This window comes from Oncorhynchus tshawytscha, linkage group LG12 (assembly GCF_018296145.1).
Source record: "Oncorhynchus tshawytscha isolate Ot180627B linkage group LG12, Otsh_v2.0, whole genome shotgun sequence".
In the NCBI taxonomy this organism is placed as follows: Eukaryota; Metazoa; Chordata; class Actinopteri; order Salmoniformes; family Salmonidae; genus Oncorhynchus; species Oncorhynchus tshawytscha.
The window spans coordinates 28,641,814-28,706,642 of NC_056440.1; the positions used below are offsets into that span (position 1 = coordinate 28,641,814).

General features: G+C 43.3%; 3 protein-coding genes across 7 annotated transcripts in view; 1 reads left to right on the forward strand and 2 right to left on the reverse strand.

Moving 5' to 3' along the window:
- LOC112262887 (transmembrane emp24 domain-containing protein 2) overlaps positions 1 to 2,035 on the reverse strand; it is a 3,525-nt gene extending 1,490 nt beyond the window's left edge. Inside the window, exons 1-3 of one of the 2 annotated variants that reach the window (XM_024438715.2) lie at positions 1,641 to 2,035; positions 996 to 1,188; positions 634 to 654 (exon numbers count right to left, since the gene is read on the reverse strand). In XM_024438715.2, coding sequence (XP_024294483.1) covers positions 634 to 654; positions 996 to 1,188; positions 1,641 to 1,820 — 394 coding nt within the window. In that variant the 5' untranslated portion in view covers positions 1,821 to 2,035. The remainder of the gene's footprint in view (positions 1 to 633; positions 655 to 995; positions 1,189 to 1,640) is intronic. The other variant, XM_024438716.2, reaches the window with a different exon arrangement.
- Positions 2,036 to 8,488: 6,453 nt separating this feature from the next.
- Positions 8,489 to 23,444, reverse strand: LOC112262888 (VPS33A core subunit of CORVET and HOPS complexes). Of its 2 annotated transcripts, XM_024438717.2 has the most exons (13): positions 23,298 to 23,444; positions 23,001 to 23,066; positions 22,709 to 22,836; positions 16,123 to 16,309; positions 15,879 to 15,995; positions 12,637 to 12,811; positions 12,267 to 12,463; positions 11,310 to 11,436; positions 10,996 to 11,063; positions 10,689 to 10,826; positions 10,434 to 10,571; positions 9,992 to 10,160; positions 8,489 to 9,143 (listed from the first exon to the last, which is right to left on the reverse strand). In XM_024438717.2, the coding sequence occupies exons 1-13, from the start codon at positions 23,397 to 23,399 to the stop codon at positions 8,956 to 8,958; spliced, it is 1,800 nt and encodes a 599-aa protein (XP_024294485.1). In that variant the 5' UTR covers positions 23,400 to 23,444; the 3' UTR covers positions 8,489 to 8,955. The 2 variants fall into 2 exon arrangements, with proteins under 2 accessions (XP_024294485.1, XP_024294486.1); XM_024438718.2 differs by lacking the exons at positions 23,001 to 23,066; positions 23,298 to 23,444 and having other exon boundaries at positions 22,690 to 22,791.
- A 523-nt stretch (positions 23,445 to 23,967) lies between these two features.
- On the forward strand, positions 23,968 to 50,745 carry LOC112262889 (rabphilin-3A-like). Of its 3 annotated transcripts, none has more exons than XM_042331567.1 (19): positions 23,968 to 24,268; positions 36,107 to 36,336; positions 38,340 to 38,433; positions 38,649 to 38,660; positions 39,461 to 39,589; positions 39,810 to 39,939; positions 40,127 to 40,210; positions 40,738 to 40,912; positions 42,248 to 42,433; positions 42,553 to 42,735; positions 45,347 to 45,426; positions 45,588 to 45,662; positions 45,931 to 46,040; positions 46,217 to 46,343; positions 46,438 to 46,494; positions 46,671 to 46,825; positions 47,068 to 47,149; positions 47,336 to 47,432; positions 47,539 to 50,745. In XM_042331567.1, the coding sequence occupies exons 3-19, from the start codon at positions 38,360 to 38,362 to the stop codon at positions 47,667 to 47,669; spliced, it is 1,887 nt and encodes a 628-aa protein (XP_042187501.1). In that variant the 5' UTR covers positions 23,968 to 24,268; positions 36,107 to 36,336; positions 38,340 to 38,359; the 3' UTR covers positions 47,670 to 50,745. The 3 variants fall into 3 exon arrangements, with proteins under 3 accessions (XP_042187501.1, XP_042187500.1, XP_042187502.1); XM_042331566.1 differs by having other exon boundaries at positions 36,107 to 36,326; XM_042331568.1 differs by lacking the exon at positions 36,107 to 36,336.
- Positions 50,746 to 64,829: the final 14,084 nt, after the last annotated feature.

The window sequence follows — 64,829 nt, forward strand, 5'->3', positions numbered from 1 at the left end:
GACGTACGCAATAAAAGGTTGCGCGGGAAATGTTTGTCCAGTAAACTGGTCTCCATATCTCTACCAAAGCTTGGGTGTACCCATTGTGCAAAAACTAAATATATTTACATGAACCTTAAATATGTTGTCAGATACATTGAAGTCATTCAAGCTGTTTTTAGTGGGTCTAACATTAAATAACATCTGCTGTAACACAGCAAACTTGGATTAACATAAAACTAAAGGCACCATTTGAGCTGGTAGTGCTGTGCAAACTGCTGCATTGACTGGACACAAGTGTACTGATTTGATACAAGCTGTATAATTGAAACTGACAAACCAACACTTTTGAAAAACTGAGGGCAAAAGTAATTGACCCAATTTGTTTCCTGAATGCCCATATGGCAGAAGCTGAGGGGGGTATAAATTCCTAAATCCATCTCAAGTCATTGCCAGGCAGCAAATGAGTGTCCATAAAGCAAAAGAAAACAGCACAACCCAGGCAATTATTAAGACAAACTATGAAAATGGTACTATTTAAATTCACTCTTAATTTTATAATTCAGTACTTGGGGTAAGCAACACCACAGAGAAGAGTCTCCAAGGGCAATGAAGAATGACCATCTCTGACCTCATGCAATAGTGTTAACCTACCGTCCCAGGTGTCTCCACCACCTGATGGAGGGTGGAGAGCAGAATGAGAAAAGGATGAATATGAAGGAAGAAGGAATATGAAGGAAAGTCTTCCAGAGAACCTACTAATATATGGTGAGATTATATTTGCAATCAGTCAGTGTGACCAGAGCTCTACAGTGCAACCATTTTACTTGAATGTGTGCCTAAATATTTTGCTGTGCAATCTGGAATTTTAATTTAGGAGCACCAGTGTGCCTAAAAAAAAATAAACATTCTTGCTTTATTACCTGAAATATTTTTATTAGGTGCACACTTGCTCCTTGTAAAAAAGTTCAGCATTGAACCCTGATGCCCATTGCTGCCTCTTCACCCCAGTTTACCTTCTGTCTCCATGCCGTCTCCCTTGGGGGCCTCTCCAATGTCAATGGTGAACATGACGATCTTGGGTGTCATGGTGGACATCTTATTGCTGAAGCAAAACTTGTATGTGCCATCCATATGGGCAGCCACCGAGTACTTCCCACTGGATTCTCGGTCTCCTTTGTAAATCTGCTTCCCATCTGGACCAGTGATCTGCAAATGAAAAATACCTACATAGTCATTGACAATCTATTAAACATTAGGCATAAGGTAGCTAGTTACCCATGTTGACTAAACAGCATTAGATATAATAAATGCTCCACAACACCACCATCAGTACAAACTCAGATATGATCAATAGCCCTAACATGAAATCATCCCTTGGCTCCTGATAGTTTTTCTTAGATGATAATCTCGCACTGTCAGTCAACCAAGAGAGTTGAGCTATCGAACGTAGCTAGGTATAAAGCTTGCTCGCTAGCCATATGGCACAATGAGAGGGACGTTTGGATGCATAGCTATCTAGAACGACGTTAGCTAGCTACTTAACTACATTGTTAATGTTTAGCTAGTTAGGCCCATGATTTGCCAAAGCTAGCTAACGTGGGGGGCTTTCCCCACAATAAGATTAAGAAAGAGGACACCTTTCACAACTCAGACTTTACCTCCACATCGATGTCTAGGAAACCTCCTTCGGCCACCTCAAACATGAGGCCCATCTTGGTACCAGAGTTGACTCGTTCAAAGAAACACTCTTCTGCATGAGCGTCGATGCTTACGAAGTAACCTGACGCTGTGGCGGATAACATAGATAAAATGACCATACACTCCGAGAGAGTAAACATGATTACTGTTGTTTTTCGCTACTGTCTAGCTATGTGAAAAATAGATTAGCGAACAAAACGCTCAGCCGCCGACTTGCGGAGGAGGAGCCAGCAGTAGAAGGGGGACGCAACATCCTCGCAAATGCTGCCACGTAAAGACGGGAAAACGAGCCGCGTCGAGGTTCAAAAAGCCAATCGATTGTGCCCACTCAAATTGACCTCAGGCCCCTGGTCCAAGACCTAGGTGTATTCATTAGGGTGATTCGGTTGCAAAACGTTTCTTAAACGGAGGCAAACAGAACGAAATGGGGAGGGACCTACCTGAATTTGGCCAATAGAAACTCGTTTTAGTAATACAACTGTTTTGGACTGATGAGTCAGTGGCGACCCGTCATTCAGTGCAGGTGGGGCTCTTATTATATATTTTTTGACTTGCCTGGACTTGCCTGTTTTGCATGTTATTTTGGCTTTAATACGTGTACATATCAGTTTGCAAACAATGTAAACAAAAGTAAGTATATATCATTGAGTTAATAAAACCGTATACAAACATGGTCTCATTTTTGTTTTCTTGAGTAAGGCAGCTCCAAAATGCAGGTGTTTCAGGCTAGCTCAGTGCTTTCTCTGGTGGTGGGGCAAGCCAGCAGAAAATACAGAGTGTTGCGCCGTGATTGGCTCAGTGTTCTGTCACTCATGGGGACACTACGTCACCGCCAAGTCTAAGGGTAGAGCTTGACAATTCAAGCCCCTTGAGTGCTGCTATAGATAAAATGCCCATCTGCCTCACACTAATAATTTGGTCCATTCACCTGCCCTGAATGACGGGTCTCCACTGCCAGGGAGATATGTATACTGTAGCTAATACTAAGTGTATGTTGTGTAGTAAGCTCTTTAGCCCATGTGCCTCAACCTAATAATTTGGTATATTTTCACCTCTTAATTTTGCCTACTGTCCTGACTTGGTGGTGCACATGTAGCCTATAACTTTTTTGAGAAATGTAATCATCGAATAATGTAAGAGCTTTCATTGTCTGCTTATATGCCCCCTTTATTAATCATATGGTTCTGACTTGGTGTACAGGGAGAAACACTGTAAGAACGGCCCATGTTCTGAATTCTGTCATAGTCTGGGTAGCAATTTGATTAGCTGTTCAGGAGTCTTATGGCCTGGGGGTAGAAGCTATTTAGGAGCCTCTTGGACATAGACTTTGGAGCTCCGCTACCACTTGCCGTGCGGTAGCAGAGAGAACAATGACTAGGGTGGCTGGAGTCTTTGACAATTCTTAGGCCCTTCCTCTGACACTGCCTAGTAAAGAGGTCCCGGATGGCAGGAAGCTTGGCCCTGGTGATGTACTGGACCGTACGCATTACCCTCTGTAGTGCCTTGCGGTAGGAGGCCGAGCAGTTGCCATACCAGGCAGTGATGCAACCCGTCAGGATGCTCTCGATGGTGCAGCTGTAAAACCTTTTGAGGATCTGAAGACCCATGCCAAATCTTTTCAGTCTCCTGAGGGGGAAAAGGTTTTGTCATGCCCTCTTCACGACTGTCTTGGTGTGTTTGGACCATGATAGTCATTGGTGATGTGGACACCAAGGGACTTGAAGCTCTCGACCAGCTTCACTACAGCCCGTCGATGAGAATGGGGGCCTGTTAGGCCCACCTATTCCTGTAGTCCACAATAATCTCCTTTGTCTTGATCACATTGAGGGAGAGGTTGTTGTCCTGGCACCACACTGACAGTTCTCTGACCTCCTCCCTATAGGCTGTCTCATCGTTGTCGGTGATCAGGCCTACCACTGTTGTGTCGTCAGCAAACTTAATGATGGTGTTGGAGACATGTTTGACCACACAGTCGTGGGTGAACAGAGAGTATAGAAGGGGACTAAGTACACACCCCTGAGGGGCCCCAGGGTTGAGGATCAGCATGGCAGATGTGTTGTTGCCTACCCTTACAACCTGGGGGCGGCCCGTCAGGAAGTCCAGGATCCGGTTGCAGAGGGAGGTGTTTAGACCCAGGGTCCTTAGCTCAATGATGAGCTTTGTGGGCACTATGGTGATCAACACTGAGCTGTAGTCAATGAACAGCATTCTCACATAGGTGATCATTTTGTCCAGGTGGGAAAGGGCAGTGTGGAGTGCGATTGAGATTGCGCCATCTGTGGATCTGTTGGGGCGGTAAACGAATTGGAGTGGGTCTGGGGTATCCAGGAGGATGCTGTTGTGAGCTATGACCAGCCTTTCAAAGCACTTCATGACTTCCGACATGAGTGCTACGGGGTGGTAATCATTTAGGCAGGTTACCTTCGCTTCCTTTAAATGAGGCTGAATGAGCTGTTTCGCTGCCAGACAAGGCTCTGCTGATAGCTAGGTGTAGCAGTGGTATAGTGCAATTAATGTATTGTTTAGTGTTGTGTAGTGGCTTTGCTGGCATGCATCAGACATTTTTTTGTTTGTTGCCCCACTAAGATTTACATGCTAAAATCGCCACTGTTGTCACGTGTGCTCCCTCTCCGGCCTCTAGGTCACCAGGCTGCTCGTTATGGCGCACACCTGTCACCATCGTTACGCACATCTGCGCATCATCAGACTCACCTGGACACCTGGATCACTTCCCTGATTACCTTCCCTATATTTGTCATTCCCTTTGGTTCCTTCCCCAGGGGTCATTGTTTCTGTTTCAGTTTCATGTCTGTGTGCTGTTAGAACATTCATCCAACTACAAGCACCCTGATGTGGGTCTGTGGCTGTGCTGCATGAAGCCCACCATGGCACTCTTTTGGTATTGTTCTTAATCCCATTCCCCTTTCCCTAAACTTTAAAATTGTATGTTTATAGACCCAATTCCAGCAAAGGTGGTGTAGTTCATGGGTGGGCAATTTACGTCCCAAGCCCATTCAATCCAGCCCGGGGGAGATTTAAGTAAAAATAAACAGACACTCCAGGCCACTCTTGAACTTCTAAAACTAGATTCAAGTATGCATGTAGAAACTTATAATGGACCTATATGTTTTCAAATAACCTAATTGCCCTTTTTCTGGGCCATAAATGGCTTTATACAGTATATAGGTTACTGTGGTGCAGACTTATTTCCCGGTCACTACATAGGCCTAATTTGGAGTACTTTGAGTCAGAATTCAGGGACATTTGTGGCCCTGCATCTGATTCACTTGGAGAGCACTTTGCAAATGACTTCCATCCATAGATATGATTCCAACACTGTGCATCTATTTAGAATGTTTAATGTTGAGTACTTTGAATTTGCACATAAATCCATCCTCTTAGAAACATGGCCAAGAAATAAGCTTAAAACATGATCATGACCAAAGCTAAAAAGGACCAGTGCAATGATTAACCGTGATGGGGACTTTCTTCATTCTACAGGGGAAACTAAAATAACAGAAAAATAATAGATAAACAAATGTTCTACACAATATCACACAACATACGTTCTGCTACAATCTGGGAACATGCCGTTATAGCTTTATTATTTGGTAACATATTTGTCCCAGGTCATGTTGGACACATCCACTGTACAGTGTGGCTATTTCAACAACAAAAGTACACACATTATTTTATAATAGCCATTCTATAGCCTAATAAAGCAACTCATAAAGTTCCCCTTTTTATTTTGCAACCATGAAATATGTTGTCCAGCCTGCTAAGAGCAAAGCACCTAACAGAACTGTGTAACTGAAGAGAACAAATTTCAGAAGTTCTTTGAAGGTCCGAAGAAATCGGATAGACAAGGGCTCCATCTCGTAACGGTATTCCATCTCCCAATGAGTGATGTAGTTTGCAGGATCTGTCTGCTCTGCAATCACAGGCCCTGAAAAGATGAAGGATTTTAATTTGTCCCCCCCCAATTGAGTATATATACAGTAGAGCCTACAGTGCATTCGGAAAGTATTCCGGCCCCTTGACTTAATCCACATATTGATACGTTACAGCCTTATTATAAAATGGATTCAATTGTTTCCCCCTCCTCATCAATCTACACACAATACCCCATACTGACAAAGCAAAAACAGGTTTTTGGATTTTGTTTAGCAAATGTATACAAAAAAAATGGAAATATCACATTTACATAAGTATTCAGACCCTTTACTCAGTACTTTGTTGAAGCACCTTTGGCAGCAATTACAGCCTTGAGTCTTCTTGGTTATGACGCTACAAGCTTGGCATACCTATATTTGGGGAGTTTCTCCTATTCTTCTCTCTAGATCCTCTCAAGCTCTGTCAGGTTGGATGGGGAGTGTCGCTGCACAGCTATTTTCAGGTCTCTCCAGAGATGTTCGGTCCGGGCTCTGGCTGGGCCACTCAAGGACATTCAGAGACTTGTCCCGAAGCCACTTCTGAAATGTCTTGGCTGTGTGCTTCGGGTCGTTGTTCTGTTGAAAGGTGAACCTTCGCCCCAGTCTGAGGTCCTGAGCACTCTGGAGCAGGTTTTCATCAAAGATCTCTCTGTACTTTGCTCCGTTCATCTTTCCCTCGATCCTGACTAGTCTCCCAGTCCCTGTTGCTGAAAAACATACCCACAGCATGATGCTGCCACCACCATGTTTCACCGTAGGGATGGTGCCAGGTTTCCTCCATACTTGCGCTTGGCATTCAGGCCAAAGAGTTCCATTTTGGTTTCATCAGACCAGAGAATGAGAGAATGAGACCATCAGACCATCCTTTAGATTGATGAGGATTTTTATTTTATTTAATCCATTTTAGAATAAGGCTGTAACATAACAAAATGTGGAAAAAGCCAAGGGGTCTGAATACTTTCCGAATGCACTGTATATCAGCAACATATATTTACAGCTGAAGAGTGCATTAGTTAAAGGCATTGCGACCTATAATTGTAGTTTATGAATAATTAATGTCAATTGCTCCAAATGCTTTTGGCATTGATCTCGCGCTAAGCAAATGGTCAAGCATTTACTTCTGACACAGTTACAAGCATATCTAGGCTAGTCTGTAAATCGTATTTGGTAATTAAACTATTGAAATATACCTATTGATATTTGAAGACATAAGAATTAGAAATGGCTAATATAGCTGTCACTTTCTTATCAAAAGCCCTCATAATTATTTGTAGAGATAAGAAATATTTGTATATTTAGCTTCAACACCCGAGAACTAGAACCAATAACGAGATTAGGAAGAAGCTGTTGTTTGTAAACATTGAAGTGCTGCTGGTCCACACACTCAGACAGGTAAGCAACTTTATCGACAGAAATTATGTTCAAATGTATTTATTTTAAAGTATGTAAAGGAAGTAAATTCCCTTACATATATCTATCATATACATGTTGACATGTACCTTGTGTACCTTCAAGCTAAATAATGTAATAGCCTATAACAAAATAGTATCAATAAAATATATTTCTCCAGACGTAATATTTCACATTAGTTGCACAAAAACAGCCATGCCCCACTTTCGCAACTCCAAAGATATCTTTCGCTTTGATAACCTGCAGTAAAAATGATTAACATTGTTTAACTATAGCCTACTGTTACTGTTGATGTTATATGATTTCATGCTATTTTTCCGAGTATCTGAAAGCTCTTAAAATGTAAGCGCATGGTGGATACGTAACCTACTCACTGGGCATAGGGCCTATAACGTTACAACGTTTCAATATTTATAAACTGCTTAAATTGGTTACTTACCTTGTCGGTTTATATGAAGGATTTTCAATCTCTTTTAAAATTATTTTGTTGAATATACTCTCTGTACACGGGTTTCAATGTGCTGCCAGAAATACAAGGTGATGTCCGTTGCCACAAGTCCTAATGGGAAAGGAGGGGCCAGCAACAATTACATTGATTACAAGAGTCCTGAGACCCATGGGGTTTTCCTAATGGAAAATTAAGCCACGTCCTACACCCGCTTCGCCGAAGCGAGACCTTGCCAAATAGACAATAATAGGCTATGCATGTTCTATTGTTTTAGCTCTGAAAATCCTCTGGTGCTTGCAAGAACCGCTCATTTCATTTCCCACTCTTTATAAAAAATGGTATTATTACATGTGTAATTGTTAGCATTTAATATACCAAAAGGAATGCAATGTCACATTAATATATCTTCATGAGATGTGATATAGTGAGTTCCTCACTGTTGGTTCACTAAAATCTCCGACTGCTGTCAATACACGTCCCCCACTGAGTACAAGACCCAGCTGTCCACAGCGCAGGACACGGACAAGCCATCGATCAAACCAAACTCCAACGCACGTATCCTCTACCGGAACATGGAGCAAATAGCCTCCTAATTCAATCAGCGTCCAGCGCTGTCAAATCAGGGGCCCTTATGGGGTAAGATCTCCAGACAGCAGAGGGCCATTATCGGCTGATAGGTAGGCCTGTTACTGGGCTAATTGCTTCTCGAGATAGCAGGACTGCTGACGGCTGACAGGGCTCTCAACCTTGCCACTCCTCCCTGCCTGCATCCTTTGGTACCATCTTTATTTTCTTCTACAGGATAAACAACTCATTAAGTAACAATGAGCCTACATGTTGAAGGTGGAATAGGGAGTGTAATGGAGGTGCAGTACAACTTTACATCAGACTTTTTAGTTTTGTTTTCTAAACCAGAAAAACATTTAGCCACATTGTAGAGTAGAAGGACAAATGTTAAAATGGCCAGTTTTTTTAGAGACCTGACATTGACTCTGGTTATAAAAGCAGTAATCAGCAGTCAATTACACATTTTATTTACAGGACTACTTTTCCCACAAATAATGGCAAGCAGAGAGAAAACCCCTATACTGTACAACACAAAATATAGGTTGAAATCACAAAAATAATACAAGCATCTACCTTTCAGCCTTTGTGTTAATACAGTATATATATATATTTTTTACAATGATCTTAAAACCTTCCATCATGCCACAAGTAAGATGATATCTTCTCAGCTCCATACAATGACCAAAGCAGGTGGCAATGGAGATGTGCATTTAGCAAGCTGTTAGAGTTGCAGGCAAAGGACAGGGAGAATCGAGGAGCTGACTCCTGGTCACCTCACACTGACAGTTGCTGAGATCAATCAGACACACCTGCAGGGCGCTGGAATATGGACATTAAAAAGAAGCGGCAAGGTCTTTTGTTCTGACTGTTTGATGTGTCTAGCTGTGCATCTGTTCCCCGAGGGGGCGGGCAGCGGGCTCAGGGGGCCTCCGGGCGGTCCATCAGAGACTTGATCCAGCTGGTACCATTGATGAGCTTGGTAGTGGCAATGATGTACTCTGTGCCACCATCCTCCATCTGAGACAGGAAGCGCAGGGCAGCAACTTCTGCGTAAGTCACCCCTCCCAGAAAGAACACCAGGGTGGTCCTGTTCTCCCCCTGCTGGCCTGTGGGACAGAGTGGGGAGAGAAAACAGTCAAACAGGGTGAAGTTCACAGGGTGCACCACTCTCCAAGGGGGACTCAAGGGGAGTTGGGATATGCACTTAAAAAAAAAAAAATTCACACACAAATAAGCACCTACCAAATTATTAATATTATTACTTAGCAGATTGTTTGTTTTGAAGTGAGGTTACTTTAACCTCAAACTGATATTAAACATGTAAACACACAAAGAAAGTAAGAGAGAGCACCTCGAGTCAACCCCCATCCACCCATGTCCCCACCCACACACTATTCCCTCAAACAAACTCCGCCCTCTTCCTGCTACAACAGGCTCGTCTATTGTCAGTCTTCCATTATCACCTTTCTAGAACAAAGATATGGCAGACATGTAAAAACAAGTCAACTGTCTAATACCCAAACTCACAGTTCTAATTAACACATTGCATGGTGTAAATAAAAGGCATCTCATCAAATTAATTATCCTCTTGTCAATGAGATGTCCAAACTGACCCTGTAGTCAGCAACGCACAGTTATAACGCTTAAGATGAGGATATTCAACTCCCTGGTCTCTGAAAGGTCAACGGTGCCTTTGCCTCTCCTCTTTCCTACACAAATACATGTACACAAACAATCACCCAAACAGACCCACACTTAACGGTAATGTACAGTTTTGTTCACTGTCTACAATAAATCAACTGCTGCTCGAAGACATTTGGCACGGCAGGGACAAAGCCAGCTCTTATCTACAGCCAGCAGATTACCACACAGGTCATCATTCACCCAGCCTTTCAATCGCTCAGCTTGTTGTGCAAGAGAGCAACCTGCTGCCTTGGTCTCCTGCTGTCCTTACGTTTCTTATGGAGACCAGCAGGCAGCTGTTGTCTCTCCTCAAAGTGTGGACCAGGGAGCATCTTCAGAACTTCCTCGATGCTGCGCCAGCCGGGCCTGGCCAACACCTGGGTCAGACGGATGCTGAGAGGAGCATAACCACTGTACACATAGGAGATGTCATTGGGGTTCTGGAGGAAGATGACACATACACAAGCTGGGTATCAGTACAGACAATACTACATACAAATCCCACTCTCACAGTTGGAGAAAAAAAGTATGCACGTGAGTTTTGGTAAGGTTGTTACATTTGGTTAATGCTTTGAGCGTTTTTTCTCAACTTGCTTAACAAAAACAACCCAACTCCATTATTGTGCAAATACAAAGCAATGACCAAATTGTCACTGCAATAATAACAGTGTTATTACACCCTCCCCCTCCCAGACTACATGAGATTCATTCACCTGTTCGTTGGCATCCTCCATCCAAAGTTTGAGTGTCTTCCTGATGGTGGGGTAGTTATTCCTGGTGCTTGTCTGGGGCTTCAGAAGACCTGTCTTCTCCAGGTTGTTGAGGGTAAGCATGTGTTCATATCCATAGGTCTAGAGAAAACAGCACAGGTCAATCATGTTGCCACAGTAGCTCTCATCACATCTTCAAATGACCATCACTAGTATTAAAACACTGACTTATTGTAATGTAATCAGAAAAAAATGTACCTGCAGGATCTCTCTCTTGTAGTAGTCCAATATCTTCTGCTTGAGGCCATTGTTGCAGACTGACTGCATACAGACCAGCCGCAAGATTTTGATCAGAGGATCCTTCTGGGCAATACAGTCCTCAATATATGTGTTAACCTGGACAATGGGAACAAGGGGCGGTTGGTCAGCAAGCCTAGACATGAGCACACACATACACACAGGGACCAAGCAAAACATTCTGTTTATAGTGAGGGCAGGTTCAAATATTATCAGAGCCAACCTCATCCACACTACAATCTACAAATCATTGAAAAGCAATGTGTACCTTGTCTGTGTCAACTCCAGTCATAAACTCCTGCTCCACTGTCAGGTTATCAAAGAAGGCCTCTGAGGCTGAATCAGAGTGAGAGAGAAAATCCATTTACCTCTGTCAACAAGTATCAACAGTAGTCTTTCTCTAAACGATATGCCACACATTTGACCAAGTCAACTACATTAAATGTCACCAAGATCAGATTGTATCAGTTTTTTAGGGTGGAGGGCAGGAAGAAAGACAGATTAAGACAGAAGGAAGGGATGAGGAATGGAGAGTTGTTAGTTGGACATGAAAGGAGAAGGAGTAAAGGCTGTTCTTCTCACTGGTGATGTCCTTAATGAGTTCAGCTATGGAGGTGTGATTGGCCAGCGAGCTCCGTGCTGCCTGCATGTGGGGCAGCTGGGACACAAACTGCTTTATCTCGCCAACTGTTTTGGCATTATGCCGCTCCTGCGAGACAAAAATCAACAAACTAACATTAACACTGGAAAAAAGAGACTGTGTAGTGTTATGTACAGATGTGAAATGTGAGAGCCGGTTGAGGGATTACTAAAATCCCCTAGGAAATTACAAAAAATCTACTTCTGAATTACACATTAAACAGACACTAAACTCAATGTAAACATGTGGAAATGATTTCAGATTAAACATACAGTATGGAATGCTTCCATGTAGGCATAACAGTAGTAAGAAATGGTTTGTTGCCTAGAGAACAGTGGATGCTCTCACTGATATGCTCATTCATCAAACTAGAGAAAATGAACTTTGATTGGGAACAGGTCTGGGCAATACAGAAATGTAAAAATACATAAACTGAAACACCCACAGGTGTGGGACTTCAGTCTAATTATCACATGCAAAGTATCCAGTGACGGTTATGATGCCAAAAGTGTAGGCCTGTAGGGGATGCATAACAAATCATCAGTGGGAGATTACGCATGAACTAAACAAAGTTGCTTTGATCTGCCACTCCTTTATCGTAAAAAGTGTGTTTAATGTCTTGATCGATAATACTAATTGTCAGTTGGCTTTACTTTTTGCCATTGGAAAACCACCTCCTGAAAAGTCTACCTGGCATATAGAAGGTAATCAATAAGAACACAAATTGATATGATTAGAGAAAACAGTAGCTAATGTAATTGAGCGGTCTGACATTAGGATTGATCTGAGATTGTAATCCCCAGTTTGTGAAGTGACATTTATAACATTAACAAAGTGATTTGGATCAAATTAGACAGGAGTGGTAACAAGGAGTGTCTGTGTGCTTGGATGAAGCCAACCTCAAAGGCAGCAGAGATGATCTTGGCCTTCTTGCTCAGTGCAGCCCCTATGGCGTTGAAGTTTTTGTCCCGTATCTCAGCATACAGCTCCTCCGCTGAGTTGAGTTGCATCTTCTTGGGCTCCGTGGGCAGGTCTTTACCCACCTCACCCTGCTTCTTTTGGGCAGCAAACTTCTCAGGAGGCAACTTCGCATAACCTGTTTGCAGACACATGCGCACAGAATAGATAAACAAGCACACAAAGGTCCAAAACCCCATACACAAATCAACAGAGATCCCTCAAGATGTCTTTACGTCAATCAATGTGATTAAATATGTCTGTATTTAGCTTGCATTGTGTTTTCGTGCATTAACAGAGGCCCATCCTCACCGTTGGTGATTCCATAAACTTCGTCAATGAGGCCCTCATAGGTGAGCTGTGTGGCCAGAGGGGTAAGCAGGTCTATGTTGCGGTCCAGCAGCAGCAGTGAGTCAAACACAGGCAGGATCTGAGTCTGACTGCCAGCAAACTCCCTCTTCATCCTAAGCATCATATTAGCTACATGCTGCAGATGGAGAAGAAATCAGGGTTTAATTTCTAACACAATTAAAGCATTAATTTACACTCTTCATAATTAGATTACTTTTATGAGTAATGGAGTAAAGTAGCATGTTGCTTTTTCAAATTGGGTAATATTATTACAGTTACTTTGTCAAACAACACGTGCGCTACTTTCAGAATCATATCTCTACCGGGCACGTGCTTTCATGATCCGATCTCGACTTGTTTCCTCATTTAGTTCTCGAGCAAGTCGAGAAAGGCTGCTTGGAGAAATGTCATCACAGCTGCTGGCCATAGAAACATATAGAGGGCACATCTCTGATATTTGCCATCAATTGCTTCTGTGATAGCAAAGCCCATAGTGGGCTTTCCCATATAGTGACAAGTGTATACCCTCTATACATCTCTATGGGTCCATGTACGTGCGGTCTATAACCAGAACCTGTGGCTTAAGAGAAAGATTTTGAATGAAAAGATAGGAAATCTGTACAGATTTGCGAAAAGTGCAAATCAGTCCCAGAACAGCAGCGAATGACCTTGTGAAGATGCTGGAGAAAATAGGTACAAAAGTATCTATATCCACAGTAAAACAAGTCCTATATTGACATACCCCGAAAGGCCGCTCAGCAAGGAAGAAGCCACTCCTCCAAAACCGCCATAAAAAAGCCAGACTACGGTTTGCAACTGCAGATGGGGACAAAGATCGTAATTTTGGGAGAAATGTCCTCTGGTATGATGAAACAAAAATAGAACTGTTTGGCCATAATGATCATCGTTATGTTTGAAGGAAAATGGGGGATGTTTGCAAGTCTAAGAACACCATCCCAACCGTGAAGCACGGGGGTGGCAGCATCATGTTGTGGGGGTACTTTGCTGCAGGAGGGACTGGTGCACTTCACAAAATAGATGGCATCATGAGGATGGAAAATTATGTGGATATATTGAAGAAACATCTCAAGACATCAGTCAGGAAGTTAATGCTTGGTCACAAACGGGTCTTCCAAATGGACAAGGACCCCAAGCATACTTCCAAAGTTGTGGCAAAATGGCTTAAGGACAACAAAGTCAAGGTATTGGAGTGGCCATCACAAAGTCCTGACCTCAACCCTATAGAACATTTGTGGGCAGAACTGAAAAAGCGTGTGCGAGCAAGGAGGCCTACAAACCTGACTCCATTACACCAGCTCTGTCAGGAGGAATGGGCCAAAATTCACCCAACTTATTGTTGAAGCTTGTGGAAGGCTACCCGAAACGTTTGACCCAAGTTAAACAATTTAAAGGCAATGCTACCAAATACTAATTGAGTGTATGTAAACTTCTGACCCACTGGGAATGTGATGAAATAAATAAAAGCTGAAATAAATAAATCATTCTCCCTACTATTATTCTGACATTTCACATTCTTAAAATAAAGTGGTGTTCCTAACTGACTTAAGACAGGGAACTTTTACTAGGATTAAATGTCAGGAATTGTGAAAAACTGAGTTTAAATGTATTTGGCTACGGTGTATATAAACTTCCAACTGTACATTCTAGCAGCATATTAAACTGGGATAACATTGTAGGTTACATCGGCAAGTACACAAACATTTGCCAGGGCATATTATTTATTTATAAATCTGATTAGCTTCCCAAATCGCCATGTGAAATAATCAACTTCAAAATCACTTTACTATCTTGGTTTAGCTTGGCATTAAATAAGCAGCCTATTTGGCATTGAAAACCAAATATCAGTAACTGTTCAAACAGTAAACCAAGCACATTGTAGCCTTATTAGAATCCCTCAAAAATGTTTTTGTTTAGAAGTCATTATTCTAGGCTATTTTGAAACGCAAAAACAGATAGCTTGTTTTTCTCCATGACTAAAAGTCATGACATTCTATTTTTAGCTGATATGAGAGTTAATACATTGAAGCAGCATATCAAATTAGGATAATGTTGTAGGTACCGGCAAGTATAAGAATATTTGCCTGGGTATATTTAATTATACATCTGATTATTTCACATGGCGATGTGGGAAGCTAATCAACTTCAAAATCCCTTCAACTTCAAGATTGCTGTCTTAGTTTAGCTTGGCATTAAATAAGTGGTCTATTTTGCATTGATAACCAAATATAATCTCAGTGACTCTTCAAACAATAAACCAATCAACATTGTAGTCTTATTAGAATCCCCCACAAATGTATTTTGTTAAGAAGTAATACCTACCTGATTGACTACCTAAAAAAAGCCCCAAGCCCTGTCCTTTATTTTTCTCCATGAGCAGAAATGATGGCATTCTATTTTTAGCTGATATGGGAAGTAATATATTCAAGCAGCATATTAAACTGGGATAATGTAGGTTACACTAGCAGGTATAAGAATACTTGACAGGGCATATTATTTCATTATAAATCTGATTATTTCACATGGTGGAGATATAGGAAGCTAAAAGGCTAGCTTGCAGTCTTTTTAGCTAGCTAGCAAGCTGCTATTGGAGTAGCTTATAGCCAACTGGTAGTCACAAAATTAGATAAATTGTAACAAACCTAAAACTTTCATTACATGTAGCTCACAAATACGCAGTTGGTTTTCATTGAAATTAGTTAACTGTGGTGATGAAGTTTCACACGTGAATCTTCTTTGCTTTAATGACAAATGGAAGACAACAAGAAAATCTATGCTATCACACCCTTGTGTATGTTACTATTAGGGAGTCTAAAAACACATGGACCAGCGAGGGTATCATGTTACAGAAGGTGCGCGTTGTTCTGACTCCACCCATGAGCATGCACACATGTAGATTATCTTTGGTAGAGTGTCTGGAAACCTTTACTAAGTAGCCTATCTTTGGTAGAGCGCGTGCGGCTCGCCTTGCTCCCTCCGATAGTCAAACAGAGTTTTGATGAAAGTAATGCAAAGTAATATATCACGTTACTTTCCACACAAATGAATATTGTAGAGTAACGCTTTACTTTTGTTCAATGTAACGAGTAAAATGTAATATTACTTTCCCAAATAACTAATAGCAACACTGGCGCCAATATGGAATTCTAAACCTAATGAAGTCCCAAGTCGTTCCCAATACTCACCCGTGCACACTCCCCTTTCCCAAATATCTGGGGGATGGTCCCATACAGAGCCTGGAGAGTCATAAGGCCCTTGGCAGTGTGGTAAAGACTTGTCTGGTCACTTTCTAGATAGCATTCCTAAAAGAGCCAGGGCACACGGGTTATTACCCCATTACAATACAAATGATAGCTTTGTAGCTGAGCCTTACTGGGCCTATACATACACTGGGACATGTGTAGTGTCTTTGTGCCTGTCCTAACCTACCCTGAAGGCCCCCTCAGACTCCATGGAGAGCAAGTCTCCATCATAAGGTATGAGGTCTAGGATGTACTCGTCTATGTTGATGAACGAGCCCAGGACCCCCTGCTCCTTCAGCCGCTGCTCACAGAGCATGCTCCGCCGGGGCACAAACAGGATGTGGAAGTCACGTGGGGAAAGCATCTTATCCTCACTGCAAGAAAAAACATTGAATACAAGAGATGCACTATAAGGGGGAAAGCAAAACCCATCCACACCCACATGCAATACTGGCTGCAGCATTACTCCAAAATCAAGGACAGTGTTTAACATAGGGATGTAACAAATGTAAAAATGTTCTTATGGTTTAAATAAATAAATAAAATTACATCAGAAAATGATGCCACATTGGAACGCTAGGGGGCAATGCAGTTCAATGTACTGCAGTCCTGGCGACCTACCAGCTAGACCACATTCACCTTACCGCTATCCCCCACTTACTCAAATCAAAGATGGTATTAAATTAGGATTTATTTTTTTACAACCAAATCTCTATTTTTGATGTAAATGTCATGTTTTTGAGAAACTTAGCCCAAACAGAAAATCACTTCCTCATCCTCGTTGTGTAGTATGGGGGCCCGAAAAAACATGAACAAAGGCTTCAAAAACACCAAAATACGTCTATTAGAAACAGTGAGATAATGTGATGTTGACCTTTTTCTTCTTGTCTTTCTTTGGGATTGGGTTGGCGGATCGCATCCAACACCGCCACCTACTGTACTGGAGTGTGAGGCCAGTTACGGCTTACCAACATTAAATCCTCTTCATTAGTCCTGTTCCTTCAAGAAAGTGAAATAGCGCCCTAGACACCACCTCCCTCCCCCCAATAGACCACCCATTCCCCAACCCGGTCTAGCCTCCCTAACCCTTTCACACAATCTCTCCCCATCTACAGTACCAGTCAAAACACATCTCAACATCAACTATTCAGAGGAGACTGCGTGAATCAGGCCTTCATAGTCAAATTGCTGCAAATAAACCACTACTAAAGGACACAAATAAGAAGAAGAGATTTGCTTTGGCCAAGGAACATGAGCAATGGTCATTAGACCGGTGGAAATCTGACCTTTGGTCTGATGAGTCCAAATGTGAGATTTTTGGTTCCAACCGCCATGTCTTTGTGAGACGCAGAGTAGGTGAACGGATGATCTCTGCATGTGTAGTATGGAGGAGGAAGTGTGATGTGTGGGAGTGCTTTGCTGGTTACACGGTCTGTGATTTATTTAGAATTCAAGGCACACTTAACCAGCATGGCTACCACAGCATTCTGCAGCGAAATATACCATCCCATCTGGTTTGTGCTTAGTGGGACTATCATTTGTTTTTCAACTGGACAATGACCTAACACACCTCCAGGCTGTGTAAGGGCTATTTGACCAAGAAGGAAAGTGATGGAGTGCTGCATCAGATGACCTGGCTTCCACAATCACCCACACTCAACCCAATTGAGATAGTTTGCGTTGAGTTGGACCACAGAGTGAAGGAAAAGCAGCCAACAAGTGCTCAGCATATGTGAGAACTCATTCAAGACTGTTGGAAAATTATTCCAGGTGAAGTTGGTTGAGAGAATGCCAAGAGTGTGCAATGCTGTCTTCAAGGCAAATGATGGCTACTTTGAAGAATCTAAAATCTAAAATCTATTTTTATTTGTTTAACACTTTTTTGGTTGCTACATGATTCCATGTGTTATTTCATAGTTTTGATGTCTTCACTAGTATTCTACAATGTAGAGATTAGTAAAAAAGAAAAACCATTGAATGAGTAGGTGTCCAAACTTTTGACTGGTACTGTATACAACAGTGTTTGTCTATCCAACCCCCAATCACATCCTGCCACTGCCCTCATGAGGTTCAGCACCTTCCTACACTTAATTTCAATATGCCCAACATGTCTCTTCCAAGTAAGCCTCTCACTAAACCACATAACTAAATAATTAAACTCTGACACCCTACTTATATATGTATATTTGCAGCCTAACATCTTTAACCTTCTTCCTAGAAAACACCATAAAGCAGGACTTGGCCACAGACATCCTAAACCCCCATGTTAAGAGACCAATCTTCCACACCTTCCTCATCACAAATTTTACATTCCCACCTCTGTTCCCCATCATCGGTATACCAGGCCATGCACTCACTCCCTGTCCCACATCTAACTGCATGCTCTTCAACTGATCACTGCCCGTACCTGCCCGCCCGTCTAGCATCACTACTCTGTACGGCTCCGACTTAGAATATGTGGATAACTACAAATACCTAGGTGTCTGGTTAGACTGTAAACTCTCCTTCCAGACTCACATTAACCATCTCCAATCCAAAATTAAATCTAGAATCAGATTCCTATTTCACAACAAAGCATCCTTCACTCATGCTGCCAAAAATACCCTTGTTAAACTGACCATCCTACCGATCCTCGATGATGTCATTTATAAAATAGCCTCCAACACGCTACTCAACAAATTGGATGCAGTCTATCACAGTGCCATCCGTTTTGTCACCAAAGCCCCATATACTACCCACAACTGCGACCTGTACGCCCTCGTTGGCTGGCCCTCGCTTCATACTCGTCGCCAAACCCACTGGCTCCAGGTCATCTACAAGTCTCTGCTAGGTAAAGCCCCGCCTTATCTCAGCTCACTGGTCACCATAGCAGCACCCATTCGTAGCACGCGCTCCAGCAGGTATATCTCACTGGTCACCCCCAAAGCCAGTTCCTGCTTTGGCCGCCTTTTATTCCAGTTCTCTGCTGCCAATGACTGGTACGAACTGCAAAAATCACTGAAGCTGGAGACTCATATCTCCCTCACTAGCTTTAAGCACCAGCTGTCAGAGCAGCTCACAGATCACTGCACCTGTACATAGCCCATCTGTAAACAGCCCATCCAACTACCTCATCCCCATACTGTATTTATTTATTTATCTTGCTGCTTTGCACACCAGTATCTCTACTTGAGATTCATACTCCACATTCATCTTCTGCACATCTACGATTCCAGTGTTTTGTCATCTATCATCAGGGTGAACAACACCAGACTAACCACACTTCCCTGAGGAGTACCATTGTCCACTTCAAACCGCATTGACAATTCTGACCCCAACCTCACCCGTATAATTCGATCGAACAGGAAGTCCATGATCTAGTTATACAGACGTCCCCCAATGCACTCAACTTGATCAACAACCCTTCCCCCCACATGGTATCGTAAGCTTTCTCAATGTCAAAATACACAACACTCATCACCTCTTATTGTCAGGGCATTAGCTATCTAAATGTCACCAGGGCATCCATGGCAGACCTCCCTCTCCTGAACCTCTCCTCTGTGCTACACTCATCAAACCCCCTAACTTCCAAGAAATACATCATCCTACTCACTATCATCTTTTCCCATCAACTTACATATGTTGGATGTCAGCACGATAGGCCTATAACTGCCGGGATCTTTACATAGTTTTACGAACAGCAACAACACCGCACGTCTCCACCCAGCAGGTATCACTGCAGTCCTACACATCTTATTAAACAACCCTAACACTGCTTCCAACACACTGTCCGGTGCATGCTGAAACATCACATAACACATTCCATCTTCTCCAGGAGCAGTCCGCCCACAGCCCTCCAACGCCATTGTCATCCCAAACATAGAAAACTCTGCATCCATAGCTTCTCCTGACTCGCCTTTTTTCTTTAAAACATCTCTATGCTCCTTTAGCTTCCCTCCCTCTTACGCTCATCACACAGGTGCTCACATCTATGAACCACTGCAAATGCAAAACCTATGACATTTGCCTTTTCTTTCCTTCGTCTTATAAAGATTCTCCATGAGATTCCTTCCTGTCAATCCATTCCTTCCGTAGAGCTATATCCGTTTCCTGCACCACCTTTGAGCCCTCATCTGCCCACCATGGCACCACCCTCCGTCTTCCTCCCCTGAACGGTCTCATTTGCAGCTGATATAATTACAGACGTTACTGCCTCATCGCACTCATCCATTGCACTCATCCACAGACCCCTCCATTGATAACTTTTGTCCTGCCCGCTCACACAGGTACTTGAACATCTTCCAGTTATCTTTCTCAAAGCACCACCTCATGTTATTGCCTCTACTCCGCATACACACACCCATATTGACCTTAAGTCGAACTGGAAAATGATCACTCACTACTGTGGTTTCTCTCATCACTTACCATTTACACCTCCCTGCCACAGATACCAATGTCTAGTGTAAGGATGACTCTGTACTCCTCGCCACATTGATTCTCATTCCCCTCCCATCATTAACACACACTAATCATAAATTCTTCAACTATACTCCCATTGTTATCTTAATGCGTACTTCCCCATATTTCTTTATGGGCATTAAAAATACCACACCATATTACCTTCCTATCCCTACACGTCCTATCAATCCCTTCTACAGTTGAAGTCGGGAGTTTACATACTCCTTAGCCAAATACATTTAAAAACTCAGTTTCACAATTACTAATATTTAATTCTAGTAAAAATTCCCTGTCTTTAGGTCAGTTAGGATCACCACTTTATTTTAAGAATGTGAAATGTCAGAATAATAGTAGAGAGAATGATTTATTTCAGCTTTTATTTCTTTCATCACATTCCCAGTGGGTCAGAAGTTTACATACCAAATACTAATTGAGTGTAGCATTGCCTTTAAATTGTTTAACTTGGGTCAAACGTTTCAGGTAGCCTTCCACAATAAGTTGGGTGAATTTTGGCCCATTCGTCCTGACAGAGCTGGTGTAACAGTCAGATTTGTAGGTATCCTTGCTCGCACATGCTTTTTCTGTTCTGCCCACAAATTCTCGATAGGATTGAGGTCAAGGCTTTGTGAAGGCCACTCCAATACCTTGACTTTGTTGTCCTTAAGCCATTTTGCCACAACTTTGGAACTATACTTGGGGTTATTGTCCATTCGGAAGACCCATTTGTGACCAAGCTTTAACTTCCTGAGTGATGTCCTGAGATGTTGCTTCAATATATCCACATCATTTTCCCTCCCTCATGATGCCATCTATTTTGTGAAGTGCACCAGTCCCTCCTGCAGCAAAGCACCCACACAACATGATGCTGCCACCCCTGTGCTTCACTGTTGGGATGGTATACTTTGGCTTGCAAGCCTCCCCCATTTTCCTCCAAACACAATGATGGTCATTATGGCCAAACAGTTCTATTTTTTTTTTCCATCAGACCAGAGGACATTTCTCCAAAAAGTACAATCTTTGTCCCCATGTGCAGTTGCAAACCATAGTCTAGCTTTTTTTATGTCGGTTTTGGAAAAGTGGCTTCTTTCCTGCTGAGCGGCCTTTCAGGTTATGTCGATATAGGACTCGTTTTACTGTGGCTATAGATACTTTTGTAGCTGTTTCCTCCAGCATCTTCACAAGGTCCTTTGCTGTTGTTTTGGGATTGATTTGCACTTTTTGCACCAAAGTACATCCATCTCTAGGAGACAGAACGTGTCTCCTTCCTTAGCGGTATGAAGGCTGGGTGGTCCCATGGTGTTTATACTTGTGTACTATTGTTTGTACAGATGAACGTGGTACCTTCAGGCGTTTGGAAATTGCTGCCAAGGATGAACCAGACTTGTGGAGGTCTACCATTTTTTTCTGAGATCTTGGCTGATTTCTTTTGATTTTCCCATGATGTCAAGCAAAGAGGCACGGAGTTTGAAGGTAGGCCTTGAAATACATCCACAGGTACACCTCCAATTGACTCAAATGACATCAATTAGCCTATGACATAATTTTCTGGAATTTTCCAAGCTGTTTAAAGGCACAGTCAACTCAGTGTATGTAGACTTCTGACCCACTGAAATTGTGATACAGTAAATTATAAGTGAAATAATCTGTCTGTAAACAGTTGTTGGAAAAATTACTTGTGTCATCCACAAAGTAGATGTCCTAACCGACTTGCAAAAACTATAGTTTGTTAACAAGAAATTTGTGGAGTGGTTGAAAAACGAGTTTAATGACTCCAACCTAAGTGTATGTAAACTTCCGACTTCAACTGTGCTAGCATAAGAGCTTTGCAGGGGTTATAGAAATTAGCTATTACAATTGTTACTTTTCCTACATATTTCTATCTCCAATACTCTGTATGTCATCCCCTCTTTAACGAACATAGCACAACCCCTCCCTGACACCTCCACTCTATCACACTGTACCAAACTGAGTCCCGGAATCACAAACTCCAGTTGAGGTTTGAGCCATGCCTCTTGTATACACACTACATCTGGTACTACCTCCATGTCATCTACAAACTTTTTAAACTCCTGCCCATTAGCGATTAAGCTTCTAGCAGTAAATTGATGGATTGCAAAAACCATACTAAATAGTTTGCTTCCGTAATTCCCAGGAAATCTTTGGCTGCGCGTACCACCACATCTATGCGTGCAGACTTTTTCTTAACCTGTTCACTCATATTCATCACAATACACATGAACGCCAAGAAGTCAACCCTGTTAACCACCGCACTGATGGACACATTCTGTAGAGACCCCAGTTTGTGCTACTCCCTCACCTCCCCCTGGGATGCTGACCTGATGACATTCTCAGCTATAATATCCATCAGTTCCAGTCTGGGACGAACAAAGAAGATTATATTTTTCACATCAGCAGCAGGAAGACGCCCCCCTTTGAGGGTGAACATCTTCTCCACCTCATGTTCCTGGAAGATATAAAGAAGACAGATCTGTCAACAACCTGCTTGACATATTGCTATTGCTGTAATGTGCGCCTTTGAAAACACAACGATTCATTGTAGCCATTCTGTCAGACTAGCTTATATAAAAAAAGTCTACACACTGAAGTACACATTTGAGTCAGTCTTACCTTCAGCAAGGAATATTGTGCTATCAATCCAAAGGGTCCAGTCAGGTATTCATCCCACACAATAGCCTAAGGACAGTCAACAACAATACATTTTAGACACATAAATACTACGAGTTCTAAAGTTGAAATCAACTGCATCTATTTAACTACTATGTGGATGACTATGTACCACAACAACCCAATTATTGTTTATGTGGATGATAGCCTAGAATGCTAGCTAGTGTTGAACAGACATTTCGGATTAAAACAAGATAAAAGGGTTTGTAATTTTTAAACGCTTTAATCCAGGCGTTTTACCTTGCTTCCTGCACATTTGTCCAAAAACTCACGGAGCTCCTTCCGCGCTGCTTCCCTCAAAATGTTTAAATTTACTCTTCCATAGGATAAGTGCGCAGACATTTTTGCTCTGACAGTAGGGAGTATCAGGTGACTGCCAGCGGGTGTGCATCATGTGACCCAACAGCGAACTTCTTTGAGCTATAATAAATATTCTGTCCAAAAGATGGCGCTATATCTCCACAATGAACACCCCAGTTATCCCGGAACTGTGAAGTCAGATGCCGAGAAAGGCATTTAGAGATGGGCGGTCCATTTAAAATGAATAAATAAATTAAAGACAAAAATCGAGGACAACGTGTGGCAATAGTATTAACGATATGCCTCCGACAACACGTTTTGTAGATGACCAGGGCAAGTTTGATGAAGCCTATAAAACACAGACATACAATGTGACCTTTTCATGGGGGGCAGAAACTTCATAATGCTACCCTGACCAGGAGGCGGATTGAGCATCCAATCAAATCAAATCCATTAAAATAAGATTCAATGTTAAAAGTCTAGGCTATTGGAATGTTTTTACTGAAAGTGGTTTGTCTACTTTCATGCAGCTATTGTAGCCATTCAATTAAATTGTAAATTGCAAGAAAAATGTAGAATCAAGAAACCAAGACAAATCTAAAGTAGAACCAGGCAAGAGTCCACTTGAGCATCAATGGAGGCTACTTGGATGCAGGGGTCTTCTTCCCAGAGTACCAAGAGCTTACCACAGAGGAGAGAGCCCACGCAGGGCGCATTGTGTGGAGATCAGCCCCTAGCGACGGTGTTATAAGGAACTGAAAACGAAGCACCCCTCTTCGCAAAAATATTGCTCGTGACAGGCGTTGCATGCGCAATGAACGGTTTTGCTGTTGATTCCAAGTAGCCTACAGTATAAAATGGGTCCGCGTCATACCCTGACATCTTCCTTCGAGAGAGGGCTGGAATCTCAGGTAGGCTTGCTACGGTTTTTTAACGGTCTGCATCTATTGTGAGCATTAGGCTGTATTTCACGTATTGCACTTCAGTGTGCTTTTATTCAATATTTTTTCCCACAACTGCAGTTGCATGAATAAAGGAACATAGTGCACACATATGGGAACTAGCTGATTCTGTCATGAAACATTGATGGAGCGCTCGCTGCGCTTCAGTTTATCTGAATGATCTCAATGAACATTTATTTGAAATCGAAAATTATATAATTATTACATATACCTATGGTATGCAATATGATGCTATTTCTGTAAAAGGACCCAATGGAACATAGTTTTTATCTACCTTATGAACGTGTTGAAGATGAAACCAAGTAAATAGATAGCATATTGTTTTCAGCTCTAACAAAAGCTTTGAATGAGTGAAATTACTTAAATACCAATAGTATGTATACTGTGCCATACAGCCGACTAAACAGTAAGGTACAAGCTTTACTGACGTCATTTTATGTTTAGCATAAACCAATGCTTCTATAAAACTGATATTAGGCTACAGTCTGTCTGTTGTAAAATACAGCGTCATATGTATGCTGATCAATTGGTATAGGCTCATGATTCTTTGACATACTTGAATTTATTATCCATTTAATTCATGAATAAGGTGGTCCATTAATAACCACTGATTATGGCAAAGCTTCATGCAGTCTCCATTCCTCCACCAATGTCTCTACACACCCTTGTGCCTATGTGCCTCTTTACAATGAGATTGGTGGCAGACTTCAATTCATTCTCTCAGGTCTGGATGATTCCTTGTTGCAGTTGTGATATGGGACAAGAGCCCTGGTAAGTCATTTGGGAGATGCTGTGGTTGCAGTAAGCTTCCTCTCATCTCATCCCTGGGCGTTGCTGCAGGATTTGAGAGAAACACATCCGTGCTTGATGTGCCTCCACTCCAGACCTGACTCAGGCAGATTGATTCTAAATGATTGCTTCAAGTCTATGACAAGAGTTGGGGATGGTGGTATTGGGAGTACTATCATCATTTCAGGTTCTCTCGGTATAGTCTGTGTTTCGCCTCGATTATTCCCTAGATTTGATTTGCCTGAATAATGGACCACAGGACCAGTCTATGGTTGGTTTTGGTTTTAACCTCAACATGGCTGTGGTTCAGATACCCCTGGCCCCCCACCCCTGTTCTCAATATGCCCTGAAGAGGAGATTGAGACATCACATACCAAACATCCCCTGACCAATAGAACAATGTCACAACCATAAGGCTTATGTTTTCCTGATGGTTGTGCCATTGTTTTAGAGGTTAAAACCAAGCATTGACTGGTCCTGTGGTCCATTTACTCAGGGAAACCTAATCTAGTGAAAATCTAGGCGAAACACTGACTATACTGAGAAACCCTGACATGACCATCTCAAACTCTCGCCATAGTCCTGAAGCATGGCGATTACATGGGGGAGGGGAGATAAGACTGAATGAACGGCTTCCGATAACTGCAGTTGCCTCCTCTCCCATGAGCAACTACTGTAGCGATTGGTCAACACCCTTGCACCCTCTCGTTCTCTTTCTCTCTCTCTGCTTCTCTCTCTACCATGCTATCTATGTACATCAGCTGCTGTAGAGAAAGAGAATGGAATGGCGAGAGAGGAGGAAAAATGTGACCATGTGTGTCAAGAGACAGGGGGAGTGAGAGGGGGAGGAAAAGATGAGCTTCACACCATATACAGTATACCCTGAGTGTACAAAACATTAAGAACACCTGCTCTTTCCATGACAGACTGACCATGTGAATATAGGTGATCCCTTATTGATGTCACCTGTTAAATCCACTTCAATCAGTGTAAATGAAGGGGAGGAGACAAGTTAAAGAATGATTTTTTAAAGCCTTGAGACAATTGAGACATGGAGGTGTATGTGTGCCATTCAGAGGGTGAATAGGCAAGACAAAATATTTAAGTGCCTTTGAACGGGGTATGGTAGTAGGTGCCAGGCGCATGGGTTTGTGTCAAGAACTGCAACGCTGCTGGGTTTTTCAAGCTCAACGGTTTCCTGTGTGTGTCAAGAATGTTCACCACCCAAATTACATTCTGCTTTTTTTATGGCGGTTTTGGAGCAGTGGCTTCTTCTCTCAGAGAGAGAGAGAGACAGAGAGAGAGAGAGGTGGTCATGAAAGAGGTAGAAAAAAAGATTGGAAAGAGACAGATAAGTGCTCTGCAAGGGAACTACATAATTTAAGGCTGGAAGGCAGATGTACCCATATTCCAGTGTCTTTGGGCTTGTTTCCTTAGACCATGCTTTCTTAGGGGACTGGTTCTTGTTCGATTCTACTTCTAGGACTGAAGGAAGGCAGGCCATCAGGCTGGAGGCATTATTAAGGGTTGAAATTCAGGCTCAGAGTTTTTCCAAGCACACTAGTCATTAGTAATTAGCCATGTGTTTTGTACCCCTATTTATTTTTCCTCAGAATTTAGATTTAACGTGATGCACACACACATACACTCATGCCCCCCCACAAAAACCCCCCACACACACACACACACACACACACACACACACACACACACACACACACACACACACACACACACACACACACACACACACACACACACACACACACACACACACACACACAGTATTTTATCAATCCGACTTTCTTCTTCTGATCTCCCTGTTACCATGGTCACAGATGGTAAAGGTAGTTCTGTTCCTCTTCTTCATGTTCCTCGGAAATCCATATTTGGGGATAGATAAAAGCCTGAACTGTATCACATTGTATTTGATTTCTGAGCATGAATTTGTGTATTTTTTTTACGTACATGACTGCTGTACACAGTTTGTTGATTGGATAGCTATATGACTGGTTATGTGTGTGTTGTGTCTCCATGTCCAAAGGGAGTGAGATGTTTTTCTTTGTACTCCTCTAAGGATCATCAAGGCGTGGGATCAGGATCGATTGACAGAGTGGGTTCCCCTGGACACTTGTTATCACAGCTCTCCGATAGCTACTGTGGTGATGAAGAGAAGGGCCATTGATGAGACAATAACTCCACAGTCCACCCAAAAGAAAGGTTTAGAATCAGAACTGGCCATATCTATAGCCTGGCTTTGATGAGGGTTGAATCTGTGACAAGTGGCTCACACCCCAATAGAGAGAATCAACTGCAGACTCAGTCCAATAGATAAGATTGTTCTAAAATTAACGGAGGATAACAGGCCCTCTTATGTTGCCACTGGCAACCCTTTAGCAGAATAGACAGACCAACCTAAGCTGTGGCGATGGAGAGGACCACTGCTGATCCCACTACATCACCAAGTGGCAGGTCATTAAGACAGTTGGCTCATCAAAAGCCTTTCCTAATGGGGTAATTGTAGAGAGGGAGTGAGTGTTGAGTGGTACTGCCTAAGCGTATCATCAAATCTGTCACCAAGGGGTTTCCCTTGTAATCAAACTGCTGAAACTTCCTTTTTTAATCAAAGCGTGTCCTATCACAGGTCATTAAATGTTCAAGAAAAGCTGACTGACAACCTCACCAAAAATGGCCAAATCCATATAAATAAATAATCAATCTTTGCATGTGGAATCTGTTTTTGGAATTGATCATTGAAGCAGATCGCAATCCCTACCAGTTTGTCAATACACTCTGCTTCAGTGCACAATTGATGTATTCATCATCCTGCTGTACGGTTGAGGCTGTTTGATGGGAGGAAGCTGAGGAGTGAGTACATGCAACACAGTCAGATCGTAACATATCTCCCTGTCTTGTCACATCACTGCAACTTAAGCTGTACTTAAACAGGTTGAACATGAATGTCAGGAGTCAGGACACAACATGTCACATCAAGAGGAATGCCTCAGGGTCAGAATTGAGGCCAACTGAGCAACTTTAATTACAAACAAGCCACTTAAACTTGAACCTAGACACCTGTCCCTCCTATCTGAATAGCTGAATTCTAGATCGTCTTTCGGTGTATGTTTTTAAAATGTATTTAAACTTTATTTGTTGATTAAGGTTAAACTGACTTGGCTAGTTAAATAAAGGTTAGATAAAATCAAATAAACATTTAACTAGGTTAGTCTCCTTGAGATGAAAATCTTTTTTCAAGAGAGACCTGTGGGTGCGAGGGGGCTCTTTGTTTGCAAACAGGGATCTGTTGAAAAACACTCAGGGACATGGTACCTGCTAGTTTTCTGGCGGGGCCAGAGGGAGTGTCAGATAGCCAGCAGCTGAAGTGTGCCAGCTCCTCATGGCTGATTTCCAGCAGAACAGCCGGGGGCCCACCAGAGGCAGCGCCATTATCCTCAGAGAGACAATAAAGACAGGAAGGCATGCGATTCTATTTCCCTCCTCCACTTAGGCATCGTACAAACATGTCTAGTTTAATAGCCATATTTCAAGGCTTGTGAGTAACAATATAAGCCATGAGATTTTGACATTGGAAGATGCGTGGTTTAATGTAATGCCCCATGCACATCTGATTATGCCTGTCTTCCTGAGATGGAGAGAGGTAGTGAGGAAATGAGTGGAAAATGACTCGCAACTCTAGTTTAATCTCCACGTCCCTCTTCTCACTTCTGGGGTACGGCAAGGATGAGTCACCAGACTATGAGCTGAGAGCACATGAGGGACGAGGAGCCCATCCTGAAATATAATCAGGTGGATGCTGCCTTTATGATGAATGGTGTCTGTATAATGCTTGCATTTTCAGGTTACCAAAGTCAAGATTGCAATTGTTCAATGACTCAATTTAAATTGGCCTACACATGCAACATATAATGTTGGAATTGAATAGATTTTTGCTGAAGATGCCTGTAGATTTGTATTTGTTTTCATCATGCTAAGATACCATAGGTACAATTTCATCCTATTTATGTGTGAAGTGTTGTTTGTACAGTATGTGTGTGAGTGTGTACTTATCATTTGTATGTGTTTGTGTGCCAACCCTCTCCAGTCCCCTCTCTCATTGGCTTTATTTGGATGAAATTGCCATGTCTGCAGGGTAGCGACAGCGCAAGTGCTTGTTGGTCACAGGAGGGTCTTTCCTGTTTGTTACCCAAAGGGGCTGAATTTGGAAATATGCCTCCCTAGTGGAAGTGGTGGTGGCTGTGAGACCTAGGGAGGGCCATCCTCTCTCATCCGAAGAGAGGTGAAGCCGCCTCTTTGTTCCTCACAGATGGCCACACAGATGGTCCCTGCTGACCAGTTCATATGACTGAAAACAGGGCTAATACTGTATGGCACATTTCCATATACAGGATTTACCCCAGTGCTGTACCCCAAAGGCTCAAACTTTCCATCTACGCAGGTCAGCAGCCTTGTCTCACTGGGCCATGGCTCCGGCGGATATGCTCTCACTTGGAGCCAAAGCCAGGCCTCTTGTATTTTTCTGATGACATTTACATAAAAATGGCTAACTGTGAACTTTAACAGCTTCTCACAAAGCAACTGTTTTGATTATGCAGAGGTTGTTGATTCTGCTCCTTTTATTTTCATTTATTTAATTGAAACTTTTCTTTAACTAGGCAAGTCAGTTCAGAACAAATTATTTACAATGACTCTCTTCACAAGTCTCAGTGTCAGCCCTAGCTATGGAACCACTATTTCCCTATTATAACATTTGGGTGTATACAGTACACTAGTGTAACACTGGTGGTACGGTCGAAGAGCACCATATGTGACATGTACTGTATGTCCTAGACCTGGAAGAGCCCCTCCCCTCCACTAAACCACAGCCACATCTCTCATCAACTGGCATACCAACAGGCTCCCAAAAGAAGCCCCTTTCCTGTCCTCCCCCATCCCTCCTTCCTGCCAAGCTCTCCTTTATCGCATCATTTTTTCTCCTTCTTCCTTTCCCCCCAGAGCCCACTGTACGTGTTCAGACACACAATGTCTTGCAGATAGAGTAATGAATAACTAAAGTGCACACTAAGGCCTTAAAAAGGAGAAAGAGAACCCGCTTCACTGGAGTGAGGAGCAGTGGAGGATGGGGTGGGAGTTGTAAATAATTAAGAAATGCTGAGCGAAGTTTTCGTCCTGCAGTAGAGGGTTACTTGGTGCAGTGCTTTACAGTTCTGTCCATATGAAGGCCTCAGGGTTGCTATCTCACCATCTCACCCCCCTCTCCTGCTGGGCTGACGGAGAATGGGCCTTTCATTCAAACCAATGGCCTCCCCAGTCCCCTGCCCATTTCCCCAGAACACATTAACGCCAGAAGCACTCTTTGATCCCAATGACAAAGATACAATTTTGGAATGCGGCGTTTCATCGGTTATAATGAGAAAGTTGATTAGATTTAAGGATAACGTAGGGAGTGGAAGTTAGAGGATGAATGAGCCAAAGTGAGTATGAGCATGGGAGAGTGACTCTGACCATGTAAATCATTCATCAAACCTCGTAAAAATATTCCAAATATAATTTCACCATCAAGTAATGGATGTAGGTATAACCACATTCAGTTGCAAGACAATGAAGATAAAAATTCCACAAATAGAGTTGTTCTACATGTCGGAGAGGCATGTTCGTTCCACATGTTGTTATATGAAATTGTTTCATTGATAATCTAATAGTTAAGAAAGCCCAAAGAAAAGCTTCCCAAACAGAAACCACTGCTTTGTTGAAGAGTAGGAAAAAGGTTATTTCAGAGTACCTTTCAAGGAAATACCGTGACTGATATACAAACAGATTGCTTTTTAAAGATTGGCTGCATCAGCCTGCTTCAGATACTTCAGTGCTTCTTATCACTGAAATATAATTATGTTTTTCGCCAGAAACTTTCATATTCTGAAATGGGTCAGAGTATCCATGTGTCTTTATATACAAAGTGTGTGAGGGCAAACAAGACAAGGAGTGGAAGGCCTCTCTGGGCTTCAGCATCTTCCACTGTCTTTTTTTAATATATATATATATTTTTAAATTTTACCCCCTTTTCTCCCCAATTTCGTGGTATCCAATTGTTAGTAGTTACTATCTTGTCTCATCACTACAACTCCCGTACGGGCTCGGGAGAGACGAAGGTCGAAAGCCATGCGTCCTCCGAAACACAACCCAACCAAGCCGCACTGCTTCTTAACACAGTGCGCATCCAACCCGGAAGCCAGCCGCACCAATGTGTCAGAGGAAATACCATGCACCTGGCGACCTTGGTTAGCGTGCACTGCGCCCGGCCCACCACAGGAGTCGCTGGTGCGCGATGAGACAAGGATATCCCTACCGGCCAAACCCTCCCTAACCCAGACGACGCTAGGCCAGGCCAATTGTGCGTCGCCCCACGGACCTCCCGGTCACGGCCGGCTGCGACAGAGCCTGGGCGCGAACCCAGAGTCTCTGGTAGCACAGCTAGCGCTGCGATGCAGTGCCTTAGACCACTGCGCCACCCTGGAGGCCAATCGGTGCACGTCCCAGGAGTCCTGAACCCAGAGTCTCTGGTAGCACAGCTAGCGCTGCGATGCAGTGCCTTAGACCACTGCGCCACCCTGGAGGCCAATCGGTGCACGTCCCAGGAGTCCTGACTAGTCCTGACTCCCACCTACCCACACAGATCAGTGATGCCAAAGGCTCTGGTCCAGGACCCCACTACCATGCATCTCTGCATGTGTAGCGTGTAGCGTGTAGCGTGTGCTTTTTTTAATGTAGAGAATTGGCTGGTTGAGTCCTCAATCAGTCCCGCTGTGCTGAAACCAGCAAGAATATTGCTGTAACCACCCCAATAAAACATTCCTACCCTGTCCACTGTAACATGCAGAATGGTATGGTTCGGTTTGATAGTGGGAAAAAGGTTTAATAAGGGGTGGGCTTGGGGGACTTGTCAGCACTGCTACACACAAGTGGTCTTTACAGGGAAACATCCTGTGCCAACCAATCAGTGTGTTTTTTTCCTAATGGCTTTTGTTAGTCCTCTGCTAACATTATTTCCAGGTTTTTATGGCTAAAAGGCCAGCTCAGCTCAGCATAAGAAGGGTGTGGTTGACAGAGGCAGAGCAGAGGCACAAGCCCTTCAGCAGCTGGTTCTGTGGTAGACTTACTGAATACTCTGGGAGCATGGTGGTCCTTTCTTAGCATATAGCAACTTAATGGCAGAAATGTAATATTTCATGTTGGAAAGTGTGCTTTTGCGCTTCTCACATCAATATCTATTGTGTGTGTAATGTAAATTCATTTATGGTTTTAGTGTGATTCTTGGTGGAATGATGACACAAAGCCCCTTGAACAGAAGAGTGATTAATGCATCAACTTGCCATCAATACCTCTCAAAAGGGATTGGCTGTGGAGCTCAGCAGTACAGCCCTTTTTTGTCACATCAACCCTCAGGGATTCAACAACAGCCAATGGCAAGCCATGTAGGTAGGTGGGTGGTGGCTGGTGGCTGTAGCAGCAGTGCCCTGAAGCCGGACACAGGCTTTTTCAAGCTCCACCCCTAAATAACTTTCAATTCTGTGAGTCACAATAGGAACACTACCCCGATGAATGATTAATTAAACTAAAACCAATCGTGGGAGTTTGCATTGATCTCAGAGTCTCATTAACCCACTTAAGGCATTTCTCTCTTGTCTCAGAGCAGGGCAGAGGAATTCTTACGCTGGAAATTCAGTGCAGAAGGACTCCTGTAATGGTGTATCTCCATTAAAAATTATATAAAGGTGGGACATAACCCAGTGCCATTTGGAAATGAAAGGAAGTGATTGTGGTCATAAGGGTCTTGATATTGTGCTGTGTGCTGTAATAAAAAGATGCAAGGTAGTCAGCTCCCTGTTATGAGAGAGAGAGAGAGAGAGAGAGTGTGTGTCTTGGCAGAGCGGTGTGTCCATTGCAGTCAGAGCTTCAGTAAGGGTACTTACTGTATGATGTATCTCAAAAAGCCTCTCATGTCTCACCCTCCCCAGTTTTTAAAGATCAAAGCAAGTTTTATAGTCAGTGTCCAATTCATACTACAATGGGAGGGAGCAAGCTAGTCATTCTATACCTAGTAGTGTTTGAATTTTTTTTTTCCCTTTGTTTTACAGCTGTACATTCAAGTAGTTCAGGAACACCATTGGAACATTGCTGGAAACACATTTTATCTCTCCCCTGCGAACAGGTTGGGTTGGAGGGGACGTGAGGCTGGGCTCCTAAATGACACACACTAGTAGGCCTATGGACCCTCCTGTTAGTCACTTTGAGTCACAGGTTTCTAAATGGGTCCTTTCCACCCCTGTATGAGGGGATGAGTGATGTTAATGACGAAGGAGACAACGATGTTGGTGCTCAGGTTTCCTCCATGTCTCCACCTCTCTTTCTCCTCCCCCATCTCACCCTCTGTCTTCCATTATTCTTTTCTGGCACAGCTTCACATGGTTCTGCATGGTTGTTTCTCCTGTCCCCGGGCACCGCTGTGCTGTGCAGTGCACAGTGCTGGCTCTTAGACCCCCGTCATTTGGAAAAATTGCAGGAGAAAATGCCAGCTTCTTCTCAAGGCACAATAGACAGCCTGACTGACTCACTTGAATGAGATGAATGAATGGCGCGAGCTGGTTGACTCTCCAACACTGAATGAGATGAATGAATGACGAGCTGGTTGACTCTCCAACACTGAATGAGAGGAATGAATGGCGAGCTGGTTGACTAACACTGAATGAGATGAATGAATGACGAGCTGGTTGACTCTCCAACACTGAATGAGATGAATGAATGGCGAGCTGGTTGACTCTCCAACACTGAATGAGATGAATGAATGACGAGCTGGTTGACTCTCCAACACTGAATGAGATGAATGAATGACAAGCTGGTTGACTCTCCAACACTGAATGAGATGAATGAATGGCGAGCTGGTTGACTCTCCAACACTGAATGAGATGAATGAATGACGAGCTGGTTGACTCTCCAACACTGAATGAGATGAATGAATGGCGAGCTGGTTGACTCTCCAACACTGAATGAGATGAATGAATGACGAGCTGGTTGACTCTCCAACACTGAACACTGAATGAGATGAATGAATGAGCTGGTTCACTCTCCAACACTGATGAATGAATGGCGAGCTGGTTGACTCTCCAACACTGAATGAGATGAATGAATGACAAGCTGGTTGACTCTCCAACACTGAATGAGATGAATGAATGACGAGCTGGTTGACTCTCCAACACTGACTCCAACACTGAATGAGATGAATGAATGACAAGCTGGTTCACTCTCCAACACTGAATGAGATGAATGAATGGCGAGCTGGTTGACTCTCCAACACTGAATGAGATGAATGAATGACGAGCTGGTTGACTCTCCAACACTGAATGAGATGAATGAATGACGAGCTGGTTGACTCTCCAACACTGAATGAGATTAATTAATGACGAGCGGTTTGACCATCACTGAATGAGATGAATGAATGACAAGCTGGTTGACTCTCCAACACTGAATGAGATGAGTGAATGGCGAGCTGGTTGACTAACACTGAATGAGATGAATGAATGACGAGCTGGTTGACTAACACTGAATGAGATGAATGAATGACGAGCTGGTTGACTCTCCAACACTGAATGAGATGAATGAATGACGAGCTGGTTGACTCTCCAACACTGAATGAGATTAATTAATGACGAGCGGTTTGACTAACACTGAATGAGATGAATGAATGACAAGCTGGTTGACTCTCCAACACTGAATGAGATGAATGAATGACAAGCTGGTTGACTCTCCAACACTGAATGAGATAAGTGAATGACGAGCTGGTTGACTAACACTGAATGAGATGAATGAATGACAAGCTGGTTGACTCTCCAACACTGAATGAGATAAGTGAATGGCGAGCTGGTTGACTAACACTGAATGAGATGAATGAATGACGAGCTGGTTGACTCTCCAACACTGAATGAGATGAATGAATGACAAGCTGGTTGACTCTCCAACACTGAATGAGATGAGTGAATGACGAGCTGGTTGACTAACACTGAATGAGATGAATGAATGACGAGCTGGTTGACTCTCCAACACTGAATGAGGGTCATATTAAAGATGATGCAGACTAAGTGCCAAGCCTGCATCATACTTATTGAGACAGACTAATTTAAAGAGAAATCTGTTGAAGGCTGTTGACCAGCATGTCGTGTCCTTTCTCTGAATCAGTCCCCTGAAGGTCTCTGCTAATGAGCTCCGTGCAGCCAACACTGACAGGAAACCTACTTCAGCTGAGGCGTTTTCTCTTGCACACTCACCCCAGTGACGCAACAGTGTCTATCTGCAGCGATACAAAGCTTTGTCTGGGTGAGAGCTGCTCGTCCAGTGTCTGTGTAGTGTATGTCTGAGTATCTCTCCACCTCTGCTCCCCCTCCTCTCCTCTCTCTCTATCTGCCTCCCCAGGATAACCATCCTGAACAAAAGAGGATGATTCATTTTGTGTGCAGTAAAGGAGAATCATAGTTGTGAGACTCAGCCTATGGGGTGTATACAGTGTTATACATTTGTGTTGTTCCCTTCGCGAGCTGGACAGTGGGAAATAATGAATGAATGCCGGGTGCACTTACTGTAGTCTACATTTGCATAGTGTGACAGGTTCCAGGCTAATACAATAAAGCATCCTCCCACATGGAAATTGTTGTGCATTCTGCTGGTGATTTCAATGAACAAGCAGTATCAGAATAAGTTGGAGTGTTTAGCCTACAGGAGTTAATACTGCAGATCAGCATCACCCCGCACCTTTCTCTCTCTCTCTCTCTCTCTCTCTCTCCTAGCTATGTTCTGCAGTGCTCATCTGGAGTTCTGTGGAGTAATCGGAGCAAACTGAAGACAAATTAGATTGAATGATTTTTCTTTTTCCTCCTTCCTTACACTTTTTTTATTCTCTCTCTTTTTCTGTCTCACCCTTGCTCTCTCCAGTCACACCACATCACATCTCAGTTCCCTGCTATCGTCAGCCTTGGAAGGAGGAGCCTCTAAAACGGAGACAGGCTGCTGTGGAAAGAGGATTGTTGACCCTCCCCACCCTGCTCATTCCCCGGGGACCCACCTTGTTGCTGGTTGGGTGTCGCTCCTCGTTCTGCCTGGTGGTGGCCCTTAGGAGTTTTGAGTCTCGTGAACGTGCACCTACACACACCCGGTGCGTACAGGTACATTCAGTTCACTAAACTCCTATTGATTTCTGCAGGTTTCTTTTTGCCACTTTGCTCCATTGGATTGAATTGCTCAGTGGTTGCATCACTGTGGCACATAAACATGGATTGTACTGTAAGAATTGGCTAGACATTGGGAGACATGGTTTATCGATTGTTACCATAAGAGTTTACACAGATCACGGCTGATATGATTGCTATTCATAGCCCTTGTTGGTATCGTAATGTACTGTATCAGTATCAGACTCTTACATCAATTAGAGTAAATGTGTGTGGTGACAAGCCAATTCAAGGCCATTGCAATCCTGGCCCACACACTTGGAGCAGACAGAGGGTTCTGCCTGCTGATGAGAGTGCAGCAATATTAGTGCTGAAGTCGGTGCTGCATAAGCAGGGGAGATTAAATGTGACCGTCAATAAATTGTGTCAATTGACAGTTAGTTATTCTTTCCTGCATGGATTTCATGGATTGATTTGAGTTGTGGTAAAGATGAGAAGATAACTTTGAATAAACAATTCAGCGTAATAATCTAACAATGTGTGACCCATATTCATTTCATGTGTGACAAGAGGAGAATTGTTCATGTTGTTTCCAATGAAGATATCACAGAACGTTATTGCACATCTTAAAATACAGCCTAAGTGATTTAGGGCAATGAGTCTCTGTAGCTACACTGAACAAAAATATAAACGCAACATGCAACAATTTTGAGTTACATTTCATATAAGGAAATCAATCCATTAAAATAAATAAATAAATTAGGCCCTAATCTATGGATTTCACATGACTGGAAATACAGCTATGGCTCTGTTGGTCACAGATACAGTACCTTAAAAAAAAGGTAGGGGTGTGGATCAGAAAACCAGTCAACATTTGGTGTGACTATCATTTGTCTCATGCAGTGCAACACATATCCTTCGCATAGAGTTGATCAGGCTGTTGATTGTGGCCTATGGAATGTTGTCCCACTCCTCTTCAATGGCTGTGCGAAGTTGCTGGATATTGGCAGGAACTGGAACACGCTGTCGTACATGTCGATCCAGAGCATCCCAAAAACGCTCAATGGGTGACATGTCTGTTGAGTATACAGGCCTTGGAAGAACAGGGAAATGTTCAGATTCCAGGAATTGTGTACAGCTCCTTGCAACATGGGGTCGTCCATTATCATGGTGAAACATGAGGGGATGGCGGCGAATGAATGCCACGACAATGGGCCTCAGGATCTCGTTACGGTATCTCTTAAATTGCCATCGATAAAATGCAATTGTTTTCGTTGTCCGTAGCTTATGCCTGCCTATACCATAAACCCACCGCCACCATGGGGCACTCTGTTCACAACGTTGACATCAGCAAACCGCTCACCCACACAACGCTATACACGCTGTCTGCCATCTTCCCAGGTACAGTTGAAACCGGGATTTATCTGTGAAGAGCACACTTCTTCAGCGTGCCAGTGGCCATCGAAGGTGAGCATTTGGCCACTGAAGTCGGTTACAACACTGAACAGGCTGGTTGGACGTACTGCCAAATTCTCTAAAATGACGTTGGGGGCGGCTTATGGTAGAAAAATGAACATTAAATTATCTGGCAACAGCTCTGGTGGACATTCCTGCAGTCAGCAAGCCAATTGTACTGTCCCTCAAAACTTGAGTCATCTGTGGCATTGTGTTGTGACAAAACTTCACATTTTAGAGTGCTCTTTTATTGTGCCCAGCACAAGGTGTACCTGTGTAATTATCATGCTGTTTAATCAGCTTCTTGATATGCCTCACCTGTCAGGTGTATGGATTATTTTGGCAAGGGAGAATTGCTCACTAACAGGGATGTAAACTAAATGTAAACAAAACAAACATTTCTGGGATGTAAACAAAACAAACATTTCTGGGATCTTTTATTTCATCTCATAAAGTTTATATATTTTTTCAGTATAAGAAGTTCTTGTATGTAGCATTTATAATTTAACTGTGTGTGTCTCATCTCTGTGTGTGTCCACCTGCAGAGGGCTATAGTGCAGCAGCCATGACGGACGCAGTGATGGGCGGTAGCTCGGACCGCTGGGTACCCAACGACAGGCAGAGGAGCATGCATGCCAAGTAAGAACTGGTGGCAGAACAGCAGGAACACTGGGTACACTAAGCACCCTGCGGGAATCGCCGGGCACAGCTGCCTGCTGCATGGTGCAGTTAACCCTTCACGGTGCAGTTAACCCTTCACGGTGCTGTTAACCCTTCCATGCCTTCCCAGGAAATAATCTATTTTTTCCTCTCCTGTCTGTTTTCTTCTCATCTCTGCCCTGGCTGGGACTCAGTGATAAGGAACAGTAAGTAGAAAAGCTCTCACTCCATCTCTCTTATCTTCCCCCCTCTGCACTGCTCCAATCTACTATTATAGTGTGTGTTTGTGTATGTACGGTATGTTTTAGGTAAGTGTAGATTCACTCGTGAATGATTGTATGTTCCCATATGTTTCGGACACAATGACGGGGTGTTGGTACAATGTGCAATGTGTCTATTGCATACCGCTGTCTCTTTGTCTATTGCATACCGCTGTCTCTTTGTCTATTGCATACCGCTGTCTATTTGTCTATTGCATACCGCTGTCTCTTTGTCTATTGCATACCGCTGTCTCTTTGTCTATTGCATAACGCTGTCTCTTTGTCTATTGCATACCGCTGTCTATTTGTCTATTGCATACCGCTGTCTCTTTGTCTATTGCATACCGCTGTCTCTTTGTCTATTGCATACCACTGTCTATTTGTCTATTGCATACCGCTGTCTATTTGTCTATTGCATACCGCTGTCTATTTGTCTTTTGCATACCGCTGTCTATTTGTCTATTGCATACCGCTGTCTATTTATCTATTGCATACCGCTGTCTATTTGTCTATTGCATACCGCTGTCTCTTTGTCTATTGCATACCGCTGTCTCTTTGTCTATTGCATACCGCTGTCTCTTTGTCTATTGCATACCACTGACTATTTGTCCACTCTTCTGTTTGAGCGTTATTTTGCATGTACATTTGATTTCACACTGTATGTCTGAGGGTTTGACCTGGACTAGCAAACCATGCTAGTCCAGGTCAAACCTCAGCCCCAGACAGTTTTCCTGTGTGGTTGTCAGGGGTAACTGGACTAACCAGGTCAGGCCTGGTCCCGGCGCTCCGGACCTGACTGACGAGGAGAAGGAGATCATTAACGGTGTGATCGCCCGCGCTGAGAAGATGGAGGCCATGGAGCAGGAGAGAATTGGGTGAGAACTGAAGAGACATTCTGAGCTAATAGATTGGAGCTCCATTGCATTGCATACCTCAGTGTTGTTACATTTTCACCTCTGCAAAAATGCTGCACAAGATGATAGAATTACAGACAACATTATTCAATCAGTTGGACTATCATTACCACATTTATCCAACTGAACTTTATGTTCTACTAGTAATTGGCTGTAATGAGAGTTGTCCCAACTGCTGCAGGCGCCTGGTGAACCGTCTAGATGACATGAAGAAGACGGTGTGTGGGGACGGGGTGAACCGCTGTCTGCTGTGTGGGGAGCAGCTGGGTGTGCCAGGGGTCAGCTCAGTGGTGTGTGAGGACTGCAAAAAGGTATGTGCAGCACGGGGGTTGGAAAGATTGGTTTTTGGCCCATCCCTAGAAGGCAAAGGCACTAAAGCTTTTGCTCTGATAGGCTATTACGGACCATGTTAGGCTACAATAGAGCCTGAGCAATGAAATGGTACGGTAATTTATGACATTGTGACCTCTTTGTGAACCTGTGTCTCCTCTACTGTAGCACATGTGCACCAAATGTGGAGTGCAGAGTGGGAGCCGGCCGTGCTCTGTGTGGCTCTGCAAGATCTGCAGCGAACAGCGAGAGGTGAGTGTTTCTGTGAAACACATGGTGACAGGGATATGACAGGGATATGTCATAGCGTGATGTTACACTATGTGTCATAGTGAATTAAAAGACATGGTGGGTGAAAAATACAAAGTGACGATTCACTTCAAGCGAGACAAAGGATCAGGGAGATTAACTGAGTGTACTCTCTTACAAAAAAAGGCTTCCAAAAGGGTTCTTCAGCTGTCCCTATAAGAGAACCATTTTTGGTTCCAAGTAGAACCCTTTTGGGTTCCATGTAGAACTCTCTGTGTAAAGGGTTCTACATGGAACTCAAAAGGGTTCTACCTGGAACAAAAATGGTTCTACATGGAACAAAATAGGGCTCTTGCTATGGGGACAGCCGAAGAACCCTTTTAGGTTGTAGATAGCACCTTTTTTCTAAGATTGTAGGTGTCAGTGTTAAAGCTTATATGACGCAGGCCATTCTTTTTGGACCCCATGAGACTAGCTGTTGTCATGGCATCAGCTATTGGGGATCTGAAAGATTCTTCATCATCTCTTAGGTGTGGAAGCGATCTGGTGCCTGGTTCTTTAAAGGCTTCCCCAAGCAGTTCCTGCCCTCGCCCATGCCCATCTCCAAGTCCAGAGAGTCAAGCGCCCAGCGGGCCTCAGAACCCCAGGAATCAGCAGCCTCTGACCCCAGGGCTGCTGGTGATCAGCCACAGGCACAGGCCAGAGGTAACCAGGCCAGACAGAGCTGTGGGAATTGTTTCAGGTTGATTGCTTTCTTGGCTTGTGAGAGTGGCAAAGTAGATACAGACTTGGTCTGTTTTCATTAACTAGCCGGCAGAATGAAACAGATTCAGCGAACTAATTATAGCTAAATGGGAATTATGTTGCCCTGAACTCAATATTACATTCTAAAATTACTTGAAAAAGAAAGCAACGGAAAGCCTGAATTGTATCTACAATGTTCTTTAGTGAAGATGAAGACTGATTTCAGATTTCTAAATTTAGCAGACCTATTTTGTCTTTTGTTGGCAATGTATCCCAGTGGGCAATGTACACACAGGAGAGGTCCTAATTCATGAACATGTACCACAGGCGGCTGGTGGCACCTTAATTGGGGAGGAGGGGCTCATAGTAATGGCTGCAATGGAATAAATGGAATGGAATGAAAACCCATTCCATTTACTCCTCTCCAGCCATTATTATGAGTCATCCTCCCCTCAGCAGCCTCCTGTGCTGAAGTCGGATACGAAACATTACAGAAGACCAAGCAGAAGTAAGAGTTTGTAGGGGTGAGAAAGACTCAGTGTCCTGTGCTGCCTATCTCCCAAGTCCAGAGGAGAGTCACGCTCCTAGTTATGGCCAGCAGGGAGCAGGTGAGTCATTCAGTCAATCCCAGTATTACTTCAACAGAACCTAATCATGCTACCGTCCTAACCCAATCCTCGACCCAGTACTGTACATTAGAGTACCATACTTGCCCTATAGCCACTCTCTCAAAGCACCATCTCTCCAGTTTCATCAGACAAACATCATCAGATGTTGTGAACTCCCACTGGCTTCCAGTCCCTCCAAACATTTATTTCTGTTATTCATTTCTCATCCTTACCATGAAAGCCCAGATCTGTTTCACAGAATGGGCACTGCCACCTCCTCCCAGACAGCCAGATCCAGGAGTGGGTGGTTTCAGTTAGGTAGTGGGAAGTACATGCTGGGGCAAGCCTGGCACCTCCAGGGTGCCCTGGCAATCTGCTCCCACTTGCAGCAGTGTCATTGCCATTGTAGTGAGATATCCTCATCAAAGAAAGTAAGGGGGAAAGGTAGAGTAAAAAGCCAGGCTTCATGATGTGATCAAGGTTGTCTGCCACTGCTTGTTGTACTGTATGTAGGTCAATGCCTGTGCATTGGAAAAACTGCAACATCAAAAGGATTCACAGAGACTAGGGAGAATTATGGATTCCACTGCAGCGTAGTCTCAGTGATACACTGATGTGTGAGTGTGTGTGTGTGTGTGCGTGTGCCTATATGTGTGCACGCTTGTTCATGTGTGCATGTGTGTTGCAGGACCAGAATCACAGGGGCGTGCTGGCAAACCACCTGTGGCCCATAAGCCGACAGAGGTTCGTATTGCCGCTGGTGGGGCTAGTCCTGGCTACACTGAGGGAGGTGCCCAGAACAGCCCAGTGGTGCTGCAGAAGGCTGTTACAGTCCAGAGCTCCAGGCCCCCTCCAGCAGCATCAGCCAAGCAGGGTAGGGAAAAGCGGGACTCACATCACTTTGATACTGAAACACACTTTTCATTCATAGAGGATGGAATTATGAGTGACCAACGCATAAAAAACAAATCATTACCTTGTATGTGCTTGTAGCTCCACTGGAGATGGAGGGAGGTGGCTACTCCACTATCACTGCTCCAGCGGAGGATAGAGTGACTCCTCCAATGCGGGAGGAGAAGAGACAGCCTGTCTCCTACAACCCCCCTCCTGCTCGACAACAAGCACCCCCGCCTGAGGAGGAGGAGGATGCAAACAGCTGTGATTCAGATGAGGCCAGTAAGTGACCATCTTGTCCTTCCAACTTAGACCTCTACAACATGGGCTCTGTGTCTGTTGCTTCAGTGATCTCTCTCCACGTATTCCAGGCTGTTTTAAGTCAACATATAAAGACTCTGCTCTTTGCATTTCTATTTGTTTACATAGTCATTCAGCAGACACTTTTATTCAGTCTGTTGTAACATCTCCATGTTTGATCTCTTACTCTTTTGAGTCGGTGGTCTTTGTAGCATTCTAAGCATATGAATCATCTAATAATACTAGCAGCCAACGTGTATCCTTCTAGTAGAATTCATGGAGCTCTATTGGAGATGATATACGATACCCACCATATGTTATCCAAGCATGTGAATCAATATCTTGGAAGTAAAGTGTAAGAGGATGTAAAACGAGTCAATAGTGAGTCTGTAATGAGAAACTGTAATGGAACCATTTTTTAAAATGTCTCCCTTGAGTGATGGGAATCGTGTCATGCAAGTCGTACGTCATGTTCCATCCCTCTAGCGGTGAATAGCCTTTCCTCTCTCCCTGGGGGATGGGGCTTTAATTTACTTTGAGGTCTGGGAATTTAGCACAGAACCCAGTATTTGTGATACGAGAGCTCTGACGGGATCTACATTGCCCTTGTGTTTGATTAGTTCCCAAATGTTACAGCAGAAATGGCAGAAATAGCGGAGGCTTCATTGGTTGTAGTTATCTATGGAGTGGGCAGTACTAGGACAGTCAGGTCCTGTTGTGCAGGATCAGTTACTCAGAGATGTCCTGGTTCTGTATGCTCAGTGGTATAAAGGGTTGGTAGTAGTACATCATTTGTTTGCATCTACAGTGCCTTCAGAAGTATTCACAGCCCTTGACTTTTTACATTTTGATGTGTTACAGCCTGAATTTAAAATGGATTACATTGAGATTTTGTGTCATTGGCCTACGCAATACCCAATATTGTCTTTAAAAAACAAAAAATGTATATATATTTAAAAAAAGGAAGAGCTGAAATGTCTTGACTCAATAAGTATTCAACACCATTGGTATGGCAAGCCTAAATTAATTCAGAAGTAAAAATGTACTTAACAAGTCATATAATAAGTACCATGGACTCTGTCTGCAATAATAGTGTCTAACATGATTTTTGAATGACTACCTATTCTCTGTACCCCACACATACAATTATATGTAAGGTCTCTCAGTTGAGCAGTGAATTTCAAACACAGATTCAACCACAAAGACCAGGGAGGTTTTCCAATGCCTCACATAGAAGGGCACCTATTGGTAGATGGGTGAAAATAAAAAAGCAGACATTGAATACCCTTTTGAGCATGGTGAAGTTATTAATTACACTTTGGATGGTGTATCAATACACCCAGTTACTACAAAGATGAAGGCGTCCTTCCTAACTCAGTTGCCAAAGAGGAAGGAAACCAATCAGAGATTTCACTATGAGGCCAATGGTGACTTTAAAACAGTTACAAAGTTTAATGGCTGTGACAGGAAAACTGAGGATGGATCAACAACATTGTAGTTATTCCACAATACTAACCTAAATGACAAAGTGAAAAGAAGGAAGCCTGCACAGAATAAAAAATATTCCAAAACATGCATCTTGTTTGCAATAAGGCTCTAAAGTAAAACTGCAAAAAATGTGGCAATGAAATTAACTTGATGTCCTTAATACAAAGCATTATGTTTGGGGCAAATCCAACACAACACATCACTGAATACCACTCTTCATATTTACAAGCATGGTGGTGGCTGTATCAAGGCACTGTAGTTACTGGAGATGGCATTATATCATACAAATTACATTTGTGCATTTTCAGTTGTCTGTCTGTACTCTTAATGTTTTCCAGCCATTTGAAATTGTATTAACTCGGGATGTGTAAGGGCTGGTAGGAGTTGGAGAGATTTCAGTGCACTGGACTACTGGAGTTGCAGGTTTTAAAAGCTAGCCTTCCAACCATTACAATGTGGTGGTTTGGATCTGTTGGGGGTTTACTGTTTTAAATGAAGGGATGACAGATTTAAACCTATTGATTATCTGTATCATCTCAGTTTTGTCCTCCCTTCACATCTATGTATAGACTCCCATTCAACTGCTCTGTAGCTGAATGTCCAGTACTTTTTACTCTTATCAATCTATTTTATTTACATTTTTCATATTCTGTTATGAATTGGGGTATTTCTGTCTTTTTAACTAGAACATTATTTTCCTGAATGTGTTCCTTTGTGATTTTTAGTTTCCTTGATATTACAATAACATTTTGCTGCTATTTAATGGAATTTTCTATTAATATGTGGACGGATGCATAACGTATTTAATCTGTTTACAGACCATTTAGGCTGCAGATTCACTGTTGGATTATGCATTTCTCCCTCCTTTATCAGTTCTCTGCTTGATCTTCTGTTCTTTTGTCTGCCCTCTGGCGTGAAGCTCATGTCTCTTACTGCCGGCAGTCTCAATGTTTTCTGATACTTTGAGAATCTTTCCTAGTCTAGACTCTCTTTACAACTCAGTGCCTTTTGTCTTAGATGTACTGCTAGTGTCTGTGTTCCAGTGCAGTCAGAGTAGACACCCTGTCTGTTATCTGATCTAATGACTGCCCTGGATGTTTTTCAGCCACTCTTGGCGCGCTGGAGTTCAGCTTGCTTTATGAGCAGGAGAACAACAGTCTCCACTGCAGCATCCTTAAAGCCAAGGTACCACCTATTGCACTCATTTACTCACCTTGAGACAATTACACTGAAGTGGCCTGTGTTTAAAAGATGCTGCCGCAGTAGTTCAAATTTACAGGGACTCCTTGTCCCTTCTGTCCTGTCTGGTGACATAAAGAGTATGTGTTGTCTTGTCTTCCCCTCAGGGACTGAAGCCCATGGACTCCAATGGACTGGCTGATCCATATGTCAAGCTGCATCTGCTGCCAGGGGCCAGTAAGGTGATGGAATTCACCTCCCTTATTTTCTACCTGGGGGTTAACATATGCTTGTGTATTTATTATGGCATGTGTCATGATTCAGAAAAATCTGAGAATGATGTCTGTGATGCTATGATACACGCCATTAGCTCAAGCCTGCCACCTTGTGGCATAAGGATTATCCATTGTACTCCATACGAAGCTCCATTGCCTCTATCCAGCCTCAGATATAAGTGCTGAAGTCAAGTTCCTCATCTTGATCTCTTGTGTCTACTCTCATGTGCTGCAGTCCACCAAGTTACGCACCAAAACCCTGAGAAACACCCGTAACCCAGCATGGAACGAGACCCTGGTCTACCACGGACTCACAGATGAGGACATGCAGCGCAAGACTCTCAGGTGGATACTAGAAGCAGAGAAACAAAACTCAGGGTTCACTAAACATCAAGACAACACTAAACCACATTCCTGTCTTGTTGTCTCCATTTGTTGACATGGTTTTATCTAAGGGCTGAATTGTTTTACTTTGGATGTTATGATCCAATATTATTGATGTCTTGTATGGGTTGATGCAGGATCTCTGTCTGTGATGAGGACAAGTTTGGACATAATGAGTTTATCGGAGAAACTCGCATTGCACTGAAGAAACTGAAGATCAACCAGAAGAAAAACTTCAACGTGTGTCTAGAGAGAGTTGTCCCTGTAAGTAGTATATCATCCTGCTTCTCACATTAAATATACAGTAAGAGTCCCATTTGTTTCAATGTCTGATTGGACCATCCATATCCTTCCACAGACAAAGAAGACCGCAACAGCTGGAGGGGCTCGAGGCATTTCGCTCTATGAGGATGAGGTATTGGTGTATGACCAGCATGCGTGGGCATGTGGACTACCGCCACGTGTCCTCATAGAAATCATGTCTTCATGATATGATATAAAATGACACTCTTCCATTCTCTCTTACCCATCTTTCGCTCCCTGTTTTCTCTTTCTCTCTAACCTCTCAATCCCCCCCCCCGCTCTCTCCAGGGTGGAAAGGATGGTGGAGATGTGGAGGAGCGTGGTCGTATCCTTATCTCCCTCGTGTACAGCACCCAGCAGAACCGCCTGCTTGTGGGTGTGGTGCGCTGCGTTCACCTGGCCTCCATGGACGCCAATGGATACTCTGACCCATTTGTCGAAATGTCCGTGTCTGTTTCACTGTGATTGCTATCAGGAGTGATTACAAACACACGTTCCTCTCTAACACTTTTCCAGTGTTTACATGATGAAGTATTCACTTTTCTCTCAAATATCAAAACAAATTGAATTATGTCAAAGTTATTCATTTGCACAGTAGAATACATCTGTTTTGCAATTTACTTCCTATCCCCAAATGCAGGATGACAACATCAAAATATGTTTGTCTTGTTTGTGATGTGTTTAGATGCCTGAAACCTGATATGGGGAAGAAGGCCAAGAACAAAACAAATATCAAGAAGAAAACCCTGAACCCAGAGTACAACGAGGTCAGATCCCTGTTGGTGTCTTGCAATAATAATACAAGACAGAAGTAACCATCTGACAGCAGTACTTTGTTTGTGCTTTTAATATTAAATGTCTGTCAATACCTCAATATATTGATTTGTGTACTGATTTAAATACCATTTATTGGAGATCGTGAGGGGGATGACTTCTCACTTGTTGTGTTACAGGAATTTAGCTATGACATCAAGCACAGCGACCTGGCTAAGAAGACCCTGGACATCTCAGTGTGGGACTACGACATTGGGAAATCCAACGATTACATCGGTAAGATCCATGGGAGATGCATTCGAGATCTACTAGACCTCGTTGAATTGTTCCATGTTGTGCCAGTCCTCTCACCCTCCCCTCCCTATCTGCTGGTCTGCTGTAGGTGGGTGCCAGTTGGGCATCACAGCCAAAGGGGAGCAGCTGAAGCACTGGTATGAGTGCCTGAAGAACAAGGACAAGAAGATAGAGCGCTGGCACACCCTGTTGAATGAGAATCCTGTCAACAGCAACTAACCCCCACCTTGCATGAGCTAAGTCCTCTCCCTCTACACTCAGCCCCCTCTCCTCTCTCACATTACCCTGTCTAACCTCCCTCCACACCTCCCCAAGAACCTTCATTTTAGTTTTAGTATTATTGTACTTACCGGTAGTCTTCCTGTCTGGCTGTCGTTATTCTTTCATGCCCTCAACCCAACCCACCACATGCACCCTTTCCATCCTCCCCTGTTTCCCAGGTGTGATATTCCCTTCTCCTATTTCTCCCCCTTTACTGAGACTTATCTACCAAGTGGACTCCCCAAGAGGCAAAACATGGTATACTTTAAAACCATCCTTTAAAAATCAACAATTTAAGGCAAAAAATGATGTTAGACATTGCAGTATACAGTTGCATTGAGACTATCATGCCTGTTGAAGGTGTTATTGAACTTGACACATCCAAAACTAAATAAAAATCCATTTGAAATGCACTAGCACAAAAGACGACGAAGCAATATGTTATGGCATTCTATGTGGGATAACATCTGCAGCACCCATTGAACTATGAAGTTCATTAGACTGGCAGGTTGTAATCCTTCATTTCTGGTAAAATGACACCATACGGTATTATTACCACTTGTATGAGAATGCAAAACCACATGAAAACACTCTGAGGACACACAGCTGTTTATTTAATGATATCTAATTCATATTATGGCATTCTCTTGAAGATGTTTCACATGCTGCTGATCTTCTGAAATTGAGGATAAACATATTCTGGACTATGAAAAAGGGCATGATTCACAAATCAATTCAATGACATTTAGTTTGGAGAGTATATTTCTTCGTTTTTCAATGTATTACATACTAAAATTAATAGGCAATTTAAGTAACTCATATTTATTAATTTCAATATCAGTTTAAAGATTTTGAATGATTGCACTCCTGGTAGAACAAAATGTACTCACTTTCTGTCAAGTGTTCACTTTTAGTCCTTATTTGAGTCCTGTTTATAGCACCCTGGTCTCATTGACTAGACTTAACATAGTACATGTAAATCCAGGACACTCAAATTAGCATGATATGTTATGTTTGGTATGGTTACATAAGACAGATGGTTACTTAAGGTAGAGTGGGGTGGGTCAGCGTATACCGCAAATGCCTAGCAACCCAAAGGTTGCGAGTTTGAATCTCATCAATGACAACTTTTACATTTGAGCTAATTAGCAACTTTTCTACTTCTTAGTACTTTGGGCTATTTTGCAACTACTTAGCATGCTAGCTAACCCTTCCCCTAACCTTAACCCTTTTAGTTAACCCTAAGCTTAACCCTTTAACTTAACTCCTACACTTAACCTTAACCTTAACCCCTAGCCTAGCTAACATTAACCAGCCAGCTAATGTTATCCACCTAGCCACCTAGCTAGAATTTTTAACATATCATACGTTTTGCAAATTCAAAATATATTATGCATTTTGCAAATTCGTAACATATAATAGGAGTTGTAATCTTTAACATATCATTCGAAATGGGAGATGGAAAACCACAAATGAATATATACCATACAACACGTATCTTATCATACTGAATGGAGTGTCTCGGATTTACGTAAAGAAAATACAAAATGCTCTGAGATCAGGTTGGTTTATAGAGGTAGTTCGAAAATGTTGATTTTTTTTTATGAGAATGTTTGCTCTGAAAAGTTGACCATCTGGTTCAGGTATTTGTTTACGGTGAAGGGAGAGAGGAGACAGGAAAAAATATTCTTTCCCTGGCTAGTAATGAGATGTCTACTATGACAGGTGTGTACTTCCCTATTGCACATGGTTTACAATGACAGCTTACAGAGGTTGTCTACTGACTGACAATTTTTACATTGAATGCATATTGTCAGATTTTTCACTGACACTTAAAGCCTGCTCCACCTTAGACATACTAAATAAGACAATGTAAGGCTGTCGTAAGAGAATGTGCTGCTTAACTTGCATGCACTGTGCTCGTGACCCCTGTGTTTTCTGTGCCTGGAGCAGTCACACACCCCCACCCCTTTTACCCACACTGGGCCCCTCCCTTCCTGCCCCATCCTTTTCTGCTGCACCAATCACTCAAAGCTTTGGCGTGTGGCTGTTGACCAATTACCGCAATTCAAGCAAAGCACACCTTATACAATGGAATGACCTCAATTTATACAGCTGTTTGCAAGTTTCTCAAAAACCCCTATGCATGAGACGTCTTGTGGTTCATGATATATACATAGACTTTTTAAGATACAAATTCTATTGTAATTTGATGGTTTACGTCTCTAACCCTTAACATTGTTCCAAATGCTTTTTTAAAACACTGAGGCCACCGCAACATACATTAATTTATGCTGCATGAGTATTAGGACTATTGCTGTTATCATTTGGTTTCCAATGGATTATAAATGAGTTGATGTGACAGGCTACTTTAGCCTCTCTTCGGAGCATCCTCAGCTTGGTAAAGTGACAGAGATGAGAGCACAGCTAGGACCCTGTACCCAGAGCTCAGATAACACTCAGTGGGCACATTAACAAATGGATCTCACCGACTAGTTCCTGAAGGCAGAATATTAATGGAGATTAATCTCATCCATAGAGTGATGCCTTTTCACCAAGTGCTCTGTCTCCTCCTTTGATGGGTAAAACCAGGGGCTCACACAGTAATGAGAGCCTGTCTGAACTGTGTTGTCTTGTTGTCCACCAGTGGCCACAATTTCAACATTATTTTGTTGCGTATGCACTTGATTTTCACTGGTTCTACAGTACTACTGTAGCCTACCTGTTCTGTTCTGGAACCAGTTCAGTGGTCTTTAACCTTCATTAGTTTATATTTTCTCTTCTAGATAGTAAGTCTCTCAAAACCTAAAGAGGACACAACTGTTCTCAATTTTTTTCTGCCTACAGTATTTAATGAAATGATTTGTTGGTTTTATTTATGTAACTGTAAATAAGTAGTGCATGCACTGGAGAGAAAATACATTTAAATATCTGTGTATGTTTGCAAATGAATTTGCATGTAAAGATTTTACAAAGAGTTAGGTTTACACAGATCAATAAAAGCTATCTGAAATGGACAAACTTGAGATCATTATATTGTGTACTGTCTATGGTCTTTGTGGTGTGATAATAAGTAGGTTGTGTTTCTTTGTGGTGTTGATGCTACTTGCTTGTCAATTTTTCTTTTGCATCAGGTCTCAAATTGTTTACCCTACTATTTACCATGTGAAGACAAGGATTTGGAATCCGAGTGATAACGTTGTTACATGCAAACCAGAGGCGGCTGGTGGGAGGAGCTATAGGAGGATGGGCTCAAATGGAATTAATGGAGCGGTACCGAAATCATCAAACATATGGGAACCCCGTTCCATTAATTCCATTCCAGCCATTACAATGAGCCTGTCTCCTATAGCTCTCCTCACCAGCCTCTGATGCAAACGTATTTACTTGATGTGGTGCCATTAGTGGGGATAATGGGTTTGTATTATACAATATACAGTATTTGAATACATACCTATAAATAAAAACAAAAATGTAAGTTACATATTCCGCTTAAAAAATGCACTCATAGTAAAAGTATTTTTAATGTAGCCTATAAACGGTATTGATTCCCCATATGACTTTCACACCCCAAATAATACCTCTTGAGTGTTTGGAAAGATTAAAAGCATACTTGTCATTTGAAGGCATGTTTTTTTCAGTGTTGTGTCACTGCGATCACAATGATTCTGGCACTTGCCTCTGACATTAAAATCAATACAATAATTTAACATCAAGACTGCAATTAAAATATCAAAGGAAACTTTTAGATCCCATGGAAATAAAGTCTGTTGATTACAAATATAATAGGTCTAATTTATTGTATGGTAGCCTACGCAGGTAGGGACAGGTTGAATTTAAATGTTCCATTCCTTGAAGATGATGTAGGATACTAAGTTTTAGGCTACAACCTCTTGATGACAATTGGAGTCAACTGTATAGGCTACTGTATTTACCTTCGGAATGCTACTGCATTCATACCATTTCTCTTATTTAATCATAAAGTGAGGAGGGTGTGTAATGTTAATACATCACCGATCACCTCACATCTGTAGGCTTCTCTGATTTCTCCATCCAGTGGTGACTTCTTCCACCCCTAACTCTTGTTTATTGACTTCATTCTAAACTACAGTATGAAGCAAGTCGACAAGGCTGCTGTATCAGATTTGTTACATGTGCATTCAGCCCGGTCTCATAGACTAGACGTAACATAGTAAATATAAATCCGACACACTGACATTAGTATGATATGTTATGTTTGGTATGGATACATAAGACAGATGGTTACTTAAGGCAAAAACTAAAGTAGGGTGGTTGGTCGGGGGTGGGTTGTACAGCGCAAATGTCTAGCAGCCCAAAGTTTGTGATGTCAAAGCTCATCCCGGATAACTTTAGCATTTTAGCAACTTTTCAACTAGTTATGACTTTTTAGCTACTTGCAACTACTTAGCATGTTAGCTAACCCTAACCCTAACTTGAACCCGTTTAGCTAACCCATCCCCTAACCCTAACCATAAGCTATCGTTAGCCAATTAGCTAGAATTCGTAACATATAGTACGTTTCGCAAATTCGTAACATATAAAAGGAATTGTAATTCGTAACATATCATACGAAATGGGTGATGGACATCCACAAATTAATACATACCATATGAAATGTAACATATCATACTAGTGTCTCGGATTTACGTACAGAATAATACAAAATTGTCTGAGAACTGTCTTCCATTTTTATGGAAAATGATATAACCCCCATGCATAGCCGCAGAAAGTATGGGTGCTGAGGGTGCTGCAGCATCCCCTAAGGGTGATGTCTGCTCCCCCGTGACAATCAAATTAGCATAATACAAAAATCCCTATATATATCTGTCTGTTTAAGATAGAGATATCTGTTGTCGTTTTTGCATTGGATCAATCCACCGCAACCGCCTACATCACGTTTCCGCATCTGCTGTAAAAGGTGACAGAGCTAGAGCAGTGTTTGTCAGCTGACTGAAACGGACAAACTGAAGTCAGTTAGGAGGCCGAACTGCAGTCAGGTCAAGACCTTGGTGAGGATGATGGGCACACAGATGAGCTTCCCTGAGACTTCCCTGAGACAGTTTGTGCAGAAATTCTTCGGTTGTGCAAACCCACAGTTTCATCAGCTGTATGGTGGTCTCAGCATTGGATGCGTCTCAATCCACCACATTCGCCTATCTCGCGCTTCCGCATCTGCGGTGAAAGATGACAGCCCTAGAGCGGTGTTTGTCAGACCATGAGACATCACGAACACTTACATGTCGGCTGTTTTGCTCACCCACAGGCCTCACAAGACTTGTCTGAAGGTCCACCTTTACCAGTTAAAATAATGGAAGTATATATGGAGACTGTTTAAGTGCCAAAAAATAAGGGGTTAGATACATGTAATTTGGGGAGCTGATGACCGTTTTCTCGGTGCTCCTGTCCAGGGTGAACAATGTACTATTAATACTTGACCAACTGTGTTACTTTTGTAACATTTAATTAGGAATCAAACTCAATTCACATTTTTGGTCTTTTCATCATAAAATGTCGAAACAACAACGGCCACGAGACACAAAAGCCTAGGGCTCACCGGACACTGACACGGACTCTGATCCCCCCGACCTAGCCAAGGTAATGATGGCTATCGTTAAGTCTGAACAGATGGTGCTGGCTAAGGTGGAGCCACTATCCACTGACCTATCCACACAAATAGCCACTGTCGCCACTGAGGTCAACACAAAGATCGACTTCGTTAAAGAAGACTTGGTGAAACAGGACATCCATCTGAATAGCCTGGAAGGCGGCGCAAATACTTACTCTGACAAAGTGGTGACACTGGAAGAGCAAGTCAACCGGCTATCATCAGATGTCGTCAAACTTACTTCCAAGGTGGAGGACCTTGAGAACAGGCAGCACTGGGAGAAGGGTTGAATTTTCGGTGTGAGAGAGGGATTCCATCCATAGGCGGATTGCAGCCTACCCTGTTCATAGCTAAACTGCTACAGGAAATTCTAAGCCTTGATTACGCCCCCACCCTTGACCATGCGCACAGAAGCTTACAGTCCGCACCGAAGAACGGGTAGCTGCCCATTCTTCTGTGCAGGCAAATTCTATTACCTTCAGGAGAAGGAGGATGCTCTCCGTAAGGCTACATGAGTGGCTCCCATCACCTACGACAGCCAGAAGATTCACATTTTCCTGGACTACACAGCGGCAGTCATGAAGAAGAGGTCAGTCTTCAATGAGGTGAGGGGGCTCCTACATTGCTGTCTGAACACCAAGTATTGCATTCTCTACCCAGCAGTGCTGAAGATCCGGCGAGCAGAACACATTCATGGACCCTACCAGGGCCAAAGAATACATCATTGCACACCTACATCAAATCAAATTTTATTGGTCATATGCACATGGTTAGCAGATGTTAATGCGAGAGTAGCGAAATGCTTGTGCTTCTAGTTCCGACAGTGCAGTAATATCTGACAAGTAATCTAACCATTTCACAACAACTACTTTATACACACAAGTGTAAAGGGATGAATAAGAATAAGTACATATATTTATTACATCCAATTATGAATTATTAAAGTGGCTAGAGATTTGAGTCTGTATGTTGGCAGCAGCCACTCAATGTTAGTGATGGCTGTTTAACAGTCTGATGGCCTTGAGATAGAAGCTGTTTTTCAGTCTCTCAGTCCCAGATTTGATGCACCTGTACTGACCTCTGACCCTTCTGGACGATAGCGGGGTGAACAGGCAGTGGCTCGGGTGGTTGTTGTCCTTGATGATCTTTTTGGCCTTCCTGTGACATCGGGTGATGTAGGTGTTCTGGAGGGCAGGAAGTTTGCCCCCGGTGATGTGTTGTGCAGACCGCATCACCCTCTGGAGAGCCTCACGGTCGTGGGCGGAGCAGTTGCTGTACCAGGCTATGATACAGCCCGACAGGATACTCTCGATTGTGCATTTGTAAAGGTTTGTGAGTGTTATCGGTGACAAGCCAAATTTCTTCAGCCTCCTGAGGTTGAAGAGGTGCTGTTGCGCCTTCTTCACCACGCAGTCTGTGTGGGTGGACCATTTCAGTTTGTCCGTGATGTATACGCCGAGGAACTTAAAACATTCCACCTTCTCCACTACTGTCCCGTCGATATGGATAGGGGGGTGCTCCTTCTGCTGTTTCCTGAAATCCACGATAATCTCCTTTGTTTTGTTGACATTGAGTGTGGGGGTTATTTTCCTGACACCACACTCCGAGGGCCCTCACCGCCTCCCTGTATGCCATCTCGTCATTGTTGGTAATCAAACCTACCACTGTAGTGTCGTATGCAAACTTGATGATTGAGTTGGAGGTGTGCATGGCCACGCAGTCATGGGTGAACAGGGAGTACAGGAGAGGGCTGAGAATGCACCCTTGTGGGGCCCCAGTGTTGAAGATTAGCAGGGTGGAGATGTTGTTTCCTACCGTCACTTCCGGGGTGCGTCCCATCAGAAAGTCTAGGACCCAGTTGCACAGGGTGGGGTCAAGACCAAGGGTATCGAGCTTAAGGATGAGCTTGGAGGGTACTATGGTGTTAAGTGCTGAGCTGTAGTCGATGAACATCTTTCTTTCATAGGTATTCCTCTTGTCCAGATGAGATAGGGCAGTGTGATTGCAATTGCGTCGTCTGTGGACCTATTGGGGCGGTAAGGAAATTGGAGTGGGTCTAGGGTATCAGGTAGGGTGGAGGTGATATGATCCTTGACTAATTTCTCAAAGCACTTCATGATGACAGAAGTGAGTGTTACAGGGCGATAGTCGTTTAGCTCAGTTACCTTAGCTTTTTTGGGAACAGGAACAATGGTGGCCCTCTTGAAGCACGTGGGCACAGCAGACTGGGATAGGGATTGATTGAATATATCTGTAAACACACCAGCCAGTTGGTCTGCGCATGCTCTGAAGACGCGGCTAGGGATGCCGTATGGGCTGGCAGCCTTGCGAGGGTTAACACGTTTAAATGTTTTACTCACGTTGGCCACGATGAAGGAGAGCCCACAGGTTTTGGTAGCGGGCCGTGTCAGTGGCACTGTATTGTCCTCAAACCGAGCAAAGAAGTTGTTTAATTTGTCTGGGAGCAAGACGTCGGTGTTCGTGACAGGGCTGGTTTTCTTTTTGTAATCCGTGATTGACTGTAGACCCTACCACATACCTCTCATGTCTGAGCCGTTGAATTGCGACTCTACTTTGTCTCTATACTGACGCTTAGCTTGTTTGATTGCCTTGCAGAAGGAATAGCTACATTGTTTGTATTCGGTCATGTTTCTGGTCGCCTTGCCATCATTAAAAGCAGTGGTTCGCGCTTTCAGTTTTGCAAGAATGCTGCCATCAATTCACGGTTTCTGGTTAGGGAAGGTTTTAATAGTCACCGTGGGTACAACCTCACCGATGCACTTGCTAATAAACTCGCTCACCGAGTCAGCGTATACATCAATGTTGTTGTCTGAGGCTGTCCGGTACATATCCCAGTCCACGTGATCGAAGCAATCTTGAAGCGTGGAATCTGATTGGTTGGACCAGTGTTGAACAGACCTGAGCATGGGCGTTTCCTGTTTTAGTTTCTGTCTATAGGCAGGGAGAAACAAAATGGAGTCGTGATCAGATTAGGAGGGCAGGGGAGGGCTTTGTATGCGTCGCAGAAGTTAGAGTAGCAATGATCCAGAATGCTGCCAGCTCGAGTTGCGCATTCAATATGCTAATAAAATGTATGGAGCCTTGTTTTCAGATTAGCTTTGTTAAAATCCCCAGCTGCATTAAATGCAGCCTCAGGATATATGGTTTCCAGTTTACATAGAGTCCAGTGAAGTTCTTTCAGGGCCGTCGAGGTGTCTGCTTGGGGGGATATACACGGTTGTAATTATAATCTAAGAGAATTCTCTTGTAGACAATGCGGTCGGCATTTGATTGTAAGGAATTCTAGGTCAGGTGAACAAAAGGACTTGAGTTCCTGTATGTTGTTATGATTACACAAATTGTTAATCATAAGGAATACACCCCCGCCCTTCTTACCAGAGAGATGTTTGTTTCTGTCGGCGCGATGCGTGAAGAAACCGGGTGGATGTACCAACTCTGATAACATATTCTGAGTGAGCCATGTTTCCGTGAAACAGAGAATGTTACGATCTCTGATGTCTCTCTGGAAGGCAACCCTTGCTTGAATTTCGTCTACCATGTTGTCAAGAGACTGGACATTGGTAAGTAGTATACTCAGGAGCGGTGAGCGATGTGCACGTCTACAGAGCCTGACCAGGAGGACGCTCCGTCTGCCCCTTCTGCGGCGCCGTTGTTTTGGGTCGGCTACTGGGATTAAATCCATTGTCCTGGGTGGTGGTCCAAACAGTGGATCCGCTTCGGGAAAGTCGTATTCCTGTTCGGAATGTTGGTAAGTTGACGTTGCTCTTATATCCAATAGTTATTCCCAGCTAAAGGTAATACGACTTAAGATTTCCTTGGGTAACAATGTAAGAAATAATACATAAAAAACAAAATGCTGCATAGTTTCCTAAGAACGCGAAGTGAGGTGACCATCTCTGTCGGCGCCATCTTGTAGTTCATCCACAGGAGGACAGGCAACATATGAGTAACTAGCCATTGTAGGCCATTACTCTGCCCCTTACCCTAGGGGGGGGCATCTACCTCCTTTTTTATATATTTTTTTATTATCCTTCAAATATGCATATTGCATAATATACATTGGAGAACTGAGGTGGTTCCCTCCAGAATCCCTTCCCTATGTGTAAACTTGATTATGTTTGCTCTGGATAGAGCTCTCCTGAGGTTTGGTTTAACATGGTAGTATTTAGCTCTAGTCTATGAGAGGTAGATGCAGCCTTCCAGCAGTGGGAAGGCCAGCATAGGGGTCCAAGGTTTTCTTCTGGGTGTTTTGTTTTTAGCTGTTTTTAAAAAATGTCTTTATATTTTATTACTCTGACCTTTCAGCACACTGGACATGTGATTGTACTACATTCATTTGTAATTACTATGTCTATGCCTAATTCACATACTCTAGGCTCCACTTGCTTTATCAGCTGGAACTTAAAGGAATTAAGCCTAGCCGAGTGTATGCTCATCTTAAGTCTTTAAGTCCGGACATTGTTTTTCTCCAAGAGACAAATCTCTGGTCCAGCGACCATGATAAACTAAAGAGATGGGTAGACCAAATATTTCACACCAACTTTGGTGCTAAGGCCAGAGGGGCAGCCATCCTTATCAGAAAAGGCACCCAGTTTGTCTCCTCCAAAGTAATTTCAGATACAAATGGCAGATATATTATAGTGATGGGAAAATTGTTTCGCAGACCTACAACTACTATCCTGTAGTGCCCCTGACATGTCTCATGACAGGGGCCATGTCTCATGTCTCAAGGGGCCAGATTATTTCATACACAACATATGACAATAAACAGCACACTAAACCCTTATCAGAGCCATCTCAACTCATTCTAGATGTGGAGAACAGATATGCCTCTTCTCTGACTCCTGAACTCTGCAAAGAGAGACTGCTACACCAATTGGAATTTGACAATCTTTCCACTAAACAAACAGAGAAGTTTCTGTATAAGTCGAGGCAGACATTTCATGAACACAGAGAAAAGGTAACAACAGAAAAAGTAGTTATCTCACCAGCTTCGATATTCCGCTGCTAGCAGCACCTTTCCTGAGATCTGTGTTGCAGCTGATTTAAATTATGCCAATCCCAAAGAAATCAAAATTCAATTTAAGCAATTCTACTCTGCTCTTTACGTGTCAGAGGCTCTTCCTTACACATTTTGTATGCATGCATTTATAGACAATCTGGACATCCCATGTCTCAATTCAGATGAACAAACTTACATTGATGCCTCAATAAGTAAAATGGCAGCAGTTTTATGGGCGCCCAACCAATTGTGCTATTATGTGTTTTTTTTGTTGCATTATTTGTAACTTATTTTGCATATAATGTTTCTGCAACCGTATCTTATGGCAAAAAAGAGCTTCTGGATATCAGGACAGCGATCATTCACCTCAGATTAGACAAAGATTTTTTCTACAACAAAGACGATGCACAAGACATTCTCCAAACACCCGACAGGACCGGTAATTTGCAAGAGGAAGCGACGCAGGTACAGAGGACAAAGAGCCGGATGCCTGGTCAGGACCCGGAGAAGGCGACTGGGAAAGCTGCCGTTACAGTCAATACTACTCGCCAACGTGCAGTCACCGAACAATAAACTAGACGAGGTACGATCACGAATATCCTACCAACGGGACATCAAAGACTGTAATATCCTATGTTTCACGGTATCGTGGCTGAATGACGACATGGATATTCAGCTTGCGGTATATACGCTGCATCGGCAGGATAGAACAGCACACTCCAGTAAGACGAAGGGGGTCTGTGCATATTTGTAAACAACAGCTGGTGCACGAAATCTAAGGAAGTCTCTAGATTTTGCTCGCCTGAAGTAGAGTATATTGTGATAAATTGCAGCCCACACTACTTGCCTACAGAGTTTTCAGCTATACTTTTTGTGGCTGTTTATTTACCACCACAGACAGATGCTGGCACTAAGACCTCACTCAGTCAGCTGTATAAGGAAATAAGCAAACAGGAAACCATTTACCCAGAGGCGGCGCTTCTGGTGGCCGGAGACTTTAATGCAGGGAAACCTAAATCAGTTCTACCAAATTTCTATCAACATGTTAAATGTGCAACCAGAGTGAAAACAATTCTAAACAACCTGTACTCCACACACAGAGACTCGTACAAAGCTCTCCCTCGCCCTCCATTTGGTAGATCCGACCACAACTATATCTTCATGATTCCTGCTTACAAGCAAAAATTAAAGCAGGAAGCACCAGTGACTCGGTCTATAAAAAATTGGTCAGATGAAGCAGATGCTAAACTACAGGACTGTTTTGCTATCACAGACTGGAATATGTTCCGGGATTCTTCTGATGGCATTGAGGAGTACACCACATCAGTCACTGGCTTTATCAATAAGTGCATCGAGGACGTCGTCCCCACAGTACATACCCCATCCAGAAGCCATGGATTACTGGCAACATTCGCACTGAGCTAAAGGGTAGAGCTGCCGCTTTCAAGGTGCGGGATTCTAACCCGGAAGCTTTCAAGAAATTCTGCTATGCCCTGCGATGAACCATCAAACAGGTAAAGCGTCAATACACGGCTAAGATTGAATCATACTACAACGGCTCCGACGCTCATCTTATGTGGCAGGGCTTGCAAACTATTACAGACTACAAAGGAAAGCACAGCTGCGAGCTGCCCAGTGACACGAGCAGACCAGACGAGCTAAATCACTTCTATGCTCGCTTCGAGGCAAGCAATACTGAGGCATGCATGAGAGCATCAGCTGTTCCGGATGACTGTGTGATCACGCTCTCCATAGCCGACGTGAGTAAGACCTTTATAACCAGGTCAACATACACAAGGCTGCGGGGCCAGACAGGTTATCAGGACATGTGCTCTGGGCATGTGCTGACCAACTGGCAGGTGTCTGACAATTTCAACATGTCCCTGATTGAGTCTATAATACCAACATGTTTCAAGCAGACCACCAAAGGCAACCTGCCTAAATGACTACAGGCCCATAGCACACAGTCCGTAGCCATGAAGTGCTTTGAAAGGTTGGTAATGGCTCACATCAACACCATTATCCCAGAAAACCTAGACCCACTCCAATTTGCATACCACCCAAACAGATCCACAGATGATGCAATCTCTATTGCACTCCACACTGCCCTTTCCCACCTAGACAAAAGGAACATGTGAGAATGCTATTCATTGGCTACAGCTCAGCGTTCAACACCATAGTACCCTAAAAGCCCATCACTAAGCTAAGGGATCCTGGGACTAAACACCTCCCTCTGCAACTGGATCCTGGACTTCCTGACTGGCCGCCCCCAGGTGGTCAGGGTAGGTAGCAATACATCTGCCATGCTGATCCTCAACACTGGAGCTCCACAGGGGTGTGTGCTCAGTCCCCTTCTGTACTCCCTGTTCACCCACGACTGCATGGCCAGGCATGACTCCAACACCATCGTTTGCAGACGACACAACAGTGGTAGGCCTGATCACAGACAACGATGAGACAGCCTATAGGGAGGTCAGAGACCTGGCTGTGTGGTGCCAGAATAACAACCTATCCCTCAACATAACCAAGACAAAGGAGATGATTGGGGACTACAGGAAAAGGAGGACCGAGCACGCCCCCATTCTCATCGACAGGGCTGTAGTGGAGCAGGTTGAGAGCTTCAAGTTCCTCAGTGTCCACATCAACAACAAACAACAACATGGTCCAAACACACCAAGACAGTTGTGAAGAGGGTGGGACAAAACCTATTCCCCCTCAGGAAACTAAAAAGATTTGGCATGGGCCCTGAGATCCTCAAAAGGTTCTACAGCTGCAACATCGAAAGCACTGATTGCCAAAGTCGATGTTCAAACAACTGGACAGCTACATTTCCAACTTCATTTGGAGTAAGTCAAATCCACGAATGAGAAAGGTATATCTAGAGAGACCTAAGCCTGCAGGCGGGCAGAGTCTTCCCAATTTTTTACACTACTACTGGTCAGCTGTAATGATGTGCGCTGAGATTTGGGAAGCAAGTTCAGGGAGTGATTGTTTTAATAAATAAACACAACATAATACAAAACAAGAAACACAAACATGAAACAGAAACAATAACACCTGGGGAAGGAACCAAAGGGAGTGACATGTATACGGGAGGTAATCAGGGAAGTGATGGAGTCCAGGGGAGTCTGATGACGCACAGGTGCTCGAAAACGATGGTGACAGGTGTACACCATAACGAGCAGCCTTGTGACCTAGAAACTCAGCAAAAAAAGAAGCATCCCTTTTTCAGGACCCTGTCTTTCAAAGATAATTTGTAAAAATCCAAATAACTTCACAGATCTTCATTGTAAAGGGTTTGAACACTGTTTACCATGCTTGTTCAATGAACCATAAACAATTAATGAACATGCACCTGTGGAATGATTGTTAAGACACTAACAGCTTACAGACGGTAGGCAATTAAGGTCACAGTTATGAAAACTTAGGACACTAAAGAGGCCTTTCTACTGACTCTGAAAAACACCAAAAGAAAGATGCCCAAGGTCCCTGCTCATCTGCGTGAATGTGCCTTAGGAATGCTGCAAGGAGGCATGAGGACTGCAGATGTGGCCAGGGCAATAAATTGCAATGTCCGTACTGTGAGATGCCTAAGACGGCGCTACAGGGAGACAGGACGGACAGCTGATCGTCCTCGTAGTGGCAGACCATGTGTAACAACACCTGCACAAGATCGGTACATCCGAACATTACACCTGCGGTACAGGATGGCAACAACAACACCTTGAGTTATACCAGGAACGCACAATCCCTCCATCAGTGCTCAGACTGTCCATAATAGGCTGAGAGAGGCTGGACGGAGGGCTTGTAGGCCTGTTGTAAGGCAGGTCCTCACCAGACATCACCGCAACAACATCGCCTATAGGCACAAACTGTGCTCTTCTTGCTTATGGGCACAAAAGTGCTCTTCACTGACGAGTCGTGGTTTTGGGATGATGGTCGGATTCGGGTTTATCGTCGGAGGAATGAGTGTTACACCGAGGCCTGTACTCTGGAGCGGGATAGTTTTGGAGGTGGAGGGTCCATCATGGTCTGGGGCGGTGTGTCACAGCATCATCAGACTAAGCTTGTTGTCATTGCAGGCAATCTCAATGCTGTGCGTTACAGGAAAGATATCCTCCTCCCTCATGTGGTACCCTTCCTGTAGGCTCATCCTGACATGACCCTCCAGCATGACAATTGCCACCAGCCATACTGCTCGTTCTGTGCGGGATTTCCTGCAAGACAGGAATGTCAGTGTTCTGCCATGGCCAGCGAAGAGCCCGGATCTCAATCCCATTGAGCACATCTGGGACCTGTTGAATTGGAGGGTGAGGGCTAGGGCAAATTCCCCGCAGTGAAGGGATGGAGGGATAGAAGGAAGGGGCGTGGTTACACATGGTCTGCGGTTGTGAGGCCGTTTAGACGTACTGCCTAATTCTCTAAAACAACATTGGAGGCGGCTTATGGTAGAGAAATGTACTTTCAATATTCTGGCAACAGCTCTGTTGGACATTCCTGAAGTCAGCATGGCAATTGCACGCTTCCTCAAAACTTGAGACATCTGTGGCATTTTGTTGTGTGACAAAAATTCACATTTTAGAGTGGCCTTTTATTGTCCTCAGCACAAGGTGCACCTGTGTAATGATCATGCTGTTTAATCAGCTTCTTGATAAGCCACACCTGTCAGGTGGATGGGTTATCTTGACAGAGGTGAAATACTCATTGACAGGGATGTAAACTCATTTGTGCCCAACATTTGAGGGAAATAAGCTTTTTGTGCATAATGGAAACTTCTGGGATCTTTTAGACCAGGTGATTTCAGGTGAAAGCTATGATCCCTAATTGATGTCCCTTCTTAAATCCACTTCAATCAGTGTAGATGAAGGGGAGGAGGCCGGTTAAAGAAGGATGTTTAAGCCTGTTTAAGCCTTGAGACAACTGAGACATAGATTGTGAAGCAGGAAACCAGTGTGATCGATGAGAATGCCCACTTGTGGTTTGGAAAGAAGGCACGAGGTGACTGCTGGAGCCGAGGAGTCGGAAATGGTGGCGAATAGTGCGGACAAAATGGAGGAAATTGAGAAAAAGTTGGTGAAGCAACAGCTGTGCTGGAATGCAAACAATATGGGTGTCAGTTCTGATGTTATGGAGCGGGAGGATGAGCGTCAAGGACCAGAATGGTCGGTAGTGGAAAGACATAGGAAGAAGAGAGATCATGATACAGAAAGCAGTGGAGCGTCTAGTTAAGAAAGCATAAAGAAGGCCAAAGTAGGAAGCAAGAGTAATGATGTGTTGGAGTGGAAAGTGGTGATAGTGTTTGATGAGACCACACGTACACCCTATCCGACTAACTAATGCTGTAGAGAATGAGGTAGTTGAAGTGAAATTATCTTGATTAATTGGAAATGGTAGGTTGCTAATAGTTTGTGGTAGCCAGGCCTAGCAATAGAAGATTCTGAAAATGGAAAAGCTTAATTTGACGAAGATTAAAAGCCATGTCCAGTGTGCTTATGCTAGATTGAAGGGAGTCATTACTAGGGTCCCAATATCTATGTCCATAGATGATATTAGAGAAAATGTGAAGGGAGGAAGAGTGATTGAGGACAAAAGGATCAGTAGGAAAGAAAATCAAAGAAGTGAAAGCCTATCAGTGCTGCTGAGGTTTGAGAAGGTTGTGCCTGGGAAAGTACAGCTAAGATTCCTTAGTTTCAATGTCAGAGAATTTGTCCAGTCCCCATTTTTTTAATGCCAAAGAATGGGACATGTAGCTGTTCAATGTAAAGGAAGGATAGATGTGTCAAGTGTGGAGGGGAACATGATTATGGTGAATGTGGGCGCAATGTGAAGGTTAAGTGTTGTAATTGTGGGGGGAACATAGTGCAGCATTTGGTGGATGCCAGGTGCAGAGAGAGGCTCTGAGATATAGAATTAGTCATGATGTGTCATATGCAGAGGCTGTAAGACAGATTGGTGGAACTACAATGTGGAATCATGGAGCTTCCATGGCTGCTCCTGTAATAAGTGGACCTACTGTGTCGGGTCTAGTGTTTCTGCTGGTCCTGGCATGGTTTGGAGGCCTGTTCAGAAATCTTGTGCTCATGAATGTGTGAGGGAACAGAGTTGCTAAAGCCTGAAATATTTTTTTGTTACATTTCAGTGGCGCCCAAATGACATGTCTGTGTGCTCTGAGGTTACGAAATAGAAGAAAGCTGTAAAGAAAGTAGTTTTGAATAGTTAGGGTCCATAGCATGGACAATATTATAACCAAGAAAACCACCTGGTCACAAACAGTGGTTTTGTGTTGTGAAGTATAATACAAACTGCCTCAGTAAAAATTCAGCCATGGAGGATAACAAACGATGTGGCTTTGTCTATATAGATATAAAGCAGTATGGATCCGATTGAAGGGAAAGGTCGTAATTGTGTAATTTATCAGTTATATCATCATGACTCATGTAGCTACAGCATGTTCTGTTTATTCTCTGTT

Excerpts from the sequence above, each read along its gene's own strand:
- LOC112262889 (XM_042331567.1), top strand. The coding sequence starts at position 38,360 with ATGACGGACGCAGTGATGGGCGGTAGCTCGGACCGCTGGGTACCCAAC. Across the intron at positions 39,940-40,126 it reads TGTGTGAGGACTGCAAAAAG|CACATGTGCACCAAATGTGG; the intron begins GTATGTGCAGCA and ends CCTCTACTGTAG. Across the intron at positions 42,434-42,552 it reads AGCAGCATCAGCCAAGCAGG|CTCCACTGGAGATGGAGGGA; the intron begins GTAGGGAAAAGC and ends ATGTGCTTGTAG.
- LOC112262888 (XM_024438717.2), bottom strand. The coding sequence starts at position 23,399 with ATGTCTGCGCACTTATCCTATGGAAGAGTAAATTTAAACATTTTGAGG. Across the intron at positions 10,161-10,433 it reads TGGAGGATGCCAACGAACAG|AACCCCAATGACATCTCCTA; the intron begins GTGAATGAATCT and ends ATCTTCCTCCAG. Across the intron at positions 9,144-9,991 it reads TGCTGGTCTCCATAAGAAAC|GCCAGCAGGGGGAGAACAGG; the intron begins GTAAGGACAGCA and ends TCTGTCCCACAG.